We start from the raw sequence: 63,804 nt of genomic DNA, 5'->3' as shown, positions 1-63,804 counted from the left end.
AATGATCCGGCCGGTCGTTTTGAGAATTAACATCCCGTTCGACGGCTTAAGGTCTCGAGCAGCTTCGTATTATGTGCTATGAATTGCGTGCATGTCCGAGTTCAGTTCTCGAATGATTCAGAGTCAATTTGGAAGAATAATTCCCGTTTTAGAAGCTTAAGCGGTAAGGGTTGACCCGAATATAACTTTTGTGTAAAAGACTCCAGAATGGGGTTTTGATGGTTCCAACAGCTTCGTATGGTGATTTTGGACTTAGGCGTGCATCCGAATTTGGTTGGAGGTCCGTAGGTTAATTTGAAGCATTTTGGCGAAAGTTGAAAAAGTTGAAGTTTTGGAAGGTTGGAGGTTTGACCGAGAGTTGACTTTGATGATATCAGGGCCGGAGTGCAATTCGAGAGTTGGATTAGCTTCGTTGTGTCATTTGGGACTTGCATGCAAAATTTGACATCATTCCGGGTTGGATTGATATGTTTCGGCACGAGTTTTGAAAGTTGGAAGATTTGAAAGTTCATAAATTTGATTATTGGCACGATCATTAGTTTCGACGTTGTTTGATGTGATTTCAGACCTCGAGCGAGTCCGTGTTCTGTTATGGAACTTGTTGGCATGCTTCGACGGGGTCCCGGAGGCCTCGGGTGCATTTCGGATATGCCACAGGCCATTTTCTCAAGTTTCTTGAATGCTGAAGTCTGCTATCTGATACCCTTCTATGCGCGCGAAGGGTGTTTGGTGGGATGGTCCTTTTCCTCTATGCGTTTGCATAGACCAGTCCACGATCGCGGAAGTCTGCCTTCTACTTCTCCGCGTTCACATCTCTCTGTCCGCATTCGCATAGTGCTCTTTATCTGAGCAGTGATTTTTTTTCCTTAATCGCGATCGCACCTTTTCCTCGCGATGGCGAAGTGTGGCCTTGGCAGCTGGTAATTCTTTCACTTCTGCGATCGCATGAGTTCATACGCGATCGCGTAGTATATTTTAGGGCAATAGCCATTTTCTTCTTCACGATCGCAGTTCTTCTTCCGCGATCGTGTTATGCAAATACCTGGGCAGAATATAAAAGTACTCTATTTCGAGGCTTAGCCATTTTTATCATTTTTGGAGTTGTAGAGATCAGTTTGAGTGATTCTTCGTGGGTTTTCAAGCAAATCATTGGGGTAAGCATTCTGCACCAGGAATATATATTATATTCCATGATTCTATCTTTATTTTTATCTTATAGCTAGTGATTTGAGTTAAGGAAAAATGGGGATTATTGAAGAAACCTTTCAAAATGTAAAATGATGATTTGAGGGACGAATTGGTATCGAAATTTGATAATTTTGGTATGTTTGAACTCGTATCAGAATGGGTGTTCGGTTTTTGTGAATTTTATTGAGTTCTGAAGCGCGGGCCGGGGGTTGACTTTTGGGTTGACTTTTTAGTTTTTGTTAAAGATTGAAACTTTGTTACCCGGGATTGTTTCTTATGAGTTTTATTGATGATTTGAAGTTATTTTGGCTATATTTGAGTCGTCCAGAGGTTGTTTCACTTGAGAGGGCCATTTTATGTATCGGTCTAGCTTCTTTGAGGCAAGTATCTTGCCTAACTTCGTATGGGGGACACTACCCCTTAGGATTTGAGTCTTTTATGCTAATTGTGTCATGTGAAGTCTGTGTACGCGAGGTGACGAGTACATGCTCGGGCTTATTTGTGGCAAGATGACCTTTTAGGGCTCTTAGGTCCTTATGTTCATTAGATATGAAGTTATTTTGTTATGATTAAGTTCCCTATTTACTAGTTTCACCTCCACGTGTTTTAATTGGAATTAATATCTTCATGTTCCACTCTGATTGCCTATTTGACTCTCGTGTGCCTTAACTGAAGTTGTTGCCTCTTCAATTTCCATGCTATCCTTTCCTAATTGTTTATCCTTAATTAAAATTATTATTATCTCTTCTACAATTGTCTTCCTTAATTGAGGTTATGATTATCTTTTCTGTTGCTTATCCTTGATTGAAGTTACTGTATCTCTTTCGTAATCGCACAACCCTAAATGAAGTTAGTTATCCTTTATCATAGTTGCCTCATCCTTATTTGGAATTATTGACTCATGTTATCTCCCTTGTTGTCGAATCGTATTTTTGTGGAAGCATTTGTTACGTATTATTTCTTCCTTGTTGAGCTATTCTTATTAAGACCGGTATTTCCCTATTTCATTTATTCTTTGTGGGATCGTTCTACCGCTTCTTTGTGTTCTAAAGCTCTTGGTAGATTTATTTGTCGTATCCTCGTGTATTGTTGTGGTTGTTGCTGTGGTACTCAGTTTGTTGAGCCGAGGGCCATGCGCAGTTGTGGTATTGAAACTATTTAGAGGAAATGTTGTGGAATATGGGCACATGTTGTGAAGGCCGTTCTATTGTGTTTTTGTATTCTTGGTGCGTGATATTGTTGGAAAAATTTGTTCGGGTATTTGCACGAGGATTCTGCCATGCTATTGTTACTATTGATGATGCACATGCGGCGTGACAAGGCGGGCTATATCTGTGTGTTTGTGCATGTGGCGAGAAAAGGTGGGAACATTACTATGTGCGTGCGGCGAGACAAGGCGGGCATTTACTTTATTATTGCGCATGTGGTGAGACAAGGTGTGATATGTCGGGGATTGATTTGTAATGATTTGTGATAGACTGGGGGCATTGTTGTTGTTGATATTTGTGTAGTGACATGCCTAACTTGTTCCAGTTTTACCTTGTGCAAATCGTGAGGATCGTTTCTTATGTGCCGTTCATTTCCTCTACTCTTATTCGTTGGTCTGAACTGTGATAGAACACTTGCACAAGCATACACGTAATTAATCACCCCTATCGACTTAAGAAGATGGATCTTGATGTTATTGATCATTCATACATACCGTCGTCTACTTGTCTTCTATGTGAGAATGGTTCTATTGGCACGTCAGTTGTCCGTGCAATTACTAGTTTTAAGGAGGGCACAAGATGCCAAGTATTTAGGGTTCACGAATTGGGACTCGTGAATGGTGACTATTTTGGAGGTTTGGTACATCGTGGAGATTATTGGATAAACCTGGTGTGAAAGCGGTTATTCTTATTGAGTTGCTACTTGTCTTTCCTTTATTTGTTTTCACCGGATTTAAACTGTGTTCAACTTACTCTACTGTGTTATTACTTGTTGTGCTCCGCTGCTAATTGTTGCTTCTATCTCTTATCGCAAGCACCGTATTATTGTTGTCATTATGCGTAGTTTTGTAGAGATATCGTACTCTGTTAGTTTTACACCTATACTTGTCCAGGTTAACTAGTCCAGTAGGTGTCTTAACTGTCCCTCGTCACTACTTCACTAAGGTTAGTCTTGATACTTACTGGGTACCACTGTAGTGTACTCATACGATGCTTCTGCACATATTTGTGTTGATCCAGGTATTTTGGAGTCATTCGATCGCTAGCTAACTGTACGGATCTTGCTGTGGAGACTCAAGGTAAACCTTCTGCTGCGTTCGCAAGCTTTGGAGTCACCTTCTGATATTGTACTTGCACTGTTTTATCTCTATTTTGAAACAGTTGAATTTGTAGGATTTCCAGTGACTCAGTAGAGCTTATGACTTGTACTACCGGTTTTGGAATTTGTAAGTCTTGTATAGAGATTTCTACTTCGCATTTGTCAGTCGTTATTGAGTATTGTTATTATTTCAGTAAATATTAGGCTTACCTAGTTCCAAAGACTAGGTGCCATCACGACATCTTACGGAGGGAAATTTGGGTCGTGATACAAATTTTTTTGGCTTTTACTGCCAAATTAAATTTAAGGCCAAAAAAAGTATCAATTATATTAGTGCATTGTCATACGGTGTCAATTTCCCCATTAACAATAGATTTGGGCGCTAAATCGTGTGTTAAATTGTTAAAATTCAAAAAACAAGTTTGTCTTTATTAGCAATTTGAACTACAGACTAAAACATCCTAAATGCATGCAAAACATTTATTGCACTTCAAACGCATACGTCTTAAGTGAATCTTAAGTGACTATTACACTCGTCTTAAGTGCAACTAATTTTTGTATGCACTTAAGACATATTTTTCTAAAGTGCAATCAATTTTTTGTATGTACTTAATACGTTTTCGTCTCAAGTCTCCAACTTCAGACAAAATTTGTAACTTTATATGCGGATTGTGCTACTTCAGTTAAGCACGTCTGAGTTATGTTCAATATAAGTAGAATTACAAAAAGTTTTAAACTTAAGGTAGTGGCCCTAAAATCGAGTATTTGTGCACTTCCTCTTAAACAATCCCTATGTATGTTGTCTTTATTGAATTTGTGTTTTACTGTTTCTGCTACACGATGGCTTTTGGCCTTGATGTCCTAAAGCTCAGTCCAATGGGCTCCTTCTTGGGATTGGTTCAGATGTGAGCCCAAAGGACTGTATACCTATGACATAGAACAAAATTTATGCCAAAATTTTACGGTATAGCCAGTTTTCGGACTGGTTAATCAAAAATAGCCAGCGTTTATCAAGTCAATGAAAAATAGCCACCGTTTTGCGGCAATAGAGATCGGACCAGCATAATATGCTGGAGTTCCCCAGTCTCCAGTATATTATACTGGACCATTATACTTGCTGGAACTCCAGTATATTATGCTGGAGTTCTAGTGTATTTATGCTGGAACTCCATCATATTATGCTGGAGTTCTAGTGTATTTATGTTGGAACTCCATCATATTATGCTGGAGTTCCAGCATACTATCCTGGAACTCCAGTATAATATGCTGGAGTTCAAGTATACTTATGCTGGAACTCCAGCATAATATACTGGAGTATTTTCCGGGTTTTGAACAGTGTTTTCGCTCAGATTTATCTTTACATAAAAAGTGGCTAAATTTCGATTACTTTTGAAATTGGGCTATTTTTGAACGACCAGTTGTAAATCTGGCTATTTTTAAAAATATCCCAAAATTTATTTATAGCCACTTGGGCCAAATTTATAATACCCGGTAGCCAAAAATTATAATATATATTTTATAATCCAAAAGTAATTCTAGCGGCTAGTCACCGAAATTGACGAACTAGTTTGCCAGAATGGATAACTGTCCACCGATTTTGACAAACAGAGGATTTAACTATGTCATTACTCTTTCCCCTGTTTTCTCCTCATTTTGGGGTAAGGAAAATTTACAAGAAAAATTATGTTTTTCTTCAACAAATTTTTTATTTTTCCCCAAGAATTTCAAATATCCCCACAAAATAAGAACGATCAACAAGATGATCGGAGCAGAATTGGATATACTTCTGAAGTAGCAGGGTGATCTTCTCGTGGCAAAGTACGGTGCAGATCTCGAGTTGCTACTGCTTTACCATTTGCCGAAGAAGAAGATAAGTGTAATAGACTAGTGAATTTATCTCAAGAATTGAACAAAAATGAAGAAGTAAGAATGAGGAAACAAGCTTTATTGATCACTGTCAAAGGAATTGATATTACAATGAATCTACCAAACTAAGTAGACTAGATCCACCATAGCTATTGAACAATTGTACCTGAAAGGGAAGAGAAGAAGAAGAAAAGTTGGTTAGGATTTAGAGAGAAAAAGTAGAGAGAAGAGAAGGTAGTTGAGATGGGTAACAGAATTATACCGTGTATGCTTGAGTCCTTAGCTCCTTCTGTGGGTATTTAATTGGGTGACATTGGGCCTTAATCTTCATTGACCTCTTCAGTTGGGTCAGATGGCCCAGTTGGATCAGATGGCCCAGTTAGACTTCTTATTAATCGACTGTAGCCAATTAGTTGAGGCCCACTCCTTACAAGCCCAACCTTCAAGATAAGAAGGTCACTTTCCTAATTAGAGACCTAGGAATCTCCGACATTAGATCTCCTTCCCCTTCGAGAAAGACCTTGTGCTCAAGGTCGTAGTTGAGCTACAAACTCTGGAAATCGATGTTTGATATAGCTCCAGTCTTCCCAAGATGCTTCATTTTCACTCAAATTATCCCATTGAACCAATACTTTCACCCCAACTCCATTATTGACCTTTACCATTTTCCTCTGAAGAATAGCGACTGGTTGAATCAAGATTTTTCCTTCTCCATCGCAGAGGGGAGGTTGTTGTGCTGAACAATGGAGACCTATGCGACGCTTCAACTGGGAGACATGACATGGTGATACTGCTGTGGTAAGCTACAGATCCTATCTTCTGTTCAATAATATATGGACCATAGTATTTGGCACACAATTTGACATTTCTGCGCACATCAATAGAAGATTATCGATAGGGTTGTAGCTTTAGGTAAACTTGGTCCCCTACTGCTAGTACTCTTTCTAACCTTAGCCTATCTGCGTAGAATTTCATACGAGCTTGTGCTTGTGTCAAGTTGTCCTTCAGTGTTTGGAACATTTGTTGATGTTGAGCTATGCTCACTCCTGCTGGTGATTGGCCTGTGTTAGGCAAGGATCCCATAGGTAATTGTGGTGGTGGATAACCATACAGTGCTTGAAAAGGGGTGATTTTCCGTGCACTATGGTAATTGGTGTTGTACCACCACTCCGCCAAGTGAAGCCACTTAGTCCATAGCTTAGGATTATCAAACACCATTGCGTGTAGATAAGTTTCCATGCACCTGTTTAGCCTATCAGTCTGCCCATCTGACTGTGGATGATAGGTTGTGCTCATGTTCAGCTTAGTGCTCATAGTCTTGAAAAGCCGCCAAAAATGGCTAGTGAATATAGGATCCCTATCAGACACTATTGTTTTAGGTAGCCCATGTAATCTATAGACCTCCTTGAGAAATAGATCTGCAACCTCAGAAGCTGAGAATGGGTGTTTGATGGCCAAGAAATGACCATACTTGGTGAATCTATCAATCACCACTAGCACTGCATTTTTTCCCCCAGAATTGGGTAGTCCCTCCACAAAATCCATGGATATGTCTTGCCATGCCTGGTCTGGAATTGGCAGTGGCTGCAGGAAGCCTGGTGAATGAATATTTTCAGATTTAACCCTTTGACAAACATCACACTCCTCTACCCATTTACACACTTCTTTTTTCATATTTGGCCAATGAAACAGAAGTTGCAATCTCTTATAAGTGCCATGCTGCCCTGAATGTCCTCCAATAGCAGAATGATGCATAGTTTGTAAAATCTTTTCCCTTAGATCAGTACCCTTTCCCACATAAATCTTCTGTTTGTACCTGATGACTCCTTGGTGTAATGTGTAGTCCTACCTGCTGCTAGGATTGATGGTTAACTCTCTCAGTAGTTGCAATGCTGTAGGATCTCCTTCATAACTATCCACAATGTCCTGCAACCAATTGGCCTGTAGGCTGGATATAGAGTAGATTCCTCTTCTTGTCTCCTTGAGAGAGCATCTGCTACCCTATTCTCACTTCCCTTTTTGTATTGAACCTCATAGTCAAGGCCCATGAGCTTGGTTAGCCCTTTTTGTTGTAAGGCTGTAGTTATCTTTTGCTCTAATAGGTATTTCAAACTTTGGTGATTAGTCTTAACAACAAAGTGCCCTCCTTGTAAGTAATGTCTCCACCTATCTACAGCTGAAAGAACTGCCATATACTCTTTTTCATAAGTAGACAATCCCCTGTGTTTGAGTGCTAATGCTTTGCTAAAAAAGGCTATAGGTCTACCTCCTTGCATCAGTACATCACCCATTCCAGTAGCACATGCATCAGTTTCTACCACAAAGGGCTTGGTGAAATCAGCCAAATCAAGCACTGGTACTGTTGACATAGCTGTTTTTAATTGCTGAAAGGCTGATTCAGCTTCTTCATTCCACTGAAAGGCATTCTTCTTAAGCAGATTAGTTAATGGTTTGCTAATAATTCCATAAGATTTGACAAATCTCCTATAGTATCCAGTCAGCCCAAGGAATCCCCTTAAGGCCTTCACAGATTTAGGTACAGGCCAATTTACCATTGCTTCAATTTTAGCAGGGTCGGTAGAAACCCCTTCACCTGAAATAATATGTCCCAAGTATTCCACCTTATCCTGTCCAAAAGCACATTTAGACATCTTTGCATAAAGTTGTTCTTTCTGTATAATCTCCAGTACTTTTCTGAGATGTAGTACATGAGCATCCATTGAAGAACTGTAGACTAATATATCATCAAAAAACACCAATACAAACTTCCTCAAGAAGGGTTTAAACACTTGATTCATGAGGCTTTGGAAAGTGGCTGGGGCATTGGTCAAGCCAAAGAGCATGACCCTAAATTCGTAGTGACCTAGATGTGTTCTAAAGGCAGTCTTGTAGACGTCCCCTTCCTTCATTCTTATTTGGTGATAACTAGCCCTCAAGTCAATTTTTGAATAAATGCAAGAACCATTAAGCTCATCCATAAGGTCATCTACTAAGGGAATTGGGAACTTGTCCTTAATGGTCATTTTGTTTAATTCTCTATAATCAATGCAAAACCTCCAACTTCCATCTTTTTTCTTAACTAACAATACAGGGGAAGAGAATGGGGAGTGGCTGGGTTGTATAATTCCATTATTAAGCATTTCATTAACCTGCTTTTCTATCTCATTCTTCTGAAAATAATTGTACCTGTATGGTCTGATAGTTATAGGTACTGCTTCAGGTTTGAGTGGAATCTGATGATCATGGTTTCTCCTTGGTGGCAGGCACTTTGGTTCAGCAAACACTCTTGGGAACTCAGCTATAATATCCTGAATCTTGTCAGGTATGCTACTTGGTGATTCTGTGGTCTGTACATTAACAGTAAACAAATGTGCCCATAACACATGTCCTTTCTTCAACAATTGCTTCACCTCAGTGGCTGTCATACTCTGAAGCTTTCCTTCCTCAGAGTATCCCTTCAATTCTACCCTTTTCCCTTTCACACTCACTTGTAGTTTGTATGCAATAAAGTCAAACAGGATGGGGTTGTGTTTTATCATCCAATCCACCCCCAAGACTACATCACAGCCCCCAATATCCAGTACTCTCAACTTGTGCTCAAATTCAATGCCCTGAGTTTTCCACTTGAATTGAGGGCAAGAGTGGTAACTCATTAGATGCCCTCCATTTGCCACAGCTACCCTCATTTGTACAACTTCCTGGATTGCACATCCCAGCTGTTTGGCAGTGCTACTAGCTATGAAGCTGTGAGTGCTACCACTGTCAGCTAGGATCATCAAGACCTGCTTCCCATATACTCCTTTCAGTTTGATAGTTGTAGAGGTTATAGTCCCTGATAATGCATTGAGACTAATTGTCTCATCTATGATAGCTTCTGAATTCTCAACAGGAACTATCTCTTCCTCTATCTTATCTTCTATCTCTAATTGATCTTGTTCTATTGTCCCTGACAATGTGTTGAGTTGTTTATTCTTACACACATGTCCAGAAAAGTATCATTCCCCACACTTATAGCATTCTCCCCTAGCTTTTCTTGCTTCAAAGAGTTTGGTCCCTGAGATTGAAGACTGTTGGTTATTCTCCTTCTGTACATAGCTAGAAGGCTTGCTCATTGTAGTATTAACATAAGTACTTGGCTGTAGGTTCTGTCTTCCTCCATATCCTTTCTTCTTATTCATTGATTCCATTAATTCTTCCTTGTGTCTAGCTTTTTCTACTGCATGACTTAATGAATAGGGATCAAGCATTTTAACAGTATGCCTAATCTCTTCTTTAAGCCCTTCTATAAAAAACCCTAGAAAGAACTCTTCAGGTATGGTTGGATGTTTGATCAACACCCATGCCTTCAAATCTTCAAACCTCTCTAAATATTCATTGACTGATCCATTTTGCTCTACCCTTTTAAACCTCCCTAGCAGATTTAGATTGCTATTATCAGCATCATTAAATCTTTTACAGATTTCTTCTGTAAATTCACCCCATCTAACAGTACCCCTACTTAGTTGATAAGAAAAATACCATTCTTCTGCTCTACCATTCAAATGCAACACAGCAGTATCAAGTTTATGTTGTGGATCGATTATATGATTGTAATGAAAATACCTTTCGCATTTTCGCAGCCAAGCTTTTGGATCTCCTTCTTCGAAGTAAGGGCAATCAATTTTGGAGTTGAAATTGTTCGAGTAGGATCGCCCCACAGGAACCTCATGATTCTCCATCATCCTACCTCTACTACCAGAGCCCTCTACTGTATGAGCAGCTGTTGGAGCACTACCCAAAATACCATCCTTGCCTGCGAAGAACTTGTCCATCAGAAGATCAAATTTATGATTTAGTTCATCCATTTTAGAGTCATTCGACTCCAACTTTTTACTAGTTTCTGCCATGTAGTTTTGTAATTGATTCTCCAGTTTCTTGTCACTTTCTTCTGTAACCTTAGATCTAGTTTTTGGTACTATCATGGTGCCAGGACTTGCTCTGATACCAACTTGTAATAGACTAGTGAATTTATCTCAAGAATTGAACAAAAATGAAGAAGTAAGAATGAGGAAACAAGCTTTATTGATCACTGTTAAAGGAATTGATATTACAATGAATCTACCAAACTAAGTAGACTAGATCCACCATAGCTACTAAACAATTGTACCTGAAAGGGAAGAGAAGAAGAAGAAAAGTTGGTTAGGATTTAGAGAGAAAAAGTAGAAAGAAGAGAAGGTAGTTGAGATGGGTAATAGAATTATACCGTGTATGCTTGAGTCCTCAGCTCCTTCTGTGGGTATTCAATTGGGTGACATTGGGCCTTAGTCTTCATTGACCTCATCAGTTGGGTCAGATGGCCCAGTTGGATCAGATGGCCCAGTTAGACTTCTTATTAATCGACTGAAGCCATTTAGTTGAGGCCCACTCCTTACAAGCCCAACCTTCAAGATAAGAAGGTCACTTTCCTAATTAGAGACCTAGGAATCTCCGACATTACAATAAGTGTAAAATATCAAGCTTACGACTTTAGTGCTTTAATTGGGATGGCGGTAGATTCAGCGGACATGAAGGTGGAGGAGATCATAAAGAAGTCTTGTTGGGGTCTGTAGATATTTCAGAAACAAACTCCAGCTGTCCACCGATAATTATATACAATTGTCACAAAATCAATTTTTTGTTTTTGCTTGTTTTGCATCTTTCCTTTTACGAATTGTGGAGTATATTCCTTTTTTTTTCTTTTGAGAAACTGAAATTTTTATTTATATAATACTACGTAAGTTCAAACATAGGATCCGTGGAGTATCTCCGTTTGTTACAATTCCTAGATACACTAACAAACAATAAATAATTAAAAATCACAGTAAGATGCATCACATTAATTATGTAATAACTGGTTTTACAAACGTGTACCCATTCAATAACAAAAAAAACTCTCACTACACAAAAAAATATACAAATAATAGGCCGCCACTATAAAAAAATACAAAATAGACTGTCACTATACAATTTATATACAAAATAGACTGTCACTATACAATTTATATACTAAATAGACTGTCACTATACAAAATAGACTGTCACTATATAATTTATATAAAAAATAGACTGTCACTATACAAAAAATATACAAAATAGATGTCACTATACAAAAAAGACTGTCACTATACAAAAAATATACAAAAAAGACTATCACTATACAAAAAATATACAAAATAGACTATAACTGTACAATTTATATACAATAGACTGTTATATATAAAAAATATATTAAATAGACTGTCACTATACAACAAATCTTTCAGCCACACCATTTTGCTGAGGTGTATATCTAGCTGTCAATTGATGCTTAATACCATACTTCTTCAATAATCATCACAAACAAGAAATTCAGTGCCCCTATCAGTCCTCAATATTTTGATAAAACACTCACTTTGCTTCTCCACATAAATTTTGAAGCTCTTAAAAATATCACATGCATCAGATTTATTTTTCAAAAAATATACCCGAGTCTTTCGGCTGAAATCATCAATGAAAGTAATAAAATACTTACTACCACCATTAGAAGAAATTTCAACTGAGCACAAATCTGAATGAATTAACTACAATGGTGCATTAGCTCTCCAAGCCTGCCTTTATGAAAAGGTTCTCTGTGCTTCTTTCCCAAAATACACGACTCACACTTCTTGTCAGGAAAATTAATAGAAGGCAAACCATCAACTAAATTCTTTCTTGCAAGAAATTTCAAACTCTCAAAATTCAAATTCCCAAGACGTAGATGCCACAACCAAGTATCATCACAGTTTATAGAACTAAAGCAAAGTAAATCATCACTATTGAGATAAAGAGGCCACAAACAACTATTGTTCATGTTAAACTTTGCAATTAGTCCAAATTTATCATCACTGACTGTTCCAATCTTACTTAAAACGCAAATCATACTCCTTTTTTTGATAGTTGCCCCAAGCTCAATAAATTATGATGAAGACTCTGCACATAAAACACATCTGATATAAAATTAGAAGAACCATCTTTCACAGTAATGCGAATTTTTCCCTTTCCAACAGCAGGCACCTTTGCGTTATTTTCAAGTCTCACTGTACCTCTAAATATTTCATCCAGACCAATGAATAATTTCTTATTTCCACTTATATGATCGCTGCAACCTGAATCAATAAACCATTCATTCACTTTAGTTTCTTCAACCCCAAAATTAGAAAACAATTATGTCTCTTGTTTATCCCCATTATTTTCAGCCATCTTAGCATGTACTTCTTTATTACCAGATTTATTAGACTGACATTCGCTTTCATAATTTCCAAATTTACCACAATTATAGCACTGAATCTTAGATTTATCACGTCTTTGACAATTTTGATGACCTTGTTGTTCCTTCCAAAAATTATTACTATTTCTTTGTTGATAAGAAAAATTACCTTTATCACGGCCTCGAAAGTTACTTCTACCACGACCTCTACCTCTAAAATTCTGGCATCTTTGATTTGTTTCTTTAGGATAACTTGTATCTTCTTTTGCTTTAGGTTGATTCACCTTTGCTTGCGACGCCTCCCCACTATTTTGGGTGTTTCTTGAGTCCGGGACATCTCATATGTCACCAATTCACCTTCTAAATCATCAAGTGTAAAAGTGTTAAGATCTTTGGTAGCCTCAAGAAGCAGCTTCTTCGTGTGAAATTTTATACTCAGGGACCGCAATATTTTTTCAACCACTTTAACTTCATCTAGTGCTTCTCCATTGATCCTCATGTCGCTGACAATATTAGTAATTATTGTAATGGATTCTTTAACGGACTCTGTTGATTTTATTTGGGCCAACTCGTACTGTCACCTTAGCTCTTGCAATTTGACTTTTTTTTACTTCGGCGGAACCTCGATGTGAATTCACCAAGATTGTCCAAGCCTCTTTTGTTGATTTTGCATGCAAAAGTTTGTTAGATACGCGCGATTCAACCTTGCCGGTGAGATAGTAACGTGCCTTATAATCTAATTGTCTATTTTACTCTAATTGCTTAGCTGCATGACCTGTCAATATTGTACTTCTGGTGGTTCCTCAAATCTTGTTTCAATAATGGGCCATAATCCAACAACATTGAAAAAAATATTTCATATATTGATGCCAGTCTTCAAAATTATTTTTGCCATCAAACTTGAAAACTTGGCATTCATGTAAATATGGAGTATCCATAATTTTTTGGATCTCCATCGACTCTGACAGAATCTCACACATGCTCTGATACCAATTTGAAGGATTAAAATACCCCGAAGAACAATTAAGGCACAAGCAAAAATTCAGCAAAAGCTATATAGAAGAAGTTTATTAAACTAGGGAGAGAACTTGGTAGGAGGCTTTTTTACAACTCATAAACTCTTGAATCTCTTTACAAGAAAAAATAAGTAGTAGCACACTTTTTAGTAATACTACAAAACCAAAAACCTATTCCATTATAAAATTGGTAAACAAAACCTAACTAGACATGAATTAAATAAACTACCAAATATCAAATCCTAGACAACTTAGGAATACAAATTAATCTTGGTTTAGTTTCCAACAGGTAAAAATCTTCTGTTTAACTAATCACCAGTTCTCTATCGATACGCGCCGAGATTCACACCGTGATATCTGATCGGTTGCGGATATCACGGCCTTCTGTTGGTCGTGCTTGATTGTCTGGTAATGTTCCCGAGGCCTTTGGGGTTCGAACAGGACCTGGGGCCATGACCTCGATATTCTCGAGGGCAGTCATTTCACCCAGACCGCGAATCGAGGGGCTCCTTGCCTCGATTCCGTTTCTTTGCCTTTACGTTTCTTGCTCCTTTTACTTTATCGAAAATTGTGGTGTACCATGAGCTTGATTTTACCCGTATACAATCTACAGTGATAACCAAAAGCATAATTAATAAGTATGCGTGAAGAGATCTTCTTTGGTACATAATTTTTTCCTGACTACTCTTCATATACAAAGCAAGATCGAGTTTAGGAAAATAAATAATATTTCATTTTCCAACTTCAAGTTCTAGCAGTTGGGTCGAAAGGTCTTGAATGAATGACGCAAATGAAAAGTCAAATTTTGCATATATTCCCAAACGCCTTTTCTATAAGATACTTCGGATTAACCTTTTTTCCAAATTTTGATAAATTTATAAAACTAGCTTAAAAATATAATGACAGTCACTGAAGATGTTAAATTTTTAGTATTTTATAATAAAAAAGAGTGTAATAAGTGCAGAATCTAATATTATAATAATCTATTCTGGAATAATTACTTACAGAACATTAAAAATTTCATAGCAATAATTATTTTCGTGTTCTTGGCTTCTTCCATATTCTCATCTCCTTACACATGGTAACAGAAGAGATTGAATGTTATAGTTCTTAAAGCAGCACAAAAACATGATAATGCACCATGGTATATATATTCATAATATTTGTTATTTTTTCATAATCATTATTCTACCTGATAATTAGTTTTACAATGACGCAGATTATAAAATAAATTATTCAGATAAACACCAAAGGAAGAGGGAAAGAAAAAAAGAAAGACAGAAAGAAAGAAATGTTAATTCTATAAGTGAGGGATTTGGAACTTTTACAGGCTCAAAGTATAACCAATTGAAACTTTAGGGGGTTTTACTATCCCAAATGTCATATTTAGAGGGTGTTTGTAAAATTAATTAAAAGTTCACTTGAACGATTTCATGAGTATTTCTTAGAAAGGAAAAAAGTCAAACGACCAATTTAGCTTATTGTTCATTAAAAAGATGTGAACAAAGGAAGTAAGAATTTTCAAAAATGCCAAGTGGAGTATTATTTTGAGTAGGTTGTAACCCTCCTAACATGAGTTATTACAATTTACAGCTTTCATAGATATATTATTATTACCTGAATCTAGTTCTTTAATATAGAATTAAATGCTTAAGGATTCATTCTTTTAATGTTGACCAATTTTTCATTTCCTGTCGTCAAATTTTGTTCACACGTTTTAAAAGGATAGTTTGGTTACCACCTAAAATTGATGCACAGAAATTTTACTATGTGAGTCACGTAACCAACATTACTTATGTGAGTTTAGTTTATTTCTTGACAAATGTACTCATGTTCTTACTTACTTATTTTAAACCATAAGCTTAGAAAATTCCTTAGCAACTCAAGGTGTATCATAATGACAAATGAAATAGGTGCAAACCTAGACAACTATTAAAATTCAAATACAGACAAAAAAACTAGATAATTTATTCTCATTTTCTTAACCCTTACTCATATATTTAAATTTTAGTGGACAAAACTATTCAATCCGGACACCATCTTTTAAAAGAAAAGGCAATTCACTTGGGTATATTCCTACATTAAATACAAATATTTAACCTATAAATCAATTTTAATAAAGAAAGGGGGACAAGGGTACACATTGGGAGAAAGTATATGTTTATCCATAAAAAGTAAAAATGGTGGTGGGATATTAACATAACAAGGGAAGAGAGAAAGAAATATGGATATTTGGAGTATTCGCAAATACGGCCAATAGAATGGTATGGGGTATGGGGAAAGTTACGGGTGTTCCTAAAAACCCGAAAAATCAAATCAAATCGAAAACCGAATCAAAATCAACCAAAAAATCGATACTTTTTATGTGTGGTTTGATTTTGATTTTGAATTTTAAAAATCGATCAAATTTGATTTAGTTTCGGTTTTAATTAAAATATAACCGAAAAAACCCGATCGAACCAAACCGACTATAGAAGCAACTATTATATTTATTGTTATACCTATGTATATGTATATTTTTATATAAAGTTTCTAAATTCTTATGGTACATGTTAGCCATTTGTATTTTTACTCTAGTTTTTTGCTATTATAATAATCTAATTGTTTGCCTTTACATTCTAGTTTGATTGGTAGTTTTTTTTGGTTGCTAAGTACAACAATTTATTTCATGTTAAAAATAATTATTTTTTAATTGATTACTTAAATTACTCATCACTATTTGGTTAAATCATCATCAATATATCTTGGTAAATAATATATTTCTCAAAGAGCAATTGGTTTGATAGCACTACGTTAAAAATATAGTCGCCGGAATATGTGTTCGGTAGTTTATGTCTCATATTTAAGAAAAAACCGATAAATAACCGAAAAATCGAAAAACCGACAAAAACCGAATCGATAAAAAATCGACTTAATTGATTTGGTTTGGTTCCAATATTGAAGAACCGACTTATTTATTTATTTTTAATTTTTTTAGGAAAAAGCCGATCCAAACTAAAACCATGGTTATAGCGACTCGGAGAGTGAGAGGTTTTTTTTAAAAGCCAACAGACATCCTCTGCAACTGCTATGTTATGTTGTTGCTTCCTCTTCATCACTTCCTTTGTCTTCTTTTGTTATACTTGCCCACCCCTTTTCTTCTTCTTCATTTGTTTTTGTTTTTGCTGCTCCTTTGATATCCGCTGCTTCTTTTGACGTTTCTTCTTCTTCTTCTTCTAATTATATAAATATATTTCTATATTGAAATACAGGATCTCCACTATCCACTTTTCTTTATTCCTCTTTGCCTTTTCCCTTAGTATATACACACTCAAAAAGAAACGTTTATTGGTCAACCTTCATTTTCACTTTTCAGATTAAATTTTTTTATCCGCTCCTCCCTCTCTTCCACAAACACACGTTAAAGTGGAGAGTCGGAGATTACGAAGCTAGCCTACATATATATGTTTACAAAAACAAGAACGACCCATTCATACATATGAAAATTTCTTCTGTCTGATTAATGGGAAATTGACAAGGATAAGTTAATTTGTACTGGGGTTGTGTTGAGAAATGGCGTGTAATCATCTAACAGATATGCAAGAGCCAAGCATAGATACAGATAAGTTAAGCTACGAGATTTTCTCTATTCTAGAAAGCAAGTTCTTATTTGGTTACGATGATCAGAAGCTTTGGATTCCTAAACAAATAGCTCCGGCAGTTGAACATCACAAGAACGTTAACGAAGTTGTGTTGACATCATCACCGGTGAGGGAGGGGCACGGCGTTCAGGCAATTAAAAATCAGAGGGGTAAAATCTGTATCCTCAGCATAGATGGTGGTGGAATGCGAAGCATCCTATCAGGAAAAGCTTTAGCGTCTCTTGAGCAGGCGTTGAAGGTTAAATCGGGAAATCCAGATGCTAGAATCGCCGATTATTTCGACGTCGCTGCCGGTTCAGGCGTCGGAGGAATATTCGCCACCATGCTCTTCTCTACCAAGGACCAAAACCGCCCCTTGTTTCACGCTGAGGACACGTGGAAGCTTCTAGCGGAACAAAGCAAAAAATTCTACCCTACCAAAGGTTCAAATTCCGGCGGTTTTCTCAGGCGGATTATCTGCAGCGGAGGCGGTGGTGGTTCGACCGATTCAGCCACGGCCGGTTTGGAGAAGTCGATGAAGGAGGCCTTTGTAGATAAAACCGGTCGAAGCCTCACGTTAAAGGACACGTTGAAACCGGTTTTAATTCCATGTTACGACCTTTCAAGTACGGCGCCGTTTTTGTTCTCCAGAGCTGATGCTTTAGAAACCGACAGCTTCGACTTCCGGCTATGGGAGGTTTGCAGAGCCACGTCAGCAGAGCCGGGAGTGTTCGAGCCGGTTTGTATGAAGTCTGTCGACGGGAAAACCAAGTGCGTGGCGGTTGACGGGGGATTAGCCATGAGCAACCCGACGGCGGCGGCGATTACCCACGTGCTTCACAACAAGCAAGAATTCCCCTTCGTGAGAGGTGTGGAGGACATTTTGGTACTTTCACTAGGGACAGGTCAGCTCCTTGAAGGAAGCTTTGAATATGAGCAAGTCAAGAATTGGAAGGCAAAAGACTGGGCTCGACCAATGGCTCGAATTTCTGGCGATGGCTCAGCTGATGTGGTGGACCACTCAGTTGCCATGGCTTTTGGCCAATACCGTAGCAGTAATTACGTGCGCATTCAGGTACCTATTGATCTTTTAATAGTTTATACAGTCAGCGTAAAGAATTTTAAATTTTTTATAATTATCAAAGGATATCTACAAGGGAGACTCCGTAAATATGAGATTTATAATCTTAAAATAAAACAACTTAGTTGTTACAGCAAATAAAGATAATCCGATGGGGGCACATTTAACTCTAAAATTTGTTCCAAAATTTTAGTAGTAGATATAGTTCATGAATGAGCTTGTAGATTACATGGGGGCCAGGAGAAAGGGGACAGGCTGGGGAAAGGTGTCTTTGGAATGGGAGAGGAGGAGGGGGTGGGTGGTTTGTAGGGGTGAGTCTAACCTCTAACCTGCGCCGTTTGATAATTTGGTCGTATGCAATTTAATTTCTTGAAGAATATTGACGCATAGACATCCATTTACAGGTTTTAGGATAATTGATAGTGTTGTTGTTGTGTGCAACTAGAGAAACTGTGCAGTCAAAATTGAGGCCACCAGGAACAATGTTGTCGTTAGCTAACAACTAGACAAACCCATTGGTTGGCGAGACTCAGACACAAAAACACACACTCTGTGTGTGTAACTGGGGAGAAGTGATCTCTTTTAAATATCAATTACAGAAAGGACCAAAAAGTTTTGGGGTGGGGGGGGGGGTGTGGGAATATTGGTTGATTTTCTTGGAATAAAGTAAGTTTTAGTAATGATGAAAAATAATGATAAAGATTAAATTTTTTCCACCTGGGAATAAAGGGGGCAGTACCTTCCTATAGTCTAACTGGCACTGGATAATTTGGTACCAGAAATTGGGAGTAATATCTTGTTGCTGGAAAGTTACTAAATCAAGAATGTGGCACTCTTTGCCAATTAGTACAGCAAAAATGTGTAGAGCTGTAGTTTTTCCATATTTTGCTAAGGATGATATTCATAATCAACACCATTTTCGTGACACACAGATTTCTGATATAAAGAGAACAAGAGAGTAGTTATGTTCTTTAACTTTTCTTGTGTCACCTAAATCTGTATGCTAAAGAAGAGGCTCTGTATCTCAAGGATGGTCCTCACTGTCATATTGATTACCAAGTACCTCTCTCCCAGCTATTTTGACCTGCCAATTTATTCTCTTACCAAATTCTTGTCCTCGAGACCTTGCTTTATTACTGTACTGCCAATGGTGGGGCTTGGTTTCTTTTTACCCTTTACAGTTTACTTATTGAAGAGGGTAATAGTGGATGTGGGTATGGAATTGATCAATGGAATGTGTGCCAGGAGAATACTATATGGAGAAGATTTAGATAATTTGACCAAATGAAATAATAATATATTGATGATCAATTGATCATTCCGAAGAATAAAGGGATAAGTTAAACAAGTCCCACACGGTTTATAAATGTCAGACTGAAAACTGTTGAGTTTCGTCATCAACTGATGCTTCTTCCAGTCGAGGAATATTTGCTTTCTCTATCTATCCTTTACCGATCATTAGTAAGTCTTAAAATGTTCTAAATTCAAACATATAAAGCTAAGGTAGAGTGACTTGTTGCTTTCAGCTATTACAATTTGTCTTTAACTTGGATGATATCTTAGTAAAATTAAATGGTCTTTTCAGTTTCTAAACTAATTTGATGATGGCAGGCTAACGGATCGAGCTTCGGTCGTTGTGGGGTGAATGTAGACGCTGACCCAAGTCCGAGCAATGTGAAAACGTTGGTGAAGATAGCAGATGAAATGCTGAAACAGAAAAATGTAGAGTCTGTGCTTTTCGGTGGCAAGAGAATTGCAGAGCAAAGCAATTTTGAGAAACTTGATTGGTTTGCTGGAGAATTAGTGCAAGAGCATCAGAAAAGGAGTTGTCGGATAGCTCCCACTGTTGCATTTAAGCAAGCTACACCAAAAGCTTCCCAAACATCTCTCAAATAGTAAACCAAGTCAAGCAAAATTTAAAAAAAAAAAAAAAAGAAGGTAAATTCTTCTTTCATATCCTTCCATTTGGTCTGATTCTTTTTGTGTATTCAATAATGGTGATAAATTTTTCCAAGTCAAAGCATGTCTGACCTAAGCTTGATGATAATGATATCAACTAGGACCCATAACACTAATAATTGGTATATTATGATATGAATCTAAGACCCTTTTGCCTTAGTAATATATACGTTAAGTTTTCTAAATCATAAATAAATCACGAGAAGATAATACATAGGGTGTTGTTTGTATGTTTGTTTGTATGTATACGTGGGCTCCGTCATATGTCATTTTCTTGCATGTCTTTCAAAAGATCAAACCCCTGATTAGTCCACCGACACTTAGTTGTTTCATTATAGAGATGGAGTTTGTAGTCATTTTAAAAATGGAACCCAAAAAAGGTTGTAGGGGACCTTATGGTCATTTTGGGAGAGGGAATGTATGGTATAACCTTGGGTTCATGGACACTGTCCGTAGTCCGGAAAGAATTAAAGGAAAGAAGGGTATTTGGAATATATAGGGAGTACTTTTTTCTATATCATGTTGTGGTTGACTGTTAGACAAAGCACATTCTTTTTCCCTGCTATGTGCCTTTCATGGTGTCACCTTTGCTTTTTTGAGCTGAAAGTTACACTATAGAGTGTTATTTCAGAGTGGTCACTATTTTACCTACTTCATCCACATTTTATTTTTCCAACTTATTTGTTCCTACAGCTTTTGGGAATATTTATCGGTTGATATACCCTTAGGGGTTGTTTGGTACGCTAGATGTGATGGGATAATGTGTGAGATTAAATTTATACCATGTTTGGTTGACGGTACAAATTTATAACTTTATATGCGTCATCCAAACTTGTTATAAATTTAATCCCAGTCTTAATACAGGATATCCCACCCCCTTACTTCATAAAAAAATACAGGATATTCCACCTTCTCTCACCTTATCGCATCAAACTCGGGATTATATTATTCCACCCCCAAGTCGGATAAATTAGCCCAGGAATTATAATTCCAGAATTATAATCTCAAAATAATTTAGTCGACGTACCAAATGACCCCTTAGGATCACTTGGGTTCGTCTAGGCAAGACTAGATTAGGAAACTACCTTTATCTCCTTAATTTGACTCCATGCTCAATGACTAAATTAACGCTATTGAGTAAATTGTCACAATCATTACATTAAAAAGGGTAGCCCGATACATAAGGTATTCTGTGTTCGCGTAGGGTCTGTGGAAGGGCCGCACCCAAGAGATGTGATCTAGACAGTCTACCTTAATGCAAGCATTAGTGACTGCTTTTACGGCTCGAACTCATGACCTATAGGTAATACGAAGACAACTTCAACGTTGCTCCAAGACTTTTCTTCATAAAAGGGATAGTCTGGTGCACAAAGCATCTCGTGTTTACGCAGATCGAAAGAAGAGCACCCCAAGAGAATGTGATGTAGAAAGTCTACCATGATGCAAGATTATCCTCTTCTTTATTACCGGTATTTTGAATTTAACTTACTTTGGTCACATCCTCTTTTGACTCAGGATTTCTTGTGCAAGTTGCAACTCTGTATAATTGAAGCGTGGGTGCAATGATTAGAATTAGTTAAGCGTAGTATAAACAATTGCATTAATGTTTTGGACACAATTATTAGGTAAGGGCCAATAAATCATAGTACAAAAGTCACTATTCAGATGGTGACTAGCAATCCTTGCTATCTGGCAGTTACTAGTAGTTACTTTAGTAGTAGTAGGAGAGTAGTACTTTTGAGTTTTGGACAGGTTTCTGAATTGTTTCCGACCAAATTCAACAGGGTTCAAAAGCAAGATATTCTTTTAGACTAAAATATAATTCGCAAAAGTGAAAAAAAAAGGGAAGTAATTTACCTGGTGCTGCTTTCTGTGAAAATATGAGTGCTTGTCCTATTTAAAAATTTGTGAAGTAACATGATTCACCTGGAATAGTTGAAATTTATGGATTAAAGCACCTACTTTTTGCCCCGTGCTTTTCCTTGTCGAGCATTATGGTCTGTCTTACTAGACATTACTGTGTTGGTAAAAAAATAAACATTTTTTTTTTCGTAAATATAAAAAATATTCTTTTTTTCTACGTTATTTAGTACGGTGATTTGGGTCCCAAGAAATAACATTGTCTTTGATACTAACTGCAATTTTTTTCCTCTAGAAAACTAACCAATGTACCATTATCATTCCTTTAATAGCTCATTAATATACCATTATATATATCTCCTATGCAGGAAAACAATGTGCTGATTAGGAAAAGAAAAAGAATTGAAGAAGATGGTGATGAAATAGCAGCTTTTACTTTTTTGGTATAGCTAGTAAAATGGGAAAGCCAATGCTTTTTCAGGAATTGAAATGAAAAAGACACTCAACTTAACTGTAAAAACAAAATGGGAAAAGATGGAACGGTTGAATGATCTTTGTTGGGATTCTTTTGCTTGCCAGAGGACAGGCATTTGTTTTGGCCATTCCTTCTTGATAGAGGTCAAAGACAAAACGAGTCCTTTTTTTTTTTTTTTTTTTTGCATTTCAGAACTTGGGGACAGGAAAGGGGTTGTTTCCTTTTAATTTCCTTTCTTGCCCTTGGTTTAGTAGTGTTATTTTTCTTCTTTTGAGTAATATATTGTGGTTGGATCTTCTGTGGATGGAGGGCATTATTGGGAAAATATCAGCCCCTTTTTCGTTGTTTCTTTTTCTTTTTTGGAAAGTAGGGGAAAAGGAAATTAGATGTTAGTTAATTATAGAAGTTAGTGTTTGTGGGAGAAAAAAATTGGAGATTAGCCTCTCTTTTCAAAAGCAGCGGACCATGTATCTCCTGAAATTTGGGTAGATGAATGGCCTTGGCCTATGCTATATTTCATATGTGGATTTGTATAAAGAAATATCAAACCATTTTAATTCCTTTTTGCCTGTTATATAGTATATATTTTTTAATGGAGAATCTTCAGTTCTAAGGTTTTTCCTTTCTTTACTTAGTCAACACGAGAACAATCAAGGCTAAATTGAGGACAATGACAAGTGAATCATTATTATTAAAACTCATGACGCTGTAAGTTAAAAGTATAACGTATTGATAGATTAGCATGAGTTTTATGTTTATTTGTATTATATTGTAAAAAAACATGACCTTTCAACGTAAAAATGCTAATAGATAAAACAAAAGAAATTGCAAAATTTAATGGCCTTCCCCCCTAACCATTCAAGTTAAGTCCCACGAGAATTCATATTCTTATGAATAATAGCCATCCAAGTGACTCTAGAAGTTGTCCACCTTTAACATAGAGATGTCTTGTTCGATCATGATTAAACTTGTGTTTTGAATATTAACTCCTGTGGAAAGAAAAGTAATAAACATTCTTATTCATTTATTTAGTCTTGCGTTTTTTGGTTACTAGAAACTTCCATAACCTAAGGGGTTGTTTGGTTTGGAACATAAGTTATGCACATGCAGATTAGTTATGGAGGCATTAATTATGCAAATTTTTATTATGAAAGGATTAGTTATACATAAATTATTATGTAGGGATTAATTCTTTTCAAATAATTAGTTTATTGTACTAACAACAAGTAAACATAATTTAAATATATGAATTTACTTTATTGAACAATATAAAAGTGTGTTTATGCAGATGTCACTTAAAAGGTGGCATTCTTGATCCCATTTATCATTCCAGTAGTTTCATAAGCTAAGTTCTGAAATAATACATTAATAAAATTTGCAGATAGAAAACATTGAAGTTATATATAGACTCCCTTATCAACAACAACAACCCAGTAAAATCTCACTAGTGGGGTCTGAGGAGGGTAGCGTGTGCGCAGACCTTACCCCTACCCAAAAGGAGTAGAGAGATGTTTCCGAGAGACCCTCGGCTCAAGAAAACAAAAAGAGACAATATATCAGTATTGTCAATAGATACTATAAGAATAATAACAACATCATAAAGACCAGAAAATAGATAAAAAGCAAAAGGAATAGCTAGTACATAGACCCGGCATTATGAGAAACAAAAAAGTAATGAGAATACAACATTAACCACTAGCAGTCTAAGACAAAAATCATATTAGACTAGCCTCACCTAGGTACAAAGTAGAAGTAGACTCAACTACATCCTAACCTACAACCCTAATACTTGACCTTCACAGCTTCCTATCAAGGGCCATGTCCTCGGAAATCTGAAGCCACACCATGTCCTGCCTGATCACCTCTCCCCAATACTTCTTAGGCTGCCCTCTACCTCTTCTCGTGCCTTCCAAAGCCAGCCGCTCACACCACCTTACCGGGGAAATTTGGGCTTCTCCTCTATGCATGCCCGAACCATCTGATCCTCGCTTCCCGCATCTTATTATCAATGGGATCCACACCCACCTTTTCCCGAATATCATTATTCCTAATCTTATACATCCTCGTGTTGTAACGACCCGACCGCTCGTTTTAAAAATCAACATTCTATTCGGTGGCTTAAGGTCTCGAGTAGCTTTGTATTGTGTATTATGACTTGCGTGTGTGGTTGGGCTCGGTTTTCGGATGATTTAGGATTTATTTAGAAGGATGATTCTCACTTGAAAAGCTTGAAGTTGAAAGAGTTGACCAAGTTTGACTTTCTTGTAGACGACTTTGGAATGATATTTTGATGATCCCAATAGCTTCATATAGTTATTTAGGACGTAGGCGTATGTCCGAATTCAGATTTGGAGATCCGTGGGTTGATTCAGTGTATTTAGCAAAAGTTGAAAAGTTGAAGGTTTGGAAGGTTGAGAGGTTTGATTGGGAGTTGACTTTGTTGATATCGGACACGGATTGCGATTCCGGTAGTTAGTATAGCTCCGTTGATTCATTTGGGACTTGCATGAGAAATTTGAGGTCATTCCAAGTTGATTTGATATGATTCAGCGCAAGTGGTAGAAGTTGAAAGTTCATTAGTTCATTAGGCTTGAATTGAGGTGTGATTCATAGTTTTGACATTATTTTATGTGATTTGAGGCCTCGAGTAGGTCCGTGTTATGTTATCCTCGAGTAGGTCCGTGTTATGTTATGGGACTTGTTGATATATTCGGACGGGATCTCGAGAGGCTCGGGTGAGTTTCAGGGTGGTTTCGGATCATTTCGAACTTGTTTGGAGTTGCAGGTTTCTGTTGTGCCTGGTGTTCTTCACGATTGCGAATATGAAGTCGCGATAGAAAAGTGATTCTGGGAGATCGGTGATTTTGCTCATCGCGGACGCGACGACGGGCACGCGAACGCGAAGGTTTAGCTGGTTGTTATCTGCGTTCACGTTGAAGGTTCTACGTTCGCGTTAGGGAATTGGAGGCTGGTGGAATGTTGCTCATCGCGTTCGTGAGATTTGGTATGCGTTTGTATACGGTAGAAATCGATGGGTCAATTTCACGATCATCAAGGCATCTCGAGGGTCCTCAGTGATCGACTTCGAGGAAGTGTAAGTAACGACCGGCCTCAAGGCAATGTAAATTAGTGGTCTCGGTGGATCAATGTGTAGTTCCCTAGGCGCACGGCTAGAGCTGACAAAGTCTAGTAGGCTAGCTCTGGCCCGTATCATGACATTAAATGGCTGTACCAGCCCCATATCTTTGTAATTAATGTATTTGTACCATGTTGGGATTCCCCCTGCTATATAAAGGGGATCCTTGTCATTTTGTAGACATCTGTTGCTCAATATTAAATACACATGAACATTCTCTCTGCTATCTAACAAATTTTCTTGATCTCATTACTTCCATTTATTGCTTATATTCATCGTGTTTTATTTATTGTTCTTCATTTATTGCTTATCATTGATCATCAAGAGCCGTCATTGAATCTATTATAACTATTAGCCCCTCAATCGACTGCCCACGGCAGGGTATAAGGCTCGACCTCTATGCCCGAATAAGCAAGCTCGAGGCCCCGCTCATCAGCCTATTGGTTTGGTTATCACCTTGTTTCAAGCTCTTATCTCATTTTCCAAGATCTTTGATTTCAGGTCAAAATGTCTAACTCAGTAAATGCACGTGAAAATGTGAATCTTGAAGACCATGGAGAAAATGGCGTTGACGTCCCAGGTGTTGGTGTACCACCACGAAACCCTGAGAATGCACCAGAACCAATTCCCGTGGACGCGGTCTCATGTGATGCCCAACACATCGATATAAGCTCCCACACTAACAGGAGCATGCGCCAAGGAGACCAACAAGAAGCTCAGAAAACCCCGGCTGGGGAAGAACGGGAGGTTAGCCTTCATGTTATTTTTGAAATGTTACAGGCACAACAGCTGGCGATCGCTCAGCTGCAAAGTCATCGGAAAACTCCCAGCACGGTAGCACCGGGGATGGCTCCCCTAGCCGAGCAGGCACCAGAGAGATCAAGCAACATCGGGTCGGCAGTGGACCCCGCCAGCGTAAAGATGCTCGAGGACCTCACAAAGAGGATCGAGTCGGGCGAGAAGAAGATAGAAGCCAACGACAAAAAGGTCGAGACCTACAATTCCTGGGTCGACCAAATTCCGGGCGCACCCCCGATCCTGAAAGGTCTGGATTCAAAGAAGTTCGTACAGAAGCCATTCCCACAGGAAGCTGCTCCGAAACCCATTCCAAAGAAGTTCAGGATGCCCGATCTTCCAAAGTACAACGGAACCTCGGACCCCAACGAGCACGTCACTTCTTACACTTGCGCGGTGAAAGGCAACGACCTAAGGGATGATGAGATCGAGTCCGTCCTACTGAAAAAGTTAGGAGAGACGCTTTCAAAAGGGGCGATGATGTGGTATCACAACCTGGCCCCAAACTCGATAGATTCGTTTGCCATGCTAGCTGATTCTTTCATAAAGGCACATGTTGTTGCCATCAAAGTAGCTACCAGGAAATCCGACGTCTTCAAAATCAAGCAAAGGGAGAACGAGATGCTGCGAGAGTTCGTATCTCGCTTTCAAATGGAACGAATGGAACTACCACCGGTCTCCGATGACTAGGCGGTACAGGCCTTCACTCAAGGTTTGAACGAGCGAAGCTCGGTAGCTTCGCTGAAGCAGAACTTAGTCGAATACCCAGCCGTGATTTGGTCGGACATCCACAACCGATACCAATCAAAGATCAGGGTCGAAGACGACCAAATGGGAGCCCCCTCGGGCTCGGTGTATCCTAACAGGCTTCCGGAAAAAGAATCAAAGCCGAATAAAGAAAGATACCAACCATACACCAAAGATAGAAGAAACGCCCCAAGGCGCAACATACCCCGCAATGACCGGAGGACGGACCGAGGCCAGAATCCTCGGGGACTTGTTAGCAGAGCTGGATTCGACAGACACGCAGGGCCGACGGATGCGCCCTACTTGTCGGAGTACAACTTCAACGTTGATATTTCGTACATCGTATTCACCATCAGTAAAATCAGAGACACCAGGTGGCCAAAGCCTGTACAATCAAACCCTTCACAAAGGAACCATAACTTAGTGTGTGAATTTCACAACACGCACGGTCACAGGACCGAAGATTACCGACAACTTCGGGAAGAAGTGGCCCGATTACTCAGCAAAGGTCACCTCCGGGAATTCCTCAGCGACCGAGCCAAAAATCAGTTCCGGGAAAGAGAGGCGACCAAAAAGAACGAAGCAGATGAGCCGCAACATGTCATCCATACGATCTTCTAAGGTGTCAGTGCCTTGCAGGAACCCACAGTCAGGAGATACAAAAACATCCCTCACCAGGGAAAAGCGAACTCGAGGCTCTTTCTCGACCCCATAACTACGCACTGGTAACTTCTTTTCTTGTGATTACATTTTAAATCAAACGTGTACTTGTGGATCCTGGTAGCTCAGCCAATATTATCAGGTCGAGGGTGATAGAGCAGCTTGGGCTTCTTGACCAAACTATGCCCGCCTCTCGAGTTCTCAATGGAGTCAACACGGCAAGCGAAACAACGAAAGGGGAAACCACCCTACCAGTCAATGTGGCCGGCACAACCCAAAATACCAATATCTCCACCATCAAAGGAACTGAAGAATAAACAAACAGTATAATAGTAACCACGAGGCATGCTCTCAGCTGTACCCGAATGAACAAATGAAGGACCCTACCGTGTCCTCGGAGCAAATACCGAAGCCTATTGAGGCTCAAAGCGCCAGCGCCACTAAGGTATAACCATACCCCTTTTTTAATTTACACTTCCCACTAACCTTTGTGTAGGTGTCCGACTGAGACAGTCGAAGCGCTAATCCAGCTCGAAGGCCTTAATTTTTCAAAAGTATGCGTTGCACTCTTTTCCTTCGACCGGGTTTTTATCCCAAGAAGGATTTTACCGGCAAGGTTTTTAACAAGGCAATATCTATATGCTGCCTAAGGAAAACTTAACAAGTATTCAAGGCTTCATTTGCAATCAACCTCGTATACTGGGGGCATCCCCCTGGAAGGTCACCTACTCGAAGAATCCAGGATGCGCTAAATGGGGTCTCGATAGGAAAACAATGTACCAGGCCAAACGGTCGAACGAACCGTGCCCGCATAGAATAACTGAGCCCTCAACAACAAAGACATGTATACTTGTACCAAGTAATCAAAGAATACTTTTAAAAAAGCATTTTGCGCTTCAAAGAAGCTCGGTATTTTTGCAAAAATGCCTCCTCTGTCAAAAACGTCCTGAACACTCGGGGACTGGCGTCAACAACTCGAAACAATGCGACTCCCGGGTCGGAGCTCCAAACTCATAAGCCCTCGATGAGGCAACACAAAAATCAAAAAATAACTCCAGAGCCAAAAACGTCCCGAACACTCGGGGACTGGCGTCGAAAAACTCAAGGTCACATGACCTCCGGGTTGGAAAACTCCGAAATCATAAGCCCTCAATGAGGAAACACCAAGTTTACAAGTAATGGCTCCCGAGCCAAAAAACCCTCGATGACTCGAGGACTGTCGCCAATCGCCACCCCCATCGACTTATCAAAAACCGAGGCCATAAGACCACATACGGCCAGCCTCGGTCTCGTAAGACCTACATAAGGCAACAACAAAAACTGTAAGACCTCAAAGGCATGTAAAATCTATAAGACCTCAAGCAAGGCATGAACCACACTTGTACCAAGTGACAATAACTGTAAGACCTCAAAGGCATGTAAAACTTGTAAGACCCCTAAAAAGGCATACCCTCGATATAGATGCCAAAACTACTTCACTTGGGGGCTGAAAGGCTCCGGCCAAACACAATGACTACGGTCATAAGGCTGTACCAGCCAAACTAACGCGACTCTAGGACGCCCGACCGTCGCTATAAAATCACAAGCCTTTAATTACTTCGAATATACTTTGAAAAGAACCGGTTAAACAGGCTACCCTCGACATAGGCAAAAGAGCTTCAACCATGTCAGCTCCTAACTACAGGTTTCGAGATACTCAGCCTCCGAGCCAAACCTCTCGAGGTGCTCGATCATCGCCATATAACGGCTCACAATCGAGGTTTTATCAATCCGTCGAAGAGTTGGGCAAACACAACTTCAAAAGTCCTTAACGAGGGAGAAATATAGCCTATATTAGAGGTCGCATCGACCCAATGCGTAAGAGCCACTGTCGCCAGCCCATATAAAAGGTCGTACCGACCTAAAGCGTAAGAGCCACTGATGCCAGTTTACATTAAAAGGTCGTACCGACCCAAAGCATAAGAGCCGCTGACGCCATCTTACATTAAAAGGTCGTACCGACCCAATGCGTAAAAGCCTAAGGGCCAACTTTAAATTCAAAAACTTGAGGGTCAAATGAGCTCGAGTCGAAACCTGATTCGGAAACTGAACCCAAAATAGTTAACTAAATATGCCTAAGGGCGAAAGCATAAGAGCCTAAGATGCCAACTTACATTAAAAGGTTATACAGACCAAAGCGCATAAGAGCCTACGGGCCAGCCTAATAAGCCCTAGGGCCATACTATGAATCCAAGGATTCCTTTTAACTCGAAGACCAGTTCTTCTTGCGGATGGCTAATAAACATCGAAGGGTACATGAAAAATAAAGTTGCAAGATTTCTTTTTGTACACATATGTGAAAGAATACAAGCTCCATTTACAATATACTTTGAAAGTGCTATATACAAAATCAGCAAAGGAAAGGCTTAATCTACGTCCCTCTCGGGGACTACGACCCATCGGTCTCTTTCTTGTTATCTTCGACATTGGATAGAAAGAACTTAGCGTCGTACTCGTCCGCCATTGCTTGCTTTATCTCTTTCAAGAGATCAAAGCCCCTAACATGAATCTCCTCGAGGGTTTCCCTCCGAGATTTTCACCGTGCATACTCCAAGCTTCTGCTCTCACGGTCGAGAGCCCTTCTCAGCTCAGCTCGAGCATCAGCAGCGTCCTTTAAATAGACCGCCACCTTCTTGTCAGCCTTAGTTCGGCTCATTACGGCTTTGGCCCTGGCATCCACGATCTCTGCCTTCATCTTTAAAATTTCCGACTCGAGCCTTGCAATCATGCTCGTTCGGACCGGGCTGTTCACCCGAACGTTCCAGAACTGCACCTCAAGGGCGGAAGCCTTGGCCAAGGCATCCTTCTGGGTCTCGACCTGAGCTTTTAGCTCGTCGTGCTCATGCTTAATCTGGACAAATTCGCCCCAAAGTCATTCCAGGTCCTCATTTTTCTGTGCAGCTGAAAGAGGAAAATATTAGCCTGCGAAAACAAAGGTTGGAGCATGCATTAGCTCAAAACAAAGGTTACCTGTCTTTTGAGACAATCCTCTAGTTCCTACTTCGATCCGCCTTATAGCGCAGGCACGCTAGCTCGTCTTCCTTTTTCGTACAAAGAAGCCTAAGGTATTTCTCCCCATCCAAAGCTTTCCGTAGCTTGGCTTCACGACGAAGCAGCTCGAACTTAAGCTTGTTAAAGGCCTGCAAAAGAAAGCTCAATAAGAAAGACGCAAAACTAAAATGAGCATATACCAGCTACCACAACTTACCATGGAACTAAGCCGCTGAGCCTCACCAAAGGTCGAGCATACATCCGACGGCTTAGTCCCCCCCAAAATGCCTTCGGTAGGAGAAGAGGGAGGCGCCGGATGACCCTTATCCCTCGAAGTACCTTCGACGGAAACGAGAAATGTTTTCTCGAGAGCAGAGGCCTCCGAAGCCGGAAGATCGGCCGACTCGTCTCTTTTGAACCTCAGAGATGGACTCGCCCCGCCGCGAGCATCCTCACACCTCGAAGACTCTTTCTGTTTATTATCAATCCTCGACCCCGAGGTCGGGAATTTCTCCTTCTCCCCCAGGGGACACGCCTTGATCTCGAAAAAACCTCCAACACCTGCGACGGTAGAGTTAGTGCGCTAAAAAGAAAGTACCTTCTTGAGGAAACAAGCCCTAAGCACTTACCAAGATGCTTTGCCTCCCATCTCCCCTTGGACAGGTCTCGCCATTTGCGCTTATCATAGGTCGAGCATGCTGCCAACTTACGAGACCATTCAGCCAGCTCAGGAACCTCGTCCGGCAGCCAAGGAATCGCTGGAGTGAATAAAATAAAAAAAATATACGTCTTTACGAAGCTCGTCCCCACTATGGACAAAGCAATAAAATTACAAGTATGCCACTTACGTGCGAAATTCCATTTCTCAGGAAATGGCAAAAACTCTCTAGGGATAATATCGACTGTCCGTGCTCGAAAAAACCAGCTCATCCACCCTCGGTCCTCGTTCTCTTCGTCGTTAACGACAGGGGGCCGGGTGGATCGACGTCGCAGAGTAATCAAGCCCTGGTAATGTAGAGGCAGATATAGCCTAACGAGATGGCTAAGGGTGAATTCAAGTCCGGCCTTGTCCGCAAAGTACCTAATCATCAGCACTATCTTCCAAAGGGATGGGTGAACCAGCGCCAGGGTAACCTGATACCTCCTATAGAAATCAAGCACGACCTTGTCAGGGGAGCCTAACGTAAAAGGATACGTATACACATTCAAAAACCCCTCGACATGGGTCACAATGCTCTCCTTCGGGGATGGTACCTACAGTGCCAATTCTTCTCCCCATCCGCAGTCTTTCCTAATCATCTCGAGATGTTCTTCCCCTATTGAGGAGATGAACCTCGATGCATGCTCCTGATGCCCTTGAGCGTTGGGAGGTCTCTCCGACGTAATGTCTCTCCTCGAGACAAACCACCTCGAGGTCCGCTCGCCAGATACCGGCGGTGTACTACCGATCGGACGCGGAACAGAAGCAGAACTCTCCTCTCCTTGATGAATGAATTTTGATGTAGCAGCCATGGCTACGGTAAAATAGGAAGAGGGGGATGAATATTTGGGTGAATGCTCTAAGTTGAAATGACGAGAGAACTACAGCAAAGAACAAAAGTTCTATGAGAGGGATAGTTACCCAGAGTAGCAGAATCCCCCGTTAAGAAATGGGCGAACACATATATAGAGCCAAACGGCGGCTGCTCGCCTATCCAGAAGACCAATTAGGTCTGGCCATGACAACACCACTTTTTGGAAATGTACAGGTGGGACCATCCCGAGGGCCCCACTACCGTGTCGCATGAATAATTCCGTCACGAGGTGCTCGGGGAATATTAAGACCCCGAGGGTCTCTGCTATTATAAGCATCGACTCCAAAGAAGCCATCGACATAACCTCGAGATGGTGCCCGATCTCGAGAGTCCCGATTGCCCCCAAATATGAACTCTTAAGAGTCGACATCAAAGTTCGAAGACTGAATTCGCATGATCGCTGAAAAATAAAGAATGCAATGCTGGAAACAAAAAACCTTTTTTACATTACCAAAAATATGTTTGTAAAGGGCACCTTTACAAGACCCGTTTCCCCGAGAATACATGCACAAAAATAAAAGAAAAAAAGAAAAGGAAAGGCGACACATGCCTACTCTTCGTCGCCACTGCCCTCTGAACCATCTCCGGGACCTTCATCCAAAGTGACTATGAGTGCCAACTCTTTCTCCAAATCTCGGGCCTCCTCGATCTTAGCTAAGAGATTGGCACCCTCAACATTGGATTTCTCTAAGGCTTGCCTCCTCGCCTTTGCGCGAACGTAAGCGACAATCCGAGTCAGCTTCTGCTCGGCCTCCTCCATATCTCTCGGGATAGCTGATTCGCAGTAGCAGCGTCTCTCAGATATGTTGCGGCATTCTCCTCGACCTCGAACTTGGCCGCAAATAGCGCGACAACCTCCTCTCGAGCATTTCGGAGAAGACCCTAGATTGATTCCAACTCCAAGGTCCCAATCTCGTTTCGCCTCCTCAGCTCGAGGATCTTCATATTCATAGCAGCAGCTTCTTCCCGAAGTCGCTCCGCGAGAACACCCTTCTGCCTGATTTGCAAAGGAAAAGATAAGTCGGCAAACATCGAATTATGAGAATGGTGAACGAATTTATGAATAACAAGCTACCTACTCGGCAAGGCCAGCCTTTTATCGGAGCACTCCCTCCAAATTCGCCCGAAGCTCGTTTAACTCCTCCTCCTTCAGGGCAGACTAGGCCTCCAACTCCTGCAATCCCGAGGTGAGCTTCTCAAGCTCCTTCTCACGGTATGAAAGCTCACCTTGGCGCCTAGAGAGGGCGTGATCACATATCTTCTTAGCCTACAACGAAACAAAAGAGTCAAAAAAAATGAGGAAAAGTACTTGAGACTAGAAAAGTGTACATAAAAAGCTATCACCTTCTGCTGGAATCTCTCCGCCTCCACGATAGCGTTGGGAGCGGCGAGATCAATGTCCTCACTAACATCTACCACGCCATCAAGGAAGTTGTCAAGCTCATCTCCCCCTTCGAGCCACGTTGGTAGCGTTCGGGTCCTGAGCGTCCCTGTATTCCCCGGGTGAGAACCGAGGTCCTAAATTAAGGCCACCCAGGGCTTCGATATCGCCAAGGGGAAAACCTGTCCCGAAAAGCTCCGGGCCCGGACCCTTCAGAACCAGCAGCAACGGTCTCCTTGACAAGAACCGCACCACGTTCGACCAGGGGCTCAGGGATCGCGTTCGCACCCTCCTCGAGGGTCTCTACCATACGGGATCGACCTGAATCGAACATTCCCGATTCAACGGCCTTTGGTCGGGATTCTTGCGGGACGTCCGTGCCCGGCGTCGTCCTTTGTACCAAACGGTATTCATCATCATCGTCGTCTTCATTCCCAGTACTGGGACTTGCTCCGGAACCCGAAGCCAAGGTCCGGGCAGCAGCTCGAGGCTTGCGTGGTTTAGGTTTCTTTGCCAAAGGAGAATCAGCAGCTGCCTTTTTCTTCCTCTTCTTGCCCTTATCAGGCTGCGGAGCCTCTACCTCGCTGTCGGGAGGCGGTCTTATCTACACTCCATCGCCAAGGCCTGCGCGGACATAGTGATGAAAATTTATCAGCACGGAGAATATGGGGAAGAAATATAGAAATATGATACAGGTGGCAAGAAGAATTTTACCATGATTCTTGGCCACCCACCGCATTTTAGCCAGGTCGGGCCAAGACCGCCCGAGAAATGGGAACGCAACATCTAATTGCCTAATCCATCCCGGCAAATCCTGGACCGCTTCGGGATACCAAACGGTAGCTGCGTAAACGTAGGGGAGATCATTTTTTGGAAGGAAGGTAAGAAGACCATAAAGCATGTTCGAAGGAGGGGTACTTACGCTGCATATTCCACTCCTCCGGGAATGGCATCCTTTCGGCCGGGATGATGTCTGAGGTTCTCACTCGGACAAACTTGCTCATCCACCCTCGATCCTTGTCCTCATCAATGCTCGAGAAAAATGGGTTCTTGGACCGAGGGTGAAGCTTAATCAAACCTCAATAAAGTCGAGGGCTATACAATATGATCAAATGGTCAAGGGTAAAGGTCGTACCCACGACCTTGTTGGAGAAGTAACGGAGCATGTAGACTATCCTCCAGACAGATTGATAGATTTGGCCAAGCGTTACTCGGTACTTGTCATAGAAGTTGAGGATAACCGGATCTATCGTCGGAGAAGAAGGGTTTGAAGAATCGACGGGACCCAAAGTGAACGGGTATGTATACACATAAAGGAAGCTAGCCTTGTGGTCCGTTATGCTCTCGTCAGGACGGGGGATCTCAACCAGCACTGCCTCCTCGCATCGACAGTCTTTATTCACTTTTCATATATTGGTCACAACACTAATATACCGGGACATGTGTTCGCATCGGCCCGGTGTAGATGAGGGTCTATCAACGGAAAAATTGTTTACCGTGTTGAACTCGGTAGGGGTACACTGTTCAACGGTGGGTATCACTTTGGGATTGCCTTTGGATGTTCGAGACGAAGAGGTAGCATCCTCTTTTCAAGGCACTGTTTTAGAGGTCTAGCCATGGTGGTGGAAAAGGCCTTTCTGGGAAAGTAAGTAAGGAATCAAGAACGGAAGAAGGAGGAATATGAAAGGGGATGACCTTGGCCCTGAAAGCTTGAAGATGTTGTAAAAGTATGAATTATCAAACTACTGATGTATTTATAGAAGCCATATGGGCAGCGGAAAGGATGAACCAATAGCGGTTCGTGGGCTTCTCGATAGTCGTATTGACGTCGACCCTTGTGCGGCTTTCGAGTTATGGCATTTAATGCTCTGATGTGCTGACGTCATGATGGTAATGCTTAAGGAGTAGGAGTTCAAAACCGTTCCCTCTCACTTCGCTCTAGGAAACGCGGGGACTATCTGTATACGGTAGACATCGACGGGTCAATTTCACGATCATCAAGGCATCTCGAGGGTCCTCAGTGATCGACTTCTAGGTAGTGTAAGTAACGACCGACCTCGAGGCAATGTAAATTAGTGGTCTCGGTGGATCAATGTGTAGTTCCCTAGGCGCACGGCTAGAGCTGACAAAGTCTAGTAGGCTAGCTCTGGCCCGTATCATGGCATTAAATGGATGTACCAGCCCCATATCTTTGTAATTAATGTATTTGTACCATGTTGGGATTCCCCCTGCTATATAAAGGGGATCCTTGTCATTTTGTAGCCATCTGGTTCTCAATATTAAATACACAAGAACATTCTCTGTGCTATCTAACAAATTCTCTTGATCTCATTACTTCTATTTATTTCTTATATTCATCGTGTTCTATTTATTGTTCTTCATTTATTGCTTATCATTGATCATAAAGAGCCGTCATTGAATCTATTATAACTGTTAGCCCCTCCATCGACTGCCCACAGCAGGGTATAAGGCTCGATCTCGAGGCCCGAATAAGCAAGCTGAGGCCCCGCTCATCAGCCTATTGGTTTGGTTATCACCTTGTTTTCAAGCTCTTATCTCATTTTCTAATCTATTACTTAACATCTGTTGCCTAAACAACTAGCATAAAAATAGATCACATATTTTTAGAACCACAAAATCAAATATAATTGTAATTACCATTTTCATAGTAAACAACATTCACGAAGGCTGGCCAAATTGTTCACGCGTTCGCGAGGTGTTTTCAACAAACGTGTAGCTCATTTCCCTGGGCAGTGATTTTGTGCTCCGTGATCGCGAGGCGTGTTCCGCGATCGTGTAACAGGAATACCTGGGAAAAATTATAAATATTCTATTTCGAGGGCTTTTGTTATTTTATCAAATTTTGAGTTGTGGATCTTGGATTTTGGCGATTTTGGAGAGGATTCTCACCATATGGATTGGGAAAAGTATTTTTGGCTCGCTTTTGAGTGAAATTAGTATGGTTGGACTCGTAATTGAATGAGTTATCGGAATTTGTAAGATTTGTCGGGTTCCGAGGTGCAGGATCGGGGTTGACTTTTGATTTTAGTTGAAGATCATAACTTTATTATCCGCATTTTGTTTCTCTTGTATTGTTTGTTAATATTAAATTATGTTTTGCTAGATTTGAGCTGATATGAGGTGAAATTTAAACGGAAAATATGTTTTGAGTGATGGATCAACATAATTGAGGTAAGTATCTTTCCTAACTTTGTGTGGGAGAAACTACCCATTTAGGTTTTGGGTGATAGTACCATTTGAATTATCTAGAAGACGTGTACACGAAATGACGAGTGTGTACTGATAAGTAGGGATTTTGACTACTTATTTGCGCTCTTTTACTTTCGTTTTAGACCAAAATTACTTAAAGGTATTCCCGAAAACTAATGAAATGTGCTTGCTTGAAAGAGTGTTGTAATATGAGCCAAAGAAATGAAAATCAAATCAAGAAGGTGTAAATTTGGACAAGGACCAAAACAAGGCTAAAAGGGGCACATTGCGGACCGCAGAAAAGTGAGTGCGGCTGCAGAAGCTAAGGGCGACCTCTGACAAAATTTCAAGGCAAAATACGGACCGCACAATTCTAGTGCGCTCGCAGAAGATGAAGTTCAGAGAATTGTATTTTTGGGCCATGAAGAAGTGCGGACTGCACCATTATTGTGCGGCCGCACTCATAATTGTGCAGTCCGCAGAAGAGAAGAATCAGAGAGCCATGTTCCAGTTCAAGTTCAAGCGTGCAGCCGCACTCAGAATTGTACGGTCCGCACAATCAAATGAAGTGCGCCCGCATCCCGCTTTTATGCGACCGCAGAAGGCCCAGTTGACCAGTCAAGCTTAGAGTGCAGACCACACACAGAATTGTGCGGCTGCACAACCTCTGCAGGGGCAATTTTGTCAGATATTTTCAGCTTAGTATAAATAGAACTTTTTGTCATTTTTAGGTTAAGTTGTATTACTGTAGAGCACCTGAGTCGTTTTTCTTTACTGTTTTGAGTAATATTGTACTAGATTAGCTTCTAAACATTAGATTTTCTTTCCCTAATCAATTATTATGCATTCTATCTTAATTTATTCTTTAATTTCTTCATTTTTCATGATTAGCTAAATTTCTAGCTAGGGTTGTGGTCCAACCTTAGTGTGGCTACTTAATGGGTGTTTGATTTAGGGCTTGTTTGTGATATTTATCCTAGTTCTTTCTTGAATTCAAGAATTAATGGTTGCAAATATTGATTCATGCCTAGTTGACTTAGTCTCTACTTGAAAAAGAAAGAATAAGTCTAGGAAAACTTGGCTAACAAGAAATTGGGTTGAACTCAAGAAATTGATAGCCCCAATTAAAGGGTCAAATCTAGAGATAGTAAGACCCGACTTGAGCATATATCAATTGTTTTGTGCAATACCCATTTGGACTTGAGAAAGCCAAATTGTGCAAAATCACTCAAACTACCGAGAGATATAGAGTGGGTAATTGTGTGTGATTGCTATATTACAACCCCGACCAATCAAACTTGCCCTAGAGCTTATAACCCGTTAGGTAACCACCTAGGTGGAAGTCATGACTCTAGATCTTTTATCATTTGAAAAATAACCAAAACCAAAAATATTGTCTTCTAGTTTTGTAATTGCAATCAATAGCTTAAAGTAGAAGTATAAAACAACAAACAAGAATGTGGAAGTGTAATTTGAGGCACATCATACAATTATACTAAATATATACCTAATCTCAATTCTAACTCTCTGTGGATTCGACCCCAACTTGCGTTGGGTTTTATTACTGCATCGATCGCCTCACTACCTATATTTGTGGTGTGAGTTGGGTGACATCAATTTTTGGCGCCATTGCCAGGGAATTAAACGGATTTAGCTATTTGTCTAGGTTTTTGTATGATTTGTCTTCTTTTCCTTCCGAGTCACTAACTTTGTGTATGAATTGATTATAGGTACGAGAATGGCTCTCAACTACGAGCCCATCGGGAATGTGCCCTAGGGGGAGGAAGTGGACCATGATCAAGGAGATGTGGTTCTTCCCGAACTTCAAGCAAACAGGCGAGGCCGACTATCTCATGATAATGTTCCCGTCCCTCCCCCACCTCCACCAAGAGCGGCGACACACTGACAATTACCAAACGAGGGTTATGCAAGTGCTACTGTCCCGCCCCGCATTAGGGAGGGAAACTTCCAAATCACTAATGTGATGCTTACACTACTTGAGCAACGGGGATTCTTCACCGAGGCTCCGAGTAAAAATGCTTACAAGCATCTCAAAGGGTTCGTTGATACTTGTTGGGGAAGCAAGCAAACAAATTTCTCCGAGGATGCGCTGCGGTTGAGGCTATTTCCCTTTTCTCTACAGGGAAAGGCATTGGACTGGTTTGAGAGATTGCCCAATCATTCCATCCACACATGGGATGAGTTGGCGGAAAAATTCATTGCCAAAGTCTTCTCTCCGAGACATATGGCGACACTTCAGGATGAGATTCTTGCATTCAAGCAAGAACCCAATGAGCCATTGCACGAGATTTTAGAAAGATGTCCCATGGTTAAAGAGTGCCCGAATAATGACATGACCGAGGCCATGATCCAACAAACCTTCTACATGGGGTTCAACACAACAAATCAGTGTATAGTAAATCAACTCCCCGGTGTCAACTTCATGAACACGCCTTATGCCGAAGGTTGTGAAATTCTTGATGAGATGGCGGATACCTCATCGGCATGACAAAGTAGAGCCAATGTTCCTCAAGGTGACCCAAATGTCATTCACCTACACAAGGAACTACATGATCATGGGCAAGCTAGTGCCGAGTTAACAACCACAATTAACCAATTGGCCAAAGCTTAGCTTCAACAAGTTCAAGGGCCGAAACAAGTGAATGCGATGGAAGGTGTAAGTATGATGATGAACAAGAGAAGCCAACAAGGTCAACAAATGCAAAGCCGTCCGGAACAATTCATGCAAGATGATAGTGGTTATGATCAAGGTGATTTGTTCAATGAGCAAGAAGAAGAAGTTCAATATGTAAACAATTATCAAGGCCAAAGAAACAATGCTCAAGGACAAAATCAACAACTATGGCAGTCAGTAGGAAATTGGAACAACCAAGGCCACCAAGGCAATTTGAGTGGTGGTAACAATAATCAAGGCAATTGGAATAATCAAGGTAACCATGGAAATTGGGGAGGTAATCATCAAGGAAATTGGGGCGGCAACAATCAAAGCAATTGGGGAGGCAATAACCAAGGAGGGTGGAACAACAATAATAACCGGGGCCGGGTTTTTAGAGGCCCCCGATTTTCCAACAACCGAGTAACCCACCCCCCTATCCTCCTCAAGGTCCGAGCTCTTCTAACAATGAGATGGGTAGAATTGAGAATATGTTTAAACAGATGATGGAGAAAAATGCCGACTCCGATGCTCAAGTAGTCTCTCACAACATTTCTATTCGCAATTTGGAGGTTCAATTAGGAAAAATCTCGCAAGCATTGAACACTCGTCCTAAGGGGGCACTACCTAGCAATACGGTGGTGAATCTGAAGGGTGGGAATACTACAGGACATGCTATGGTCGTGACTACTAGAAGTGGAAAGGTGGAGATGCAACCACCTCAAATCAAAGAAGAATTATGGATGAAGATGTTGTGGTTCAAGAAGATGAAATCCCAAGTAATGTGGTTCAAGCTAATGAAGAAGTGAGAATTGACATTTATGAAAATGTGGAGGAGACGCAAGAAGAAGTGAACCCATCTAGGGAACACATGATAGACATGCCGGAACCGGTAGTGCCAAAGGCTAAGGCGCCAATGCCAAGGCCTCCTCCTCCATACCCTCAAAGGCTTGCAAAGCAAAATAGTGAGAACCAATTCAAAAAGTTTATTGATATGATGAAGAGTTTGTCTATTAATGTGCCTTAGAACAAATGCCGGGATATGCAAAATTCATGAAGGACTTGGTAACCAAGAAGAGATCGATGAATTGTGAAACAATTAAGATGACACATCAAGTGAGTGCAATTGTGCACTCAATGGCTCCTAAATTGGAAGATCCGGGCGCTTTCACAATCCCTTGTACTATTGGGAGTGCCGACTTTGCCAAAGCCTTATGTGATCTAGGGGCAAGTACCAACTTGATGCCCTACTCGGTGTTCAAAACTTTGGGAATTGGGCAACCAAGACCCACATCAATGAGGTTGCAAATGGCAGATCATACAATGAAGAGACCTTTGGGCATTATTGATGATGTGTTGGACTACGAGGTGCCTATCATTTTGGGTAGACCTTTCCTTGCTTCGGGGAAGGCTCTTGTTGATGTGGAAGCAGGTGAGCTCACTCTCCGGGTGGGTGATGAAAAGGTGGTCTTCCATGTGTGCAAATCTATGAGGTAACCGAATAGTAATGAAGTTTGTTCGTTCGTGGATTTTGTCACCGACATGATTATTGATGATGCTAATGCCACAATGAATGTTGAGGATAATTTGGAAGCCGTTTTGCCCAATCTTGATGATGCTGAGAAGAAAGAAGGGTATGTGGAGTGTGTTAATGCATTGCAAGGAATGGGGTCGTACACTTATGAGCCCTGCAAGCTATCTTTGGATCTTGAAAATCAGAAGACTCCTCCAACAAAACCCTCAATCGAGGAGCCTCCCACTTTGGAGTTAAAGCCAATTCCTCCACATCGCAGGTATGAATTCCTTGGCCCTTCTTCTACTTTAGCGGTTATTCTTTCTTCTTGTTTAACAACATGCAGGTAGAGTCCATATTGGAGGTGCTACAAAGGAGGAAAAGAGCAATCGGCTGGACATTGGCGGATATCCGAGGCATAAGCCTCGCCTTTTTCATGCACAAGATTATTTTTGAGGAGGGTGCCAAACCCTCTGTTGAACATCAAAGGAGGCTAAATGAAGAAATTCAAGAGGCGGTCAAGAAGGAGATAATAAAGTGGTTGGATGCCGGGGTTGTTTACCCCATTTCCGACAGCTCGTGGACCTCTCTGGTGCAATGTGTCCCAAAGAAAGGGGGCATGACGGTGATAACAAATGACAAGAATGAATGATTCCCACAAGAACTGTCACCGGGTGGAGAGTGTGCATGGACTATAGGAAACTCAACAAAGTCACTCGGAAATATTATTTCCCGCTTCCATTTCTTTATCAAATGCTTGATAGGTTGGCCGGACGTGCTTTTTATTGCATCCTTGATGGATACTCCGGCTACAATCAAATCCTTATTGCTCCTGAGGACCAAGAGAACACCACTTTCACTTGTCCCTATGGTACTTTCGCATTCTCGCGGATGCCATTTGGTTTGTGTAATGCACCGGCAACTTTTCAACGTGTATGATGGCTATTTTTACCGACATGGTGGATTATTCTTGAGGTCTTCATGGATGATTTTTCTGTGGTTGGGAATTCTTTTGAGGATTGCCTGAACAATTTGGATAGGGTTTTGGCTAGATGTGAGGAGACAAATTTGGTGTTGAATTGGGAAAAGTGTCATTTCATGGTCGAGGAAGGCATTGTCCTCGGCCACAAAATTTCAAAGCATGGTATTGAGATCAACAAGGCAAAAATTGAGGTGATCTCCAAACTCCCTCCCCCTACATCCGTGAAGGGAGTGAGGAGCTTCTTGGGTTATGCTGGTTTCTATCGCCGATTCATCAAGGACTTTTCCAAGGTGGTAAACCCTTTGTATAAACTTTTGGAGAAGGATTCCAAGTTCCATTTCAATAAAGATTGTATGAAGGCATTTGAATTGCTCAAGTTCAAGTTGACTACTACTCCTATTATCACCGTGCTAGATTGGAACTTACCTTTTGAGCTAATGTGTGATGCTAGTGATGTGGCGGTTGGAGCAACTTTGGGGCAACGTATCAACAAAATCTTCTATCCGGTCTACTATGCTAGCAAGACCATGAATGATGCTCAAGACAACTACAAAGTGACCAAAAGGAGCTACTTGCTATTGTCTTTGCTATGGAGAAGTTCCGCCCGTACTTGATGGGTACAAAGGTGATTGCTCACACCGACCATGCAGCACTTTGATATTTGATAAACAAGAAAGATTCTAAGGCAAGGTTGATACGGTGGGTGCTTCTATTAAAAGAATTTTATCTAGAGATTCAAGACCGCAATGGTAGTGAAAATCAAGTGGCGGACCACTTGTCCCAATCGGAGGAGAAGGGGAGGCCACATGACGGCCTTGAGATCAATGATTCATTTCCCGACGAGCAACTCCTAGCCATTTCAACAACCGGGATGCCATGGTTCACCGACTTAGTAAATTATCTTTTGAGTAGCATTGTACCGAATGAGTTCTCTTCAAACCAAAGGAAGCAGATCAAACGGGATTGCCTTGACTATTATTGGGATAAGCCGTATCTTTTCCGGATATGTACCGATGGTATGATTTGGCAATGTGTTCAGGAGGAAGAACAAATGGGAATTCTTGAGGCTTGCCACTCTTCACCGTATGGTGGTCACCATGTTGGAGCAAGAACGACTACAAAAGTGTTGAGTTGTGGATTCTATTGGCCTTCTCTCTGCAAGGACGCGAGTGATCTAGTCAAGCATTGTGATGAATGTCAAAGGGCCGGTGGGATTTCTAAGAAGAATGAGATGCTCCTCACCACCATAGTGGAAATTGATATCTTTGATGTTTGGGGTATTGATTTCATGGGACCGTTTGTGAGCTCTTGTGGGAACACTTACATTTTGGTAGCTGTGGACTATGTGTCAAAATAGGTTGAAGCCGTGGCCTTACCCAACAACGAAGCTCGAAGTGTGGAGGCATTCTTGAAAAAGAACATCTTCACGAGGTTTGGTACCCCAAGGGCAATTATCAGTGATGGGGGTTCGTATTTTTGCAACAAGGCTTTTGATACCTTACTCACCAAGTATGGTGTCACTTACGAAGTCTCGACCCCCTACCATCCTCAAGCAAGCGGACAAGTTGAAGTCTCCAACCGGGAGATCAAGAGTATTTTGTCAAAGACTGTGAATGCCAACCGGATGGATTGGTCAAGAAAACTTGATGATGCTCTTGGGGCTTATAGGACGGCCTACAAGATGCTGATTTGGATGTCTCCATATCGATTGGTGTTTGGGAAGGCGTGTCATCTTCCGGTAGAACTTGATCATAAGGCCATGTGGGCTTTGAAGAAGTTGAACCTTGAGTGGGATGTCACCGCAAACTTAAGGGTGGCACATTTGAATGAGCTTGATGAATTCCGGTATCATGCCTACACAAGTTTATCCCTTTACAAGGAGAAGATGAAGTACCTCCATGACAAGTACATCCATAACAAGGAGTTCAAAGAAGGTGATCTTGTGCTATTGTTCAATTCCCGGTTACTGATGTTTCTGGGCAAGTTAAATTCAAAATGGAGTCGCCCCTTTGAAGTGGTGAATGTAACCCCCTTTGGTGCTCTAGATTTGAAAAATAAGAACGATGAGGTGTTTAGAGTCAATGGGCACCGGTTTAAACAATATCTTGGCAATGTTGATGATGGCCACATTGTGGCGGTTCTTAATTTCAAATGATTGGTAATCTGCATTGTGCCGCGACGTTAAATCAGGCGTTTCTTGGGAGGCAACCCATGTGTCTTTTTCTTTTTCTTGGTTTTCTTCTTTGGATTAGATAGGCTTTGTTTTGTGCTAACTAGTTTTGAAGTGTATGCAGGAATGGGTGTGCATTGCAGGGACTGTGCAAGAAAAATTAGCTAAGTGTCACAAGAGTGCGGATTGCACCAGAATTATGCGGACCGCACAATCACTCTGCGGCCGCACAATTCTGTGTGCGGTCGCGCAACTGGAACATAAAAAATGCATGCTCTCTGATATTTTGCCTGTCACAGTTCATTAACAAATTGCGGCCACACGCAAAATTGTGCGGTCCGCACAAACTCTACGGCCGGACTCACTTTTGTGTGGACCGCAACACTTCTTCAAAGGTACATGTAAGGAGTGCGGACCACACTCAAAATTGTGCGGCCGCACTTAGGTAAGTCTGGGCCTGACTGGGTCAACCTATAAATAGGACTTCCATGCACTATTCACACTTTTCGATATCTGCACTCCCAAGCCCTAAGCAAACACAGTGCAAATTCCATTAGCTCTAAATCTTCCCTCATTTCATCAAGCCAGGTTCTCACCTACATCATTCACTACTAGTATGTCAATTTCTTTCTTCTTAATTTTTGTTCTTGTTTTCTTTGATTAGTTTAGTTATTTTTAGGCCTATAAATGTCAAATGTGCTTAATATGTGCTTCAAAATCATGTGGGTAGCTTCGTATATGTTAATCAGGGACTGGGGACCACTAAGCTTGTCAATTTGTGCAAACCATGTCTAATTTGTCAAAAATTGCATGAACCCTAGTTTACTGCCATGTGGAATTCAAATTGTGCGGCCGCACACACTTTTAAACGGTCCACAGTTCTCTAAGTTAGGGCTTCTATGTGCTTGAATTGTGCAGAACACACTTAAAAATATGCGGTCCGTAATGAAATATTGCGGTCCGCAGCAAAATTATACGGTCCACACTGCTAAAGGATCAGAGAACCCAGTAGTCTATACCTAGGGCTGTAATACCGCACTCAAAATTATGTGGTCCATACTTTTGGCAGTCTGCGGCCGCACTCATTTTTGTGCGGTCCGCATTGCCTCTTCTGAGTATGATTTTTTGCAATTAGCATGCATGCATCTGTTACTTCTAACTCTAACTGATTCCTATGATTATGCATTACAGACAATGGTTAGATCACATGTGTAACGTCCGGCCGGTCGTTGTAAGAATTAACGCCCAGATCCCCTATTAACTGCATTCCCCTTGTTTGTTTCTGTTATTGTGAGTTGCCGGGAAGATTTATTTGGAATTTCAGAGGGTTTTGGGACACTTAGTCACTAAATGAGAGTTTAAGTTTTAGAATTTGGACCATAGTCGGAACAGTGTGAAGACCGCCTCGGAATGGAATTCCGTTGGTTCCGTTAGCTCCGTTTGGGTGATTTCGGGTTTAGGAGCGTGTTCGAATTGTATTTTGGAGGTTCGTAGCTTAATTAGGGTTAAAATACCAAAAGTTGAATTTTTGAAGTTTCCGGTTCGATAGTGAGATTTTGATATCGAGGTCGGAATGGAATTTTGGAAATTGGAGTAGCTCCGTAGTGTTGAATGTGATGTGTGTGCAAAATTTCAGGTTATTCGGACGAGGTTTGATAGACTTTTTGATCGAAAGCGTATTTTGAGAGTTTTGAAGTTCTTAGGCTTGAATCGATGCTAATTGGTTGATTTGATGTTGTTTGAGGTGTTTTGAAGATTTGTATAAGTTTGTTTAGTGATATTAGACTTGTTTGTGCTTTTGGTTGAGGTCCCTGGGGCTTCGGGGTGATTTCAGATGGTTGACGGAAAGATTGGGAAATTGGAGTTGCACCCGAAGTTTAGGACTACTGTCATAACTGCATCTGCGGTTGAGAGGCCGCATGTGCGACTCTCGCAGGTGCGGAATCAAGCCGTAGATGCGGCCACGTGAGGGAAGCAGTTTCCGCAGGTGCGGTAGTTTGAGCGCACCTGCGTGAGCGCAGGTGCGGTAGAAGAAGCGCAGGTGCGGCCCAATGGAATTTAAGTGGAAATCGCAGAAACGGTCCTTTGATCGCAGAAGCGGTCTCGCAGATGCGTAAATTGGACCGCAGGTGCGAAATCCTTGGTCAGAAAAAGGGGCAGAACGAGGGTTTAGTTCAAAAGTTAGAAAAATTGATTGGGAGCTGGGGAGAGGGCGATTTTGGGTGATTTTTGGAGAGGAAATCTGTGGGTAGCAATTCCTTATCCCGTTCTAGTTGTATTCCATTAATCTATTGTTAGTTTTATCATTTAATTTCGGATTTGAGATGAAAATTGGGGAAAACTTTGGAGAAAGTTCTTAGACCTAAATTCCGAGTTTTGATTGGGAATTTGATATTGGATTTGGATAATTTTGATATGGTTAGACTTGTGAGAGTATGAGGATTTTGAAAATGTAAATTTTACCCGATTCCGAGACGTGGGCCCGGAGGGCATTTTGGTCATTTTACCTAATTTCGCGTATTAGCTTAGAATTTATTTGTAGAATCAGTTACTTGAAGTGTTATTTACATTATGCAATTGAATTGAATAGATTTGGGCCATTCGGAGTCGAATACTCGTGGCAAGAACGTGGTTTCGGGTTGATTTTGAGCTGGTTCGAGGTAAGTGGCTTGTCTAACCTTGTGTGGGGGAAACTCCCCTTAGGATTTAATTTGTTGATAATTGAAATGCCCTGTACGTGAGGTGACGAGTGCATACTTGTGCAAATTGTTGAAAAATCCATTTTCTTTAAGTAACTATAAATGTGATTTTCCTTTTTCCTGTTTATATCGTGTGTAATTTAAGCCTGCTAATAGCTTAGGGAAGCATGTTTAGTCGACTTAATTGCCTTACTTGCTCATGTGCAGATGCTAGGCTAGAAATACATATTTTATTTTGGTATGGAAATTCTAACCGAATTGAGTATTCTTTTGTGTTGCTGCTGTGTGTTTACTTTGGGACTACGGGACGGTATCCCGGGAGATTCCCCCCCTGTATGTTTACTTTGGGACTACGGAATTGTACTCCGGGAGATCCCCCTGCACTTTTATATTAGAACTACGGGCCTGCACCTGGTAGATCCCCCAGTATTGAGTATTTATATTTGGGACTACGGATGTGGTATTCCGGTAGATCCCCGCGCATTATGAGTTTGACTACGGGACTGCACCCGAGAGATCCACTGGATATTTATATTTGGGGACTACAGGACGGTATCCTGGGAGATCCCCCGGTTGTTATCTCTGCGTTGAGCTGTATTTATTTCTGTGATTACTTTGTTTCTATTAAAGTTGATATTGTTCTTCTATCCTGTGTTACTTTTTACTGTTGCACTTAAGTATACTGTCTTATTCTACACTGTTATATCTTGTATTTCCTTTAACCTCAGTAGGGCCCTGACCTTCCTCGTCACTACCCGGCCGAGGTTGGGCTTGGCACTTACTGAGTATCGCTGTGGTGTACTCATGCCCTTCCTGTGCATGTTTTTCATCTGCAGATCCATGTACTCCCACTCAGACTTATCACGCTTGAGGCGAGGCGTTTTGTAGAGACTCCGAGGTATATCTGCCGCGTCCGCAGACCGAAGAGTCCCCTCCAATTCTCAGTACTAGTATAGCCCTTTCTGTATTTTCCCTTGCTGGTAGACATTCTGGAGTTAGAGATTATTATGTAATCTCTTAGCTTGTGATTCATGGGGTTCCGGATTTTAGGAGTGTTAGATTGAGATTCTTGTACTGTTATATGCCAGACAGCATCTTAAACACTGTTTAACCTTGTTATCTCGATTTTTAATTACTTTCTTCTGCAATTATTTCTTTTTCCGCATTTGTTAGGCTTACCTAGTTGTAGAGTCTAGGTGCCGTCACAACAGCTCACGGAGGGCAAACTGGGGTCGTGACAACGTGGTAGATGAGATACATCAAAAGGGAGGGCAGAACCCTCCCGAGGCCGAGGTCGAGGCAAAAGTAACCTACCACTAGCAATCCAAAGAGCCATAAGCAAGAAATCTACCGCCAACAGAGTTCCTGAACCCTTCGAGACCAGTGAGTATCTCCCATCCGGGGAAGCTTCTGAGGGTAACTCTGTGCAAGCACAGCCGAAAGCCGAATCACAACAAGTTCAAGGGAGATACCAACTCCGTGATGAATCCTCCACCTCAGCTAGTTCTTCTGAGGGTTCATAGGCAAGTAGTCAAGATTCTAAGCCCTCTTCCTCAAATGCCCCAGCTGCACCAATCAATGTAGATGATGATGATCATGTCCCGGACGATGGTAGAGGGGGTGATACTGTAGTGGGGGGGAGGGGGGTTTAGAGAGGTCAAGAAGAAGAGAGACGTGGGAAGACATATTCGTTAGTTTGACTGCCTTCAACAGATTCAGAAAGTGGTAGCCCTAGAGATCGCTCACACTTGAGTGACAATTCTAGATGAAGGATTTGGACATTCACAACTCTAACGTCCTTAGACAATTCCAGGAGCGAAAGTTCACCCACAGTGTCATCAATGCAAATGACCACCTGGTTAAAGAATTTTATGCCAAAGTAGCTCACATTAAGAAGGGTACCAAGGTTACAAAAGTAAGAAAGATGAAAGTCAAATTTGACTCCTGTGCTTTGAACGCATATGTGGGATTTGAAGAAGTGGAGGCAGTCTAATACTTGAAAAAGCTGGCTATGGGTGATTCAACTCGCCCGTGGTTAGATGAGATCTTGGATGCTCGAGGGCCACGACCTCCGTGGCTCACAGCAGGGGTTACCATAGTCTGGGCTACCCTAAACTGTAAAGCAAAAGGGTGGCAGACCTTTGTGTGTAGCCGTATTGATCCGTGCCTAAATGAGAACAAACTCCCACTTCCCCGAGAAGTCTTGGTGGCCTCAATTATGGCTGGGTACCAGATCAATGTGGGTGCTATCATGTCCACCAACATCACTCTTTCTGTCCAAAAAGGTGAAAGATCCTACCCGTACCCGAACTTCCTCACAGAATACTTCAAAGATCAAAAGGTGGGGCCGAGGCAATATGATATAAAAGTAAACGCCAAGAAGCCTTTCACATGGTACCACCTGCAGGGTGCTGACAACCTGAAGTTTAAGGGTACGGCAACTACCTCCACTAGCCAGTCTGAGGAGCCAATGGTAGTAGTTACTGATTCAGCTGCTGAGCCTTCCACAGATGCCACGCCTTCTACAGTAGCCGACCCTTCCACCAGGACAACAGCCATGCCACCACCTTCTTCTGCTAGACCATCAGCTCCATTATCAGTGCCAGCTTCATCCACTCATCTATAGACTGCGGTGCGAGTCTCCCAGACATTGGCGAGTCTCACAACTAGATGCAGGCTGTAGACATGTGATTTTTGACCCTTCCCAAGATTTTTCATATTTTAGCTTGTAAATATTTAATTTAGGCCTAATATAGCTATTTCAACTATTTTTGAATTCTTTACTTTATTTTCGTCATAAAAATGTAAAATTACAAAAAATATTTCAGTTTATGTATTTTTCATAAATTTTTTAAAAAAAATACAAAAAAATAGTATCTTGTTTTTATCTCTATATAATTTCGAAAACACAAAAATAGTTTCATGTTTGGTTTAATTAATTAGTGAGTTTTTGTACTGTGTAGTATTGTTATCTTATTTTTTATTTTTTTTATTTATTTATTATTTTTTTTAAAACAAAGAGTCAATTAAGGTGTTGGATTACGATTTTAAGAGTTTTAGAGCTCAATTCTTGGCCCAATTCGGATTAGTCCATTAAGCCTAGGGACCCTTCTAGACTCTTCTTTGAAAAATAAATAAATAAAGAGACCCTAAAAATTTAGGGACTAATGGGCAAAATACACAAAAATACACCTAAACTTAGACTCTACCTATAAATTAGTGCCTAAAGAGGAGAAGGCACCAGCGCAGCTTTTCAACAGACCCCCCCCCCACCCCGAAGATCTTCTTCGACCCCACCCTCTGAGCTCCAGGACCCTGTAATTCGAAGACCAGCAGCCCTCTTCTTCTCCTACACATACGAAGCAGCCATGTGAGAAGCTTAAAGCCACCAACCAACAGCCTAACGCAATCGACCATCCCCTTCAACATCATCTCCTTCGTCTCCCTCCTCCCCAGCCCCAGAAAATCAGTAGCTACCGGACCTCACTGCCTGAAACCCGCCGGAAAAGGATACCTTCCTTTCCAGTTTCGGTCATACACAAACACAACTGAAGAAACGACCTTAACCCCAATCAAATCCTAGCGGAAAGCGCTCTTGAATCATATCTGAACTCCAGCCATTAGAAGCAGCGAAACCAGCTGCAAATAGGTCTCAAATCGTTCAGTACGAACAGCTTTTTGGTCGTGGTTTGAGTCACTGGAGTTGGGTCCGATTGCCGTCGAGTTCGACCGAGTTTCCGTTCGTTGGTTTCCGGTCCGGTTCCCTGTTTTGGGGTGGGTTCAATCTCCGTTACTGGGATTTTGGGAATGAAAACGTGGATCTAGTCCTTTACTGTTGTCGTTCGAGTTCAATCACTGTTCGAATTTCACTCGTAGCTGCGTTTCCCATCTGTTGTAACTGCTGCAATTTTTCGTTAATCGAAGGCTTCTTCATAAGCAAAAATTACTGTTGTTGTTGCTTTATCAATGGTGATATCAAATTCATGGCCGTTCCTCTTAGCGTTTATGTGGTTTCTCGTGTTGGATTTTGAATACTAGCTTTTCATTGCTATATTCACTCGAGTTTGATTCTGAGCAAAATTATTAAAGATCTTCCTTCAGGTGCATTTCCGATCTCCCTGTTATTTTATTTCTTGTGTGGTTAAGCATGATTTCAGCCTTAGTAATTGGTATTCGGGACATATAACTCATTTGGTCCTTAATTAAGTGTTAACAGAAGTTGGTTCTGCCAAATTTTATAAGAAATTGGTGTGAGTGATTTTCTTTTTACATTTAGGTACATGTAGATCTATCGTGTGTGTTGAAGTGTTATGCCAATATTAAATTTGTTGTGGCATTAGAGTTGATTCCTTTTGAAAAGATCTGTTTGAAGTCAAATATTGATTTGTTTGATTGGTTGAAGTCAAATAATTTGAACAATCTGAAGCTATGTATATTGAGTTTCTCTGTAGTATATGTTGCCTTACAATGATGTAGCTACCACTGAATCATGGGATGATTTTTTTTAAAAATTAGTAGTCGACGTTCTTTGAGTACACAGGGATACAGAAACGACGTTCTTTTAATTAGTGGTTAATTCGGGGCGTGCCATATTAGGCAAGACACCGTCTATGGCCCTCCGAGCTTGTAGTTTAAATACTCTTCAATTAAAATAATTTGAGGTGTGCCATGCCGAACAAACAGCAATTGCATGGCCCTCGTGTTAATTTAGATATAAAAGTTGATTAATTCTTAGGGCCGTTTTAAAATGCGATTGTGGTTGCGTATACGTTCGCGTAACATGCATAATCCTAAAATTAATTTGGAGTATGCGTTCGCGCAACTTCGATCAAACTTTTCTTAATAATAAAATGGGTTACAAGCTTTTAATTATTTTTAGTTTACATAGTTCATTAAATCACATATGGCCTTCGCATTAATTTCATGACCTAGAAAAATGACTAATATTTCGTAGAATATCCTTTAGGGCCGTTTAAAATACCAAGTGTGGTTGCGTATACATCCGCGTAACACAACTACACTTTTAAAAACAAAACCGAAGTATGCGTTCGCGCAACTTCGGCCCAAATTTTTCCTTAATAATAATAAAGCGTTATTAATTGTGGACACGTTCGCGTGACATAGACGCGCCAAATAAATGGGTATACGTACGCGTAACCCGTTTCAAGATAATTTTCTTAATTAAAAGCGGTAAAAGGGGCAAAAGCATATAGGTTCTAAAATCAGAAATTAAATAATTGTATAAGCCAAGTATTATCAAAGCGACCGTGCTAGAACCACGGAACTCGGGAATGCCTAACACCTTCTCCCGGGTTAACAGAATTCCTTACCCGGATTTCTGATTCGCAGACTGTAATAACAGAGTCAAACCCTTTCCTCGATTCGGGATTTAAACCGGTGACTTGGGACACCATAAATCTCCCAAGTGGCGACTTTGATTTTTAATTAAATAATTCCGTTTCGATTGTCACTTCAAGTTGGAAATAACTCCCTTTATTATACCCCTTCCGGGGGTGTAAGTGAAAAAGGAGGTGTGACACAGGCAGCTACTTCAAAGTTGTCTGACATATCCAGTGCTGTTGCAGCACAGTTTTCTGCCCCAGCAGCACCACAGGTACCTCCGTCAGTGGAGGAAACATTGAAGAAGATTCTGGACAACCAGAAGACCATTATGGAGACCCTAATGGCGCATGGGGAGGGCATTGAGGAGTTGAGAAATCAAACGAAGAAGATGCGGAAGTCTCAGGCATTGAAGAAGTCTGTGGAGAAGTTGAGAAAAGACATTTCCAAGATTACATCTGCCGGAGATCTACCATTGGACCTGCTTATGGAGCTAGTAACTCTAGCAGTACAGGCAGCACTAGCAGTACCCGAGGCACCAGAGGCAGCAGCCGGCCAGTCTGAGGAGCCAGTTGCGACTGCCCACACCGCTAAGGAGATGATCCAGAAGCTCATCAACCCAGTTGTCCCAAGCCAGGTGATGATGAGATACAACTAGAGAAGACCGAGGGTGCTGCGGATCCCATGCAGACTAAGACCACATAGGGAGTTCTCTTAACTTTCTACCCTTCCCTGTTCTTATTTTTGTTAAGCATTGGGGACAATGCTTATTTTCATTCGGGGGGTGGTCTATGTTGATTAATTGACATTGACATTTGGCCAGTAATAACTCTTATACTATTTTTCTTTTATCTTTATTTTCTCTTTGGTTATGTATATTTATTCCTCCCTTTCCCTTGATGTATATATTCATTTTCCCTCGGTTTGTATATTCATTTGTTTTACTTTCCGTAGTTTACTTCATAGATTCTTTAGTTTATTGTCCTTAGTAGTATAACTTCTTATTTACTTAGTAGCTTCTTTTTGATTTGTTAGCTTCTTTTTACGTTTGAGTGATCAATAAGCCTTTGGTTTTCTTAATCCACGATTCTTTCCAAAGGTGGATTTTGTGTGAACCGGGTGGCTCTTACCAATGATGGATGGTGTGACAACCTTCTTAAGGGATTGAGTCCGTTTTCTTTTATATTTAGGCAAATATAGTAGTAAGGAATAAAAGGGTCTCAAGTATGCTTTACTTGGTACCAACACATTTACCTACGACCTTATGGTTAAAAATAAAGTTGTTGGAAGAAAATAGCTTTAGTTGTAACCTTTTGACTCTTGTGTTGACTTAAACAGTCATCGAGTGGTTCAGTTGAGCCAATTGTGATTCTCAAAATTAACTAGGGTTGTTGTGGGCCCTCGACTCTGTTCACTTTAGCAATCCAGCAGCGTGAGAGGTGAGGTATTGAATTGCAAGTCCAAGTATCCGTGCTAATAGTCTAGAACTTAACCTGAATGTTTTTCTAGGCGAAGTTCTAAGTGTAGCTTGGCTTGAGAAATGATTGTAGGCTCTCCTTGATCCAATTTGAAGTTTGAAATCTTCCATAGCCTACCAATGTAATATCCCTAGTCAACCCATTTGAGCCTAAGCCTTTTTTATTTCAATAACCACGTTACAAGCCTTTATCCATTTTGTAATGACCCTCTCTTGGCACCCGATCTTTCCTTAGCATTCTTGAGAAACAATTGACAAAAACATAAGTTTGGGGGAGAGACAAGGAGTTTGAAAGTGATATAAAGGTACAAAGAAGAGAAAGAAATGAAGAAAAGGGAAGACAAAGAAAAGAAAGAAAGAACAAAACGAAAAATGCCAAAAAGAAAGTGAATAAGGTAGAAAGTTAAAGGGATTCAAATAAAACAATGATGAAAGGCATGGAGTAAATAGAAAAGGAGAAAAATGAATGTCATGACCGTGAAAGAGTGACGCTACGTCTCTCTAGTTCCCCCGAGGAAAAAGAAATTGACTCAAAGAGTCGACAAAGTATGAGCCAAAATGAGAAAATGGAGTGCTTATGGAAAGATGAACCCATTCTATTTCATCAAGACCTACCTTGATCCAAAAAGCCTTCATTACATCCCAAAAAAACCCTACATGATTTCAAATTGAGTGTGCTTGCATTAGTGGTAATTTAGATAAGGAGCAAGCTTATGGTACTTAGAGCCGGACTTGTAACATTATTTTGAGAGAGATGAGCGAGCTTTTCACAATCCTTGCTTCGAGTGTTACATTCTAAAGTGAGATTTGCTAACGGAGAGTAAAGGAGGAGGAGTTTGGGATCCACAATGACCTACATGAAATATCGAGCTTCCTTGATGAATAAAGTCAACTCTTGATGCTCTAGTGTCACATTAGAACTATTGTACTCAAAAAGTCAAATAATTGCATTATTGATAATTCATACGTGTTGTGGGTAATTGTTGGTCTCAATTGATCTGTGATTGATTAACCTCAGGCTAGACGAAATAGTTCTTATTTTGTGGAGGTGGGAATTACCTTATTTGCTTGAGGACAAGCAAAAGCTTAAGTTTGGGGGAGTTGATAAGTAGGGATTTTGACTACTTATTTGCGCTTTTTTACTTTCATTTTAGATCAAAATTGCTTAAAGGTATTCCCAAAAACTAATGAAATGTGCTTGCTCATAGGAGTGTTGCAATATGAGCCAAAGAAATGAAAATCAACTCAAGGAGTAAATTTGGACAAGCACCTAAACAAGGCTAAAGGGGGCACAGTGCGGACCGCACAGAAGTGAGTGCGGCCGCAGAACCTAAGGGTGACCTCTGACAGAATTTCAAGGAAAAATATGGACCGCACAATTCTAGTGCGGCCGTTGAAGATGAAATTCAGAGAATTGTATTTTTGGGCCATGAAGAAGTGCGGACCGCACCATTATTGTGCGGTCGTAGGATGTATAGTGCGGCGGCACTCAAAATTGTGCGGTCCGCACAATTAAATGAACTGCGGCCGTATCCCACTTTTATGCGACCGCAGAAGGCCCATTTGATCAGTCAAGCTCAGAGTGTGGACCGCACACAGAATTGTGCGGCCGCACAACCTCCGCAGGGGCAATTTTGTCACATATTTTAAGCTTAATATAAATATAACTTTTTGTCATTTTTAGGTTAAGTTTTATCAGTGTAGAGCACCTGAGCCGTTTCTCTTTACTGTTTTGAGTAATATTGTTCTAGATTAGCTTCTAAACATTAGATTTTCTTTCCCTAATCAATTATTATGCATTCTATCTCAATTTCTTCTTTAATTTCTTCATTTTTCATGAGTAGCTAAATTTCTAGCTAGGGTTGTGGCCCAACCCTAGTGTGGTTACTTAATGGGTGTTTGATTTAGGACTTGTTTGTGATTGGGTTAATGATACTTAGCCTAGTTTTTGCTTGAATTCAAGAATTAATGGTTGTAAACATTGATTCATGCCTAATTGACTTAGTCTTTACTTGAGAAAGAGAGACTAAGTCTAGGAAAACTTGGCTAACATGAAATTAAGAAATTGATAGCCCCAATTAAAGTTTCAAATATATAGATAGTAAGACCCGACTTGAGCATATATCACGTGTTTCGTGCAATACCTATTTGGACTTGAGAAAGCCAAATTGGGCAAAATCACTCAAACTTGCCGAGATGTGTAGAATGGGTAATTGCGTGTGATTACTATATTACAACCCCGGCCAATCAAACTTGCCCTAGAGTTTATAACCCGTTAGGTAGCCACCTAGGTTGAAGTCACGACCCTAGATCTTTTATCATTTGAAAAACAACCAAAACCAAAAATATTATCTTCTAGTTTTATAATTGCATTCAATAGCTTGAAGTAGAAGTAAAAAATAACAAGCAAGAATGTGGAATTGTAATTTGAGGCACATCATACAATTACACTAAATATATACCTAATCCCAATTCTAACTCCCTGTGGATTCGACCCCGACTTGCGTTGGGTTTTATTATTGCATCGACCGCCTCACTACCTATATTTGTGGTGTGAGTTTGGGCGACATCATGTACATGGGCTTATATGTGGTATTGACTAGTGTAGACGTCTAGATTTCTTCCATGTATTTAATTGTATTTGTCACAACATGTTACATCTTTCATTGTTGAATTTGCTCTTACGTGCCTTACTTGAAGTTATTAGTACATGTTCTATCTTTTATTTGTAAAGTTTAGGCCTTACCTGCTTGAATTATTCATTGTAATTACTTGTTGAAATCATGTCTTATCCGTTACGTGCCTTAATTGTTAATTGATTCTTTGCAATTGTGCCTTTATATATTAACCGTCATTACTTGCTATTTGACTTTGTGGGTCATCATGTAACTATTTTATCCGGTTGTGACCTTCTTTGTTTAGTTTCTTTATTTCATTTAATTTTGTGAATACGCGTAGTTGGTTGTCGTTTATTTGTTAATTTCATATTGTTCTAGGATCGGGTTGCACGCCACAACGGATATTTTTATTATTGTGTGGGAACGGATTGCATGCCGCAATAGATATTTTTATTATTGTGTGGGATCGGGTTGCACGTCACAACGACATTGAAAATATATGATATGGATCGATAAGGACGGAGGGTATGATATAGGTGGGATCGGGTTGCACGTCGCACCGAATGTTGTTATTATTGTATGGGATCGGGTTGCACGCCGCAACAAATATTGTTATTATTGTGTGGGATCGGGTTGCATGCCGCAACAAATAATGTTATTATTTTTTGGGATCGGGTTGCACGACCCAACGGGTTGATATATTGTAATTGTTGTGACAATAAAGTTATCCTAAATTGTTATTTTATGGTACGTTGTATGTTGGAACGGTTTTTCTTTTTCCTTCAATCATTTCACTGGTATTTGATCATATTTTGTTGACCATTCTTAATCCAGTATTGAAATGATAGTGACATCTTATGCGAGTCATGCATTCTATATGGTTTGTTGTATTACTCTAATGTGCCAATACGTGCCTCCGTTATTACTTGGTAAATTAAAATGTCAAGGTGAATTTGCTTGCCTAGGGTCATTATCTCATATTATGTTGAATTGTTGGTAACATAACGATTTAAAATAAAAAAATTATTAACATGTCTTATTCTATGTGTCTCTTAAGATAGAACTCGTTATCTCACTCGGTGCCTTACTATGTTTTAATGGTTATAACATTTTTACTTTAATTGAATTCTCAATTTTAACTCATCACCCTAATTATGTTACTTTACTTAAAATTGTTATCGCATTATATTTCTAACAAATTCTATATTTAAGTTGGTAATTCAGCTGAGGTTTTATTTTGTTTAAATACAATATTTTTACTTAATCTTATTAATTTCTAAATTAAACTCATCTGATACTCTATTTTCACAACCTGTCCTTTATTTTACTTTATTTGAATCCTAAAATAAATTTATTATATTATTTGATGCCTAATTTTATCCAAGATTGTTATTATGCTTTATTGTGTTTAAATATATCTTTCGATCATCTTAATTGATATTGATACAGATGTAATGTACAAGGTTGTACGAGGACTTTGTCGTACGAAGGTGATTGTTATTGTGGGCACGGGGTGCCATACATGCAAGATTTAGTAATTATGGGCCATGATTTGTGATTTCAAGGAGTGGTACCTCGGGGTAAATCTTGTTGTAAGTCCATGCATTGAGAACGATTTGATTAATTAAGTTGTTATCTATTTTCCTTATTGAGTTCGTCCATATCCCATTGGTGTTCTGATTATGCGGTTGTTCTATTCCCGTCTACTTCTTGCTGGCATTTGAGTTTGCATTTATACTCGTCGTTAGTTGTAAATTACAGTCCTTCCACTGTTAGTTATATGTTATATCTTGTACAGGTTTCTATGTCTGGTAGGTGTCTTGACCTGGCCTTGTCACTAGTCGTACGAGGATAGGCTTGATTTTGGTACCATTATGGTTTACTCATGCTACGCTTCTGCATACTTTTATGCAGATCCAGGTACTTTTGATCATGTTGTTGAGAGTTATGTTTGCGCCGTTGGAGACTTCAAGGTATGCCTACTTGACATTCTTAAGCCTCGGAGTCACCTTCAGTTATCTTCCCATTACTGTTTATCCTTTTATCAGACAGTATTGTATTAGAGATTTTAGCACATCGTCGTAGAGCTTATGAATCAATTTCACCAGGTTTTTGGAATGTTGTATTGTGATTTTGCATTGGAGTTATTATAAGTCTTTTCGGCTTTATTTCATATTTTTAGTCGTTATTTCTGTAATATTTCCTTGTTGATTAGGCTTACCTAATCTTAGAGACTAGGCGCCATCACGACATTCTAAGGTGGTAAAATGGGGTCGTGACAAGTTGGTATCAGAGTTCTAGGTTGATAGGTGCTACGGGTCATAAGCAAGTTTAGTAGAGTCTCGCAGATCATTACAGAAACGTCTGTACTTATCTTCAAAAGGCTACATAACTATTAGGAAATTCCACTTCTTTCATTCCTTATCGTGCGACATTGATTCAACTGAGGCGTATATCTTATATTTCTTTGCATCCACTCATGTATGATATTCTGCTCTCGGTATCAACTATGCAGCAACTATTTGTGAAGCTGCGGATGGGCTACGAGGGGGCCATGGATGCTCGATCATTGTCTCGAGCAGACTGAGGATGCAGATGTATTGATAGATCATTTAGTTGTTCACATGCGGGTGTAGTGGGTTCTGGCATCTGGTTGATAAATACGAGCTTGGGAAGATTTAATTAGTTGCATGATCGCCGAGATCATGGTAGAGGCATGAAAGGGTGTTGATCTGAGGATAGCTGGTGGTTCTAGAGACTATGTGTTTTGTATGGGTCTTCTATTAAGTGAAAGGAACATATTGTCATTCAAGGCACTCGAGGAAACGGGCGTGACTGCCACGAGGATAGGCATGTGCTTAGTAGATGATTTAAGGTATCTTATGGTTGGTATTGCACGAGCTATGAAGTTTGGTATTGTGGATCAACGGATGTTATATCCTATGGCTTTGCACCAAGTGGGAGAGTCCACTATCGACGATCAGATTGCAGGGTCATGTGTTATATCAATTTTGGCCTGAGATGTATATGTGGTATAGAAGGGTTCCCCGAAACTTTTATATGATTAATATATGAGATTTGCATGAGATGATGTTGGGACTTGCAGTATTTCCGCGTCATCAATAATTCTATATTTCAGTATCAAAGAGGTTAGAGAAACAACTTCAGATTCACAGAAGGTCTCTTTAGAGTAGGTATTTCGGTTGCGACATTATGTGGTGCTTCAGAAGAAATACAGTGATTTTTGAGCTTCTGGGCTACGTGGTTTGTGCTAGGATCTTCTGCATTCAGCTTTGGTTATGTTCGCCATGCACCGACAAGGAAAAGTGTCACCCTAAATAAAAACCGAGGAGTATTCGAAGAAATGGGTCAGCTCGATGGCGCTGGGATAGCATAGCAATAAAGTACTCTTGGGTTTGACGGTTTGCGTGACTTGGTTTATTTGGGGAAATTTAGTTTTGAGGGCTTAGTTATGTGCGGCCGGATTTCGGAGAGTTATCGATGGTGTCAACCGCAGCTTGAGCCGGCTGATTGCGACTGGCATAAAGAATATGTCGTGCATTATGATTTTCTCCTAGATGGATATCAATAGTTAAGAAAATGCTGGAACTATTGGATATCGCATGTGAAGAGCGTGAATTTTTGGAGAGCACCTTGTGTTTTGACTTGCGGATGCTTGACTGATGTTACTGTGATCGCCTGGTTTTGGGGCTTCTGAGGTGGTTTTGCCACGTGGCATGAAAGTTCTATGTGGGTATTTTCCTTAAGACAATAGTGTATGAGTAATGTATCACCTATTGGAGTGGCAGGGTTAAGATTGAGTACGGAGATTTTGGTATTCAAGAGGTTTGGGCTGGATGTCCTCGTTGGCGAACTATTCCTTGATTGCAGATTGTGAAGAAATATTGAGAATATGATAACTAATGGTATGCACTACAGATAGGTTGCTATGGATTTTTGGAAGGCCATTTATCTGTTTGGAAATGATCGGAATTGGTTTGGGGGCTATTTGAAGGCCTAATGAGAATGTGTATATCAGATCAGTTTTGGTTACTTTTACGCGATTGCTATTGAGGGTATATTACCGGACAGAATGGATGTTATTCGTGGCCCAGTTCGCGTTATGTGCTTCAATCTATGGTATGATGGGTTGTGAAGTTATATGACTATTCGCACGCATGTTGTATTCTCGTTCAGGCCTTATGGCGATATGGGTGATATGTCACTCGTGATGTTAATTTGCTCATTTCACTTTAGTTGTGCTTGTTTTTCTCCGCATTGTATTATTTCTATTCATTTTTTCACAATTATATATGTGCATTCTGACATGCTTGATGTTGGCATATATGTGATTAGTGAGCCCGAGCATTTTGGACTCGATGTGTCTCTCTATGTGGATTGATATATTTGAGGCGGGGTTGCGCGCCGCAACAGAGTTATGTGGGTTCCCTTTCTTGTGTTTACTTCGTATTTTATTTTCCCTTTGTGGGATGAATTAATAAAATTATACTCTGTTGCTATGTCTGCTATACTTGTTAGGTAGTCCTCGTACCTTGCTTTCTTTCTATTTTACTGCATATTTAAGTTATTTCTTTTTTTAGTGTACGGACCGTGTTGTGTAAGAACCCATGTGGTTTTGGTGTGACTTGTTAGCTGGGCTGCTTGTATTGGCTGAGATGAGATTTCTAGACCTGAGATTTGCACTCTCGTATGGGGATGAGGAGTATTTGGAAGAATGATACCATATTTCCGCTAGAATTGGGCAATGGCCTCGACGGACGAGAAGCTTCTTGACTTGTTGATTTTATGGGCGGTTATGAGTTTCTGCATATTTTTTTTATCATTAGCAGCATCACAAAGGTCCAGAACGAGATTTTATTCGATATGAAGTGATTACCGGTACCAAAATTGTTATTGGACGGCTATGGTGGTCGGAAGAGGTTCCTATTCCACCTTGCCGCATCAACGGTGTCAATATGTTGGCAACCTACGTATTTAATATTCCAAGGGCATTACTAAAATAACAAAAGTACATCGAGAGCAACTCCCATATAACACATGAACGAAATGAGTAACGTCATTAACGAAGTTAGCAGACAAATTATCAGATTCTAGGAGTAACGTGATATTCGTGTAGATTATAGTAAAAAATTTCAGAATCAATAATATACTATATTGCAAACTTTAGGAAAAAAAAAAAAGTATTAAGGCTATGACGCTTCCTAGGAGTAGCCATTTTAGATTCCTTACCTAATTGGTACCAAGTTCTTGATCTGTTAGATGGAAGAAAATCAAGTGGACACTCACACTTTGAAAGAAGCGACTTGAAATAAAGAAGCTAGAAAATAATTTGATCAGAGATCGCAAAGTGATAAACGAGTGTAGAAAAAATAGATCACAATATTGACCAAGAACAAGAAGGAAATAATGAACAATTTATCGAAAAATATTATATCATGGCAAGCCACTGCCTTGAAAGCGATTTCATCCCGACTGGTTGCAAATAGTTAAGACCGGTCGCTCCTCAAGGTTCCACAACACTTCCAAACACGTACACTCATAGATGGAAGTTTGGTGTTTGCACGAAACAATTGCCCAGAAACCGACTGAAGAAGAAGAAGAAAAGATGAAGGTGTTTTCTGTGTTAGATAATTCACAAAGAAGACTGCTTTTTGTAGACAAAATTGTTGGACAGTTATAGATGAAAAAATTAATCTATAGCTGTTACAAAAATTAAACTGTAGTTGTTCCAAAAATTAAACACAACTATTATAAAAATTAAAGCATGACTGTTACAAAGAAATAAATTGGATGTTACAAAGAGAATGAATTTGGACATATTCTGGTAAGTATGTATTTGGACACTTCTCTGGTAAGCTTACCAAATGAAGCAATAATATCTTAGCAAAACTAGATTTGGACTAGGCCTCTCGTATATCTCGCGCGCAGAGGGGGACAAATCGACTCGTTTTGCCATTAGGACCAATTTCTCTTGTGCGCGAGGCCACTCTCTTTTACTAGCTCTTTACAAGCCCAACAAAGAGCAATTCAATATAAAGAGAAGAAAAAAACTTTTCATAACTGATGAGGGGACACTTTGTCTTTCACAAAAGACAAAGAAGTAGAGAAGGAAATAGACGACAAAAAAATCTTTGACTTTGCATTACCAAGTATAAATAATACAAACAATCCTCAACAAATGTAAAGACAAAAATAGAAAAAGGCAATTCTGGGCAAAAGAAGGAACATGTAATTAAGTGTCAATATCTTTCGATTTGAATTGACACATAGTGTGATGAGGCAAAAACTAACATTCACAAAGTTAAGTACTCTTGAACTAAATGGACATGAGTTGAGACCCCCACAACACATACTATATCCTTAATTTTATGCAAACTCCGTGATACTAACAAAGAACTTTTATGGTCATCCACAAACCTTGGGTCTTATGAGTGCTTTAGAAAGACATGCCAAGTCTTTCATAAAAGGCGACCGCACCTTTACACTCATGTAGGTAATTCCACTAAGTCTATCTACACAAAGACCACCTTAAGGCAATGGAATCATTAAGAGCAACATAAGCTTAACCTTATAAAGTACTACCACACGGGGATAGAAAATGTAGTGGATATTGAGCTCTCATATGGCTTCGTTTGATCACAAATGGGTATCCACCATACTTTCCCAATCCGTGGGCTTTAGCCCCATCCCTCTCAGCATTTCAAGGATAACTTTCCATGCCAAACCATTAATTAAAGGCTCTGCCATATTTCTTTCGGATCATACATATTTCAAGAAAAGAACACCATATTTCAATAATTATTTTATCGCACCATGTTTAATACATATATGTCTTCCTTTTTCATTGTACACACAATTTTTGGCAATTCAAATTGCTGCCTGAGAGTCATAATGTAGAGAAACTAGTAAAGCTTGTCTTCCCCACTGATCACATCCAATTCACACCCAATTAAGGAGTATAAAATAGTCGTTACAATAATAAAATCCAACGCGAGTCGGGGTCAAATTCACATGGAGTTTAAAGTGGTGCTGAGGTAAACACTTAAGAGAGAAACTCGAAATAGCGAAATTTATCTTCCAAGCAAAAGTGGGTAACTGTTACTAAATTAGTTACTAAGAGTTTTAACTAACTAGTGGGCAAATAATGATTGAAATGTTTTTG

At 40.3% G+C, this 63,804-nt stretch overlaps 4 protein-coding genes across 5 annotated transcripts; 2 read left to right on the top strand and 2 right to left on the bottom strand.

Moving 5' to 3' along the window:
• Positions 1-7,238: 7,238 nt before the first annotated feature.
• On the bottom strand, positions 7,239-10,322 carry LOC109208797. Its single transcript, XM_019371948.1, has 2 exons — positions 9,368-10,322; positions 7,239-9,307 (listed from the first exon to the last, which is right to left on the bottom strand). Exons 1-2 carry the CDS (start codon positions 10,320-10,322, stop codon positions 7,239-7,241), a joined length of 3,024 nt encoding a protein of 1,007 aa, XP_019227493.1.
• A 1,951-nt stretch (positions 10,323-12,273) lies between these two features.
• Positions 12,274-13,103, bottom strand: LOC109208796. The gene is made up of 2 exons (XM_019371947.1): positions 12,962-13,103; positions 12,274-12,503 (listed from the first exon to the last, which is right to left on the bottom strand). The coding sequence occupies exons 1-2, from the start codon at positions 13,101-13,103 to the stop codon at positions 12,274-12,276; spliced, it is 372 nt and encodes a 123-aa protein (XP_019227492.1).
• A 3,533-nt stretch (positions 13,104-16,636) lies between these two features.
• On the top strand, positions 16,637-23,180 carry LOC109208794 (patatin-like protein 6). The gene is made up of 3 exons (XM_019371945.1): positions 16,637-18,315; positions 19,933-20,259; positions 22,509-23,180. Exons 1-2 carry the CDS (start codon positions 17,173-17,175, stop codon positions 20,215-20,217), a joined length of 1,428 nt encoding a protein of 475 aa, XP_019227490.1. The 5' UTR covers positions 16,637-17,172; the 3' UTR covers positions 20,218-20,259; positions 22,509-23,180.
• A 27,277-nt stretch (positions 23,181-50,457) lies between these two features.
• On the top strand, positions 50,458-53,426 carry LOC109208793. 2 transcript variants are annotated; one of them, XM_019371943.1, is made up of 2 exons: positions 50,458-51,287; positions 52,777-53,426. In XM_019371943.1, the coding sequence occupies exon 2, from the start codon at positions 52,858-52,860 to the stop codon at positions 53,182-53,184; it is 327 nt and encodes a 108-aa protein (XP_019227488.1). In that variant the 5' UTR covers positions 50,458-51,287; positions 52,777-52,857; the 3' UTR covers positions 53,185-53,426. The 2 variants fall into 2 exon arrangements, with proteins under 2 accessions (XP_019227488.1, XP_019227487.1); XM_019371942.1 differs by having other exon boundaries at positions 52,772-53,426.
• The last annotated feature ends 10,378 nt before the right edge of the window (positions 53,427-63,804 follow it).

This window comes from Nicotiana attenuata, unplaced genomic scaffold (assembly GCF_001879085.1).
Source record: "Nicotiana attenuata strain UT unplaced genomic scaffold, NIATTr2, whole genome shotgun sequence".
NCBI classification, from domain to species: Eukaryota; Viridiplantae; Streptophyta; class Magnoliopsida; order Solanales; family Solanaceae; genus Nicotiana; species Nicotiana attenuata.
The sequence above is the reverse complement of the archived record's forward strand: the minus strand, read 5'-3'. Positions and strand labels throughout refer to the sequence as shown.

What these genes read in the sequence shown, in the direction of transcription:
- LOC109208796 (XM_019371947.1), bottom strand. Translation starts at nt 13,103, where the DNA reads ATGAGGATCAATGGAGAAGCACTAGATGAAGTTAAAGTGGTTGAAAAA. An exon ending in TACACTTGATGATTTAGAAG is followed by an intron (nt 12,504 to 12,961) that starts GTGAATTGGTGA and finishes TTATTGATTCAG; the next exon opens with GTTGCAGCGATCATATAAGT.
- LOC109208793 (XM_019371943.1), top strand. Translation starts at nt 52,858, where the DNA reads ATGGAGACCCTAATGGCGCATGGGGAGGGCATTGAGGAGTTGAGAAAT.
- LOC109208794 (XM_019371945.1), top strand. Translation starts at nt 17,173, where the DNA reads ATGGCGTGTAATCATCTAACAGATATGCAAGAGCCAAGCATAGATACA. An exon ending in GTAATTACGTGCGCATTCAG is followed by an intron (nt 18,316 to 19,932) that starts GTACCTATTGAT and finishes TGATGATGGCAG; the next exon opens with GCTAACGGATCGAGCTTCGG.
- LOC109208797 (XM_019371948.1), bottom strand. Translation starts at nt 10,322, where the DNA reads ATGATAGTACCAAAAACTAGATCTAAGGTTACAGAAGAAAGTGACAAG. An exon ending in TAGGGGAGAATGCTATAAGT is followed by an intron (nt 9,308 to 9,367) that starts GTGGGGAATGAT and finishes ACACATTGTCAG; the next exon opens with GGACAATAGAACAAGATCAA.